This window comes from Corythoichthys intestinalis, chromosome 11, assembly GCF_030265065.1.
Source record: "Corythoichthys intestinalis isolate RoL2023-P3 chromosome 11, ASM3026506v1, whole genome shotgun sequence".
NCBI lineage: Eukaryota > Metazoa > Chordata > Actinopteri > Syngnathiformes > Syngnathidae > Corythoichthys > Corythoichthys intestinalis.
The window spans coordinates 7,029,910-7,101,998 of record NC_080405.1 but is presented as its reverse complement, the minus strand read 5'-3'; the positions used below and the strand labels follow the sequence as shown (position 1 = coordinate 7,101,998).

The 72,089-nt window shown below is 41.9% G+C and overlaps 12 non-coding genes across 12 annotated transcripts; 4 read left to right on the top strand and 8 right to left on the bottom strand.

Moving 5' to 3' along the window:
* Positions 1-27,284: 27,284 nt before the first annotated feature.
* On the top strand, positions 27,285-27,356 carry trnad-guc (transfer RNA aspartic acid (anticodon GUC)). Its single transcript has one exon. It is a non-coding gene; the product is annotated as a tRNA-Asp (tRNA).
* Positions 27,357-27,616: 260 nt separating this feature from the next.
* On the top strand, positions 27,617-27,688 carry trnad-guc (transfer RNA aspartic acid (anticodon GUC)). The gene has a single exon. It is a non-coding gene; the product is annotated as a tRNA-Asp (tRNA).
* A 2,709-nt stretch (positions 27,689-30,397) lies between these two features.
* Positions 30,398-30,469, top strand: trnad-guc (transfer RNA aspartic acid (anticodon GUC)). Its single transcript has one exon. It is a non-coding gene; the product is annotated as a tRNA-Asp (tRNA).
* Positions 30,470-32,314: 1,845 nt separating this feature from the next.
* trnad-guc (transfer RNA aspartic acid (anticodon GUC)) lies at positions 32,315-32,386 on the top strand. The gene has a single exon. It is a non-coding gene; the product is annotated as a tRNA-Asp (tRNA).
* A 22,005-nt stretch (positions 32,387-54,391) lies between these two features.
* trnat-cgu (transfer RNA threonine (anticodon CGU)) lies at positions 54,392-54,465 on the bottom strand. Its single transcript has one exon. It is a non-coding gene; the product is annotated as a tRNA-Thr (tRNA).
* Positions 54,466-54,742: 277 nt separating this feature from the next.
* trnat-ugu (transfer RNA threonine (anticodon UGU)) lies at positions 54,743-54,816 on the bottom strand. Its single transcript has one exon. It is a non-coding gene; the product is annotated as a tRNA-Thr (tRNA).
* Positions 54,817-55,087: 271 nt separating this feature from the next.
* On the bottom strand, positions 55,088-55,161 carry trnat-ugu (transfer RNA threonine (anticodon UGU)). The gene has a single exon. It is a non-coding gene; the product is annotated as a tRNA-Thr (tRNA).
* Positions 55,162-55,459: 298 nt separating this feature from the next.
* Positions 55,460-55,533, bottom strand: trnat-cgu (transfer RNA threonine (anticodon CGU)). Its single transcript has one exon. It is a non-coding gene; the product is annotated as a tRNA-Thr (tRNA).
* Positions 55,534-56,168: 635 nt separating this feature from the next.
* Positions 56,169-56,243, bottom strand: trnat-ugu (transfer RNA threonine (anticodon UGU)). Its single transcript has one exon. It is a non-coding gene; the product is annotated as a tRNA-Thr (tRNA).
* Positions 56,244-56,541: 298 nt separating this feature from the next.
* On the bottom strand, positions 56,542-56,615 carry trnat-cgu (transfer RNA threonine (anticodon CGU)). The gene has a single exon. It is a non-coding gene; the product is annotated as a tRNA-Thr (tRNA).
* Positions 56,616-56,913: 298 nt separating this feature from the next.
* Positions 56,914-56,987, bottom strand: trnat-cgu (transfer RNA threonine (anticodon CGU)). The gene has a single exon. It is a non-coding gene; the product is annotated as a tRNA-Thr (tRNA).
* Positions 56,988-57,636: 649 nt separating this feature from the next.
* Positions 57,637-57,710, bottom strand: trnat-ugu (transfer RNA threonine (anticodon UGU)). The gene has a single exon. It is a non-coding gene; the product is annotated as a tRNA-Thr (tRNA).
* Positions 57,711-72,089: the final 14,379 nt, after the last annotated feature.

Below are 72,089 nucleotides of genomic sequence, written 5' to 3'. Positions count from 1 at the left end.
CATTGTTGTCTGTCTCACAAAGATGGATTATTTTTGCATTTCTGCAGGGTCCGCTTGGCGAGCCACTCCACGGGGAGTTTCACTCGTTTTACACGGTCGTCCAGCGCCTGGCGTCCCAGGCGTCCTCTCGTTGTTTTGTCCGGTCGGAGTGCCGCCTGGCTTCATGCCGCCAGCGCTCTGACAAAGCTGCCCGGCCGTTCACTGCTGTTGAATCGGTTGGCTGGTCTTCCAAAATGCGCTAAGCCCTCCAGTGGCCAGTTTTATTGCTTTAAAAGGGGTTTGGAGCGTTGTTCTTAGTTTCTCAGATACAGCGGAAGCTATATTTGCTTCTTATAAAAAATATTTTTAAAAAACGCAAAAGATGTATAAATATGTTTGTGGGCCAGTGGAGCATTTAAAAATAGAACGTTTTTATACGTTTCTGGGAGCAAATGAGTTAACCAAGAATCGAGACTGTTTTACGTCCATATCTATGAAGAATTTGGGGATTTAAGCATTTATTCACAAGAATTTTCACCGGAAAAGCTCTGTTTACATTAGGCGGCTGCTAGCTACATTCACAAACAGACTAGCATTGTACGTCGACATATTTACATAAAATAAACGCTAACTGCACTTTTTTTTGTGTGTGTGTGTTGTTTTTTTTTTTTTTTTTGCTTTTAACCAAGAATCGAGACTGTTTTACGTCCATATCTACGAAGAATTTGGGGATCTAAGCCTTTATTCACAAGAATTTTCACCGGAAAAGCTCTGTTTACATTAGGCAGCTGCTAGCTACATTCACAAACAGACTAGCATTTTACGTCGACATATTTACGTAAAATAAACACTAACTGCACTTTTTTTTGTTTTTGTTTTTGCTTTTAACCAAGAATCGAGACTGTTTTACGTCCATATCTATGAAGAATTTGGGGATTTAAGCATTTATTCACAAGAATTTTCACCGGAAAAGCTCTGTTTACATCAGGCAGCTGCTAGCTACGTTCACTCACGGACTAGCATAGCAACATATTTACGTAAAATAAACGCTAACTGCACGTTTTCCTTTTTTTTTTTTTTTTTTTTTTTTTTTTTTTGCTTTTAACCAAGAATCGAGACTTTGCGTCCATATCTATAAAGAATTCGGGGATTTAAGCATTTACTCACAAAAATTTTCAACGAAAAAAGCTTTTTGTCCGTGATTCCACTCGGTCAGCTTTGACGGCCTCGCCAACAGTGCAGTCCCCCTATTTATTGGCCCTCGCCCAGTGTCCCGTCAATACATTATGAAGTCTATGGTTCAGCTATGTCAATTTCTTACAGCAGGCTCTTCCTTACTCTATTTGTATCTGAAGTTTTTATGCCTCACAGCACAAGGAGGTGTGAAATGCCTGTAATTTCTGATTTGTAGGCACAAAAAGTGTCAAATTCAACAAAATAATAATAAAAAAAAAATTAGATACACTGTAAAATTTATTTATTTAGGCTATTGCGTACTCTGGTGTGTTTATAATCGTTTCTTTAGTCCTCGGTGGATCTCTGTGGATCTGCTACACATGTAATTATTCATTATTGTGTTTATTTAAACAAATATAAATAACACTATAGTTTGAGAATTACATCTCCCATAGGTCGATTATTTAAGTAATCAATTAATCTACCCATGAGCATAGACTTCATTATATGTTGACATGACACTTCTGCCAGACCCTGCGCGACGCCTACGGTAGGGGGCCTGCCCACACTCAGCTTCAGTTATGGCTAAGTAATGCTTCGCAGTCGGTCGCAGTAATTCTTAAAACCAACGCAATGCCGGATTTAGGTTGAAAAAGTCCAAAAGCTGTACCACCTACAAACAGGAAGGATTAAGCCTTTATTCACAAGAGTTTTCGACGTAAAAAGCTCTTTGTGGTGATAAGGCGGTGCCACAGTGGCTTAAAGACTAGCAGCACATTCGACACATTTATGTAAAATAAATGCTAACTGCTAACTAACCTTTTTTTGCTTTTAACCAAGAATTGAGACTGTTTTATGTCCATATCTATAAATAATTCAGGGATTTAAGCTTTTATTAACAAGAATTTTCAACGTAATAAGCTCTTTGTCTGTGTTTCCAGACAGCTTTGACGGAGATAGGCCCCCTATTAATCGGCCCTGCGCCCCGTCAATATAGTATGAAGTCTATGCCATGTGTTAGTTCGAATAATCGAGTAATTGGATAAGGAACATTTAAGTTGTTACAGAATCAATTTTAGGAGCTGTAAAACAAAGGCTTGCTAAGATTGCACTTTCAAAAGAACATTAAGCGCAAATACGGCACTATTCAAACTATGCAGAATTGCACTTTCATTTCACAAGAGCAATAAATGAATTTAACGATAAATTAAAAATACTGAGCTCAAAAAAATAAATGGGAATCGAAGTACAACGAATGAACAGCTGGCTAACTTGCATTGCAAAAGTCCGCTAGGTTAAATGCTATAAAATATAAATTTGCTATAAAATACCCAAAAAATTTTTAACAATGCTTTTTTAAAATGCTCTTAAAAAAATGTCCAAACACAAATTTCCACAAAAAAACTACTAAATGAACCTCTGAACGAAATTACAAATGCATATACAGTCATATTAGCTCAAACAAAAACTTACAACTAGAGATGTCCCAATCGATCGGGATGCGATCACGTCATTTTCAAAGTATCGGAATCGGCAAAAAAAATTATCGGCCATGCCTTTTTTTAATAAATATATATTTTAATTAAATCGTTTTCTAATTGTATTTAACGTTATAAACATAATATGTTACACTCATCCAGAGTCTTTAGTTTAAGCTTAAGGAAGGGTTATGAAATTTATCCCGATAACGGTGGCAATTAATTTTTAAAAAAATGTAGCACGTTAAAATATTTAACGCAATTAATGCATGCGCTGTACGACCCACCCACGCATTGTCGCGCTCAATCTGTAATGGCGCCGTTTTACCTATATAGAGAGATAAAAGGCAGTGTAAAATGAGTAGAGTGAATTTTGGCAGCCTTTGGAACCTTTTTGTAATTGGCTAAAGCCTTACAATCCCTCTCCCTACGATTAGAAAGATCATGGGAACCAATGTGGGGAAGCAAGGTAAAATGATCTTTTTCTTAACACCTTATATTATTTCCCAACGCAGAGAAGATATATCAATTGGTAGCACTACGCACAGTCTTGGTTCCACTTCCCATCATGCATTTGGGCATGGCTACAGTATCATTTACTGAAAGCTCAACAAATACACTAGATGGCAATATTTAGTCACAATATACAAAGTCACAAGTCTTTCTATCCGTGGATCCCTCTCACAGAAAGAATGTTAATAATGTAAATGCTAGTGTTGCACCGATACCATTTCATGGCCCCGATACTGATACCTGGCTGTGCAGTATTGTCCGATACCGATACCATACCGATACCACCCCGTTTATATATCTATATAATTTATTTATTTTTTTCCCCCCCAAAGAGCTAAATAATTGGATGTGAAATCATTGCTATCAAGGCTGTGTCAGGCTGTTGCTTACCTTTGCAAAATAGGAAAAAGACTAGTAAAAAGTATAATACTAGCGCAACAGTAAGAAAGTAAAAATAAGTTCATAATAATAAACTCTGAATGAACTGAGTAAACTTTTTTAAACCTCTCAAAGGCCAAACAGTGCAACTTTCATGAAATTATTGTCACCTTCTGCTGCTGGTTAGATTGTGTTTTGTTGTGGGCTGTTAGTGGGGGCGTTCCTGACGTCGCACCTGAATCCAATGCAGTCTCAATCAATCAATCTCGCACTATAGTCTCGCTACATTTGCTTGTTACGACCCTGCATTGGGTTTTTTCTGTTAGTGTGCTGCACTCGTTTGTAACCTCTACCCTGTGCTGGTATTTGTGTGTTTTTATTTTGGCTTTTTGGCTCGCTGCCTATCGTCTTAGTTAACCTTCGAGTTTGTAGTATTGAGCTCCGTCGACCTGCTGTCACGGACTCCTTTTATTATTTCTACTATCCCGCGATCGCGTGTTATTTTTTGTTTGCAATCATTAAACCCTTGTACGTATCCCCCGCTTGTTGTCCGCGTCGAGGTCCAACCTTGTTTCCGCATTTGCGGACGCTAACAATTATTAGTAATAATAATTGACCACAGCATCCAGTCTCTCTATTAGCCTCCTTTTTTCGGGAGGGGGGGAGTCCCTTATTTCTATTTCCGAAAGGTCACGACCCTACTTTGGAAACAGTTCCCAAATTACTGCAGCATTTCTTTATGTAAAAGACAAAGTAAAGTTGACGTAGTGAACTGACCAGAGATTGTTGCACCGGTCCAGCACCCTTCCTCTGGATGGCAGTCCTGCTCTTGCAGGCGCAAACTCGTTGTGTTCGTTCATGTTTCGACTTCAAATGTTTTTTCAGGTTCGAGGTATTGAAACTGGCCGATTTAACTCCACATCTCGAAACTTTCAGGCCGCAAATCTTGCATGCAGCCATTGATTTTAATTGACGGGATTTCTATTTTGAAATATTTCCCGACCGCGCCATGTCGGCGCCACCAAGTGGCCTTGTCGTTGGTCAGGAGTGGCTATTGGCCCGTTGTCATTGGTCTGGAGCAGGCCAATAGCGATAGCTGCTTGGTGTTCACGTGTCATCACACAACACAGAGACAGAGTGTAGTGAGTGCCAGGAGAAAAAAAAAGGCTGCGGTCAAATGTTATAATAATGGACCGGTAAATGGTATCGGCGCCGTCTTTGTTGGTACTCGCCGATACCGATACCACCATTTCGGGCCGGATCGGCGTCCCCTGCCGATACTAGTATCGGTATCGGTGCATCTTAAGTAAATGCCATCTTGAGGGTTTATTGTCATAATAAACAAATACAGTACTTATGTACTGTATGTTGAATGTATATATTCATCCGAGTTTTATTCATTTTTTTCTTAATGCATGATTGGAATGATTGGAATTGAATTGGGAGCAAAAAAAGCAATCGGATCGGGAAATATAGGGATCGGCAGACACTCAAACTAAAACGATCGGGATCGGATCGGGAGCAAAAAAACATGATCGGAACAACCCTACTTACAACCTTATGTTGGTCTTAACAGGGAGCAGTTGGATCCCAACATGTTAGATGAGTTATGTCATATTCGCTGTTGCCACTCGAGGGCAGTGTATCCACCCAAATCAATAAAACTAAATGCAAACACTTTAAATATAAACCATTACAACGCCACTCTAATTAAATGAATCCTTGAAGAAGCAAAATTTGGGTCAAAGCTTTTTTTTCTAATAGAATTAGGTGAGTTCATCGATAAATTCTAGCACTAATCACCCATGATGCTCATCTGGAAAACATCTTATTTTGGCTGTAATTTGGGCTGTTTTTTATTGAAACGGGCAGATTTTACAGAATGATTGGGCTGGAGACGGTCATTCACATTTCACAACCCAGCTCACTCTCACGGTGGCGGTGGCGGCATTTCTCTCAGTGACACCATGAGGAGGAGCAGGCCCTGTGTGCTACCGATTCTCAGTCTTAATGTTCATGAGGTCACTGAGAGCATGCCTGAGATATATTAATTTCTCTCTTAAAACTCCACCTGAGTGTACCTGGATATCATAGGACCTTTTGTCAACTTGCTTCAGCACTCTGCCTATTCTCCATTCAGTTAGGGGTGTGAATGGCTGTATCCTCACACAGTCATCTGCATTCAGTGTATAAATTTTTAGCTGTTGTAGTTGGCAAGCTGACGGTTGGATCTCAGTTTTAACTTTGCCTCTCAAATTTAGGCTTAAAAAGACTTCCTCATAGACTTCATTACTATTGATGTGTCACTTCGTCATTCTTTGCGTAACGCCTTATCAGAGTGGGCCGAGCTTCATCTAGTAATAACCGAAGACAGCACGCGGTCATGTCAGATTTAAGCTCGGATTTACTTACGATTGGATTTAACTATGAAAGATGTACCGCATACAAACAGGGAGGATTGTCTCATGAGCGATTTGTTCAAGGATTCAAGGTAAATATAATATTTTTCGTACCATGCATATGTGATTAAAGCAGTAATTGGCAGGAATTTTCTTCTTGTTTACACATGGAGGCGGCTAATTTTCGTAACTGACTAGCCTCATAGTTTACTTTTAACCAAGAATCGAGACAGTTTTACGTCCATATCTATGAAGAATTTGGGGATTTAAACATTTACAAGAATTTTTGCCTGAAAAGCTGTTTATGCAAGGCGGCCGCTAGCCTCACTAACATTAGAAAGTGTACAGTCCGTGACAAAATGATGTCGCGTATTCATTTTGTAGAAACAATTGCTAATAACCTGACTTTTAATTAATCAATTGGTTTGAGAAATGGGTCATATGAAAGCTAAGACCCTCTGCAAATGATGTTGAATGTACAAAAATAATATTTGTTTCACTGAAAAAAGAAATTTTGGCAAGACAAAAGTTTTGTCCACCGGCAGGAGGCCCCGGGGACGACCCAGGACACGCTGGAGAGACTATGTCTTTCGGCTGGCCTGGGAATGCCTTGGGATCCCGCCAGAGGAGCTGGTTGAAGTGGCTGGGGAGAGGGAAGTCTGGGCTTCCCTGTTAAAGCTGCTGCCCCCGCGACCCAACCCCGGAGCAAGCGGAAGATCATGGATGGATGGAAAAGTTTTGTTGCCTCCAAAAAGTAGTGTGAAAATTGAACAAAACTTACTTACTACAGAGGGCTTCCTTCTTACATTCCTAACCATATAAAGGGACAAATTCTGCAGCAGGATGGTGCTCCATCGCATACTTCAATCTCTACCTCAAAGTTCCTCAAGGCAAAGAAGATCAAGATCCTCCAGGACTGGCCAGCCCAGTCACCAGACATGAACATCATTGAGCATGTCTGGGGTAGGATGAAAGAGGAAGCATGGAAGACGCAACCCAAGAATGTTGATGAACTCTGGGGAGCATTCAAGACTGCTTTCTTTGATGTTCCTCATGAATTAATCAATACATTTTATGAATCCCTGCCAAAGCTTATGGAAGGGACCCTGCCTTGCCTGGGGCTTGGTGGACCGCTGGGGGTCCCGTGGCGTGCCGTGCCGGTTGGGGGGCTGTGGCTCGTGGCCCGGGTGGGCGGGCGGGGGTGAGTGTAGGCGTGGGGTTGGTGATGCGTCCCCTCCTGCCATCCCTGAAGGCCGGTTGATGGGCGCGCGGGTGGCTCGGGGGACCACCCTGGGTCCCGGGGGGGGGGGGGGGTGGCTCCTTTGCTGGGCGGCGGGAGGAGGGATGGGCTACGCATGGCCCCACAACACCCCCAAACGCCCTCCCTCCCCGGGCTGGCTGGGTGGGGGGCGTGGCCCTGGGTTGGCGCCCGCGCGGTTTCTCCGCCCGTCTGCGTGGCTGTCGCGTGCCCGGTGGGGCTTGCGTGCTGCTGGATGTGGTAGGGCATGCTCGGGTTGGGGGTTCCGGTGCCGGGATTGGCGATGCGGCGGCGTAGGGTTGGTCGCCAACGGGCTTACACTCATAAGAGATTCACACGATTACTGGGTTCTAGATCACAGAACTGATTTGTGTACACTCTACCCCTTTCAATCACTTAGCTTATAGTCTTATAGACACCCCCACCCCCATTCTCCTCTTTCACTGGCCAATAGGCCCCCACATGGTGTAAACCGGAAATACATCTCGCTGACGATAGCACCAGCATATTAGTAACTAGTTTAGATGTTCAATGTATTTCTTGTTGTTGTTTGTGTATGTGTTTCTTTTCTTTCTTCTCTTGTATTTCTTTTCTTCTGTCCCCCCATAATCCCTTCCTGTCCGCTGCTTTGTCATAATAAAAAGGTATTTTGAATGATCACAATGGGAGTATGTCAGACTCTCAATGTGAAACATTAAAACTGTTCAGAATCCGGGCACTTAGACTTCCATTCTCTGTGTCAAACAGCTGAACAGGACAGGTTTAAAAAAAAAAAAAAAAAAAAAAAAAAAAAGCTTATGTAAGTCATACAAAATATTAAATTTGAATCTCCCAGCACCACTACTTAATTCACTTATGCTATGTAACATATTTTTGAATTTGAAGTACATTTTTTGTTCAATTTTCACATTACTTTCTGTAGGCGACAAAACTTTTGTTTTGCCAAAATGTGACCTACATGTCTTCATGAAATGATAACTCTTTCTTTCAGTGAAACAAATATGTTTTTGTACATTCAACATCATTTGGGAGGGTCTTAGCTTTCATATGAGCCATTTCTGAAACCAAGTGAATAATTAAAAGTCAGGTTATTAGCAATTATTTCTGCAAAATGGATAAGCGACAAGACTTTTGTCAGGGACTGTATAATGACAATAAAGGGCTATTCTATTCTATAAATTGTGATTGTATATAGAATTTATTAATAATCTACTTACATTTTATATATAATTGATTCTGCATGTTTTCCTCAAGTATTAGGTTTCTGATGTTAAATTGAGTGATTTATTAGCTGTTGAAAACTTGCAGTAAATTTAAAAAAAAAAAAAAATGAAGTTGCTATTTTGGTCAAAACCTATTATATGTTAAATATTGCTATTGATCCTGAAAATATAGGTGATTATCTCTGCATTTAGTGATTTTTGTGCATCTAGTGTAAACTTTTATAGCCATTTTAAGTTGTGTTATACTTATATAAAAAATAATTAATCGGGATTTTATAAGGGAACAACTTTGAATTTTTTGATGCCGCTGCTCATGGAGACTCATATATGGCTAAAGTAGGTGCCTGTTTCGGTTTTAGGTCGGTAGCAGCTTTGGTTTTGAAAATATTTGAATTTGAAGTTTTTGAAAATAGGCCCCCTACGAATCGGCCGCGTTTCCCGTGTCATGTCAATAAGTTATGAAGTCTATGACTTGATCTTGTTGGCAGCAGTGTTTTGGTGCAGTGGCTGACAAGTCTCTGCAACGAACTAGTGTGGAGGGCCTGAGACTGCGTGTGGCAGTGATATATCTAGAAGTGCCAAATAGAGATTCTTGACCAGCAGCTTTTGACAAAGGTGCAGTTGGCTTTATTTATTTATTTACATTATTTTTCATAACATTAGATGCCAGGTTATAAGATATGCAGAGCAGTTTGCATTAAAAGTGCCCAGAATGTCGTTTTCTTAGCAGTTTTATGTGGTCGTTTTCTGTATCTTCAGGAAAATAATCCCGTTTCTCACTACTATGCAGCTGACTGGAACTCATTTGCATACTCTTTGTTTTGATTGGCCTTCGGTGGATAAGGTGTGTTGGTCGAAAGCTCGTGGGCGTTTGCAATGCATGTAGTGGCGGACAACAATTCTCTGAAAAATGGCACCAAGCTTCGCTATTTCACAATTTTACAACAATATAATATTCATTCACTCTACACTCCTAGCTTCAACGGGGTTGTGTGAGCGGGGGTGCGCAGGGAATTGTATTTCAGTCAGGAGGCAAGCTTTCGCTATGACTTCCTGGCAGGGGTGCAACTATTCATTCTTGTTACGGTATGCAAAATGAAACATGTTATGAAAGTGGCTTTCTTTTCATTCATTTGCGCAACCTCACAGTGTTTTAAACAGTGTGGACGCCCAGCGTCTACAGAGTTGAGAGTGCATTGTTCCACTGCAGTGAAACGACATTGGATAAATGCTGAGCTTGTCCTGCTTGTCCATGGAATGCTCAGTGTCTCTGGGGGTCTAAGGGCAGGGCTCGGCTGGCCTGGACGCTCAGCTTCTCTGCATGATGATTGCATGATCTGTCTGAGGCTGAATCTCTTTATGACTGACAACAAAATGAGCGAATCAGCGAGTGTAAACATCCGCTTTAGGTATTTTTCAATTTTCATTTCATTGTTAGTGCAGCGTCTGCAGTGATGCGGACTCCGGGTGTCCAAGCTCCCCCTTCGAGATAGGCAGGGGGTTAATTTGTGCCGGATCCTGCCGGAACAAGATTCGGCACCTCTTGATTTTGGCCTACCTGTGTTCCGGGACTTGTTAGGGCAGATCCGGCACCTCTCCTTTATAGAAAATAATGATAATATAAAAATGTTTTTAAAAATGTAAAAAATAAAATAATAAATTGCATTAAATAATTTACACAACAAATCCCAAGAATTGCATTTTTCAAAAATAAAAATTTAACCTCATTTGAAAGAGTTGGAGATTTGTTGATGCACTGAAAAGCTGGACATACAAATCACACCACTGACGTTAAAAAAAAAAAAAAAAAAATCTTTGGAAATTTGTGCAGGAGCAGGCAGTTGCATTTACTGTCTTTTTTCAAAAAGAAAGAAGATGGTTCAAAACGTGTCAGAAAAGAAACAACCAGCAATGAGGGCAGCTGCAGCAATCATGCTAATAGGCCGGGTGCAGCTAGCCAGGTTCACGGACAGCAAGCCAAGCCGGGGCAGGAGGCTGCTACCGGATTGGGGGCCAGCTACAGTGCTAGCAGTCAGCCAGGTGGACCACCAACAGCAGGAGCAACAAGCTAGTACCCTTATGGGAAATTCGGGATTGGGGTGCACAATTTGTAAGGCGGTGGGAAGTTTGGGTCAGAGAATACGGGGGGATGAAACTTCAAAAAGATTGCATTTGTGTTATTTGTTGTAATCTCAGATTTTTTTAAAAATGTTTTACAAGTTAGACGTGTTGAGAAACGAATTGCTGACTGTGTAGTGGAAGTCCCACATGTGGTTATGTGGGCAATTGCCGTGCTGTGCAGAGTATAGCCTAAATAATTGTAAATTGTTGTTGTAACATTTATACCATGAATATTATCTGAAATTAAGGCTTTTAAGTCCCACAGCATGGCAAATGGGCATTTGCCTGTTGTTTTCAGCGCTATTTTCTGCGTATGTTCCGGGTCCTGTGCCCGTCTCGTCATCCCTGCGCTGTCATACTGTATGTACTTTGCGTTCCAGCACCCTATGATTTACAAATTAAGCACTGGAGATAGGGTGAGAAGCTCTGTCATCCAGGAGAGACTCAGGGTCGAGCCGCTACTCCTCTGTGTTGAGAGGAGCCAGCTGAGGTGGCTCAGGCATCTGGTTCAGATGCCTCCTGGACGCATTCCTGGAGAGGTGTTCCGGGCATGTCCCACCGGCGGGAGGCCACGGGGAGGACCCAGGACATGCTGGAGAGACTGTCTCTTGGCTGGCCTAGGAAACCCTTGGGATTGGTAGAGGTAGCTGGGGAGAGGGACGTCTGGACTTCCCGGCTTAAGCTGCTGCACCCGTGACCCGACCCCAGATTGAGCGGGAGATATTGGATGGATTTCATTGTTGTGAGTTGAACCAGAGACTTTCCTAATCATCCTAGCAACAGTCCTGTGTAGCTGCTTGTGTTTGAAGACTGACTTCTGTCACTACAGTTTCTGTCCCTACCGAGCAGCCAGTGCTGCTGAGCCCCTCCACCATCACAAAGCACTCATAGGCATATACACTTTGCGCTTTCCCTCCTCGAAAGACCAGCATCCGCCACAGCTATGTAAGTAACCGTACATGAACGTCACAAGTCTATTGCTCAGAAAATCTTGTAGTGTAAGGCCATCCTTAGTGAAGGGTCAATTCTGTCTGTTCCGATTCTAAATTGCATTAATAACAAATAGAACTATTCTTTCTGTTCTTAAAAAAGCAGGTCATTAGAATGTGAAGCATAGATTTGAATTCTATGTAGTTTCAATTTCTCTTCAAAACTTTTGTAGAGTTACTTAAAAAAAAACTTTTCCCCCTCTTTGAATAAGTACAGCTGTTTTTCCTTTGCATGATTACTGCCTGTTCACTCTGCAATGCTATTTATTTCAGAGATGAGCAATTCTGTCCCGCCTCTTCACCGTCTTGTCTTTTCATCATCAAGTCTCGTTCTATTTCCCTTCCTCCCTCGTCCTCCTCCGCCGGTGCTCAAACATACAGCCGGTATATTACTCATGCCTTGTCGGTGACTAAAGATATAGCAATCCTGACATCACACTTCCTTCCCAATGAATGGGGAAATATAGGGCAGTGGGGGAGTCGAGTGTTCACGTGTTTTCACCTCCGTCATGGCAAGCTTACTGTGAAGATAACACTTTGTCTTCTTACATCCCAACTGTGATCTGCTTTACAAAATAGAATAATCACTGGTGAATGTGTTGAAGTTCACGGCAGGGGTAGAAGCAAGGAAGAATGGCGTCAAAATCAGGTTTGGAAACATAATGTATCTTAATGAAGAAAATTAGCATTTTAAAGCTTTTAAACTGACTGACTCATTCCGTAAAATGCATCCGCCCCAGTGTCTTTTGGGAAAATAGGCCGAACTCAGTATGGATTCACTTGCCGGAGCAGCAAACAGTTTGTGCCAGAAAGTAGCAATAACAACGTTAAATGTATGGCCCGGATATGGCTCACATGTTACCCAATCTGGGCCAGATTTGTATCATCTGTATTAAATTTGTGGTTTATTTTGTTCCATGTATCATACTGCAATGTGTTTATATTGCAAATTAAATTAAACTAAACTATTAAAGCAATAATGACAACACTTGTTCATGTCATTAATCAATGCAAACATATACTGTACTAGTAAATGCACCATAACATGACAACATTGTTTTTCGCAAAATATTTTATTAAAACAAGCAACTCCACAATAAAGATGAACCATTTTTAGACTGTAAACAACATATTTTATTTGTTAAGGTTCTGGGGTAACGGGGGACCCAAGCGCAGAGACGGGAGGAAAACTGGCAGTAGTAACAAGAGTTCACTGACGATTTGAGGGAGTGGCAGATAGTGTCTGAAGAATCCGGTGGGTAGTTTGGTGATAGGACAGGTGAACGGTCAGGCGGGCGTTCTGTTAGGCAAGCAGTACAGGATCTATGGAGGAGAAAAAAAAACAAAAATGAGCTCAGTTTTAGGATTACGAAATTCTTTGTTTGCTGAATGCTAGAGTCACAATCTCGTGTAGCTCAGTTGTTGATCTGCCGATGGCGTGAGGCTAAGGACCGTTTTACAGTGGGTCAAATAAGTATTTAGTCAACCACCAATTGTGCAAGTTCTCCTACTTGAAAAGATTAGAAAGGCCTGTAATTGTTAACATGGGTAAACCTCAATCATGAGACAGAATGTGGAAAAAAAAACAGAAAATCACATTGTTTGATTTTTAAAGAATTTATTTCCAAATTACAGTGGAAAATAAGTATTTCGTCACCTACAAACAAGCAAGATTTCTGGCTGTCAAAGAGGTCTAACTTCTTCTAACGAGGCACCACTTGTTACCTGCATTAATGGCACCTGCTTTAACTCATTATCGGTATAAAAGACACCTGTCCACAATCTCAGTCAGTCACACTCCAAACTCCACTAGGGCCAAGACCAAAGAGCTGTCGAAGGACACCAGAGACAAAATTGTAGACCTGCACCAAGCTGGAAAGACTGCATCTACAATCGGTAAAACGCTTGGTGAAAAGAAATCAACTGTGGGAGCAATTATTAGAAAATGGAAGACATACAAGACTACTGATAATCTCCCTCGATCTGGGGCTCCATGCAAAATTTCACCCCGTGGCGTCAAAATGATAACAAGAACGGTGAGCAAAAATCCCAGAACCACACAGAAATACCTAGTGAATGCCCTACAAAGAGCTGGGACCACAGTGACAAAGACTACTATCAGTAACACAATTCGTCGGCAGGGACTCAAATCCTGCACTGCCAGACGTGTCCCCCGTCTGCGGTTCGTTAGAGAGCATTTGGATGATCCAGAAGAGGACTGGGAGAATGTGTTATGGTCAGATGAAACCAAAATAAAACTTTTGGTAGAAACACAAGTTCTCGTGTTTTGAGGAGAAAGAATACTGAATTGCATCCAAACAACACCATACCCACTGTGAAGCATGGGGGTGGAAACATCATGCTTTGGCGCTGTTTTTCTGCAAAGAGACCAGGACGACTGATCTGTGTAAAGGAAAGAATGAATGGGGCCATGTGGTCTAGACAGTCTCCAGATCTCAACCCCATAGAAAATATGTAGATCGAGTTGAAAGTCCGTGTTGCCCAACTACAGCCCCAAAACATCACTGCTCTAGAAGAGATCTGCATGGAGGAATAGGCCAAAATACCAGCAACAGTGTGTGAAAAGCTTGTGAAGAGTTACAGAAAACGTTTTGCCTCCATTATTGCCAACAAAGGGTACATAACAAAGTATTGAGATGAACTTTTGGTATTGACCAAATAACTTATTTTCCACCATGATTTGCAAATAAATTCTTTAAAAATCAAACAATGCGATTTTCTGTTTTTTTTTTTTTCTTTCACATTGTCTCTCATGGTTGAGGTTTACCCATGTTGACAATTACAGGCCTCTCTAATATTTTCAAGTGGGAGAATTTGCACAATTATTGGTTGACTAATACTTATTTGCCCCACTGTATGTAAGCTGCTGACAATGATCACCTGCATCGGATCCCAGCCTCACCCATCCGTCCAATCCAGCAATGAAGGCAGTGACACACATACGCAAACTCAAGGATGAGGAGCAGGGACTCTAACAATATTCTAACATTGAAAAATTTAGAGCAATACAGAGTAAATGCTTTCTCCCTCCTTAAGCTGTTCTGCAACAAATTTTGAATTACATAACTTGCAGACATTACGGATTACTTGAATACAACGTGCATTTTATTAACGCTCAATTGAGTAACTTGTTTAACAGTAAACCAGTGACTTCTATGACTTTGAATAAAGCGCTTACCATAAAAATTTGCTGTCTGCCAAGATGCTGCGTCCTGACTCCTGCGTATTCTCCTGTTTAGTATCGCAGCAAGGATGCCCGCTTTCAGAGTGCGCATTGTTGTGACGTCACACATTGACCGTTAAATTTCAGATTCTGTCTGCACGGTCCGGTGCATAAACTATCATTTGGACCTTCAGACTGATGATCGCTGCCGCATCTGGAGCATTGATGTTCAGCGGGTGTAATTGCTATATGAATCTGTCAGTCTACCATGCATGTTTTTGGAATGTAGGAGGAAACTCGAGTACCACGCAGGCACATGCAACGAAGATCTTTTACTTCATTACTGTACTGAAGTTACATTTTTGATTATCTGAACTTTACTTGAGTTCAAATATGAAGTGGTACTTTTTACTTTTACTTCACTACATTTTACACCACGTATCTTTACTTTGACTTCACTACTTTTCAAATTGTTGCCTGCGTTACACGTGACCTTTGTTTGCTTTTTTTTCTCATTGTGAATTGATAATTTCGTTTTCATGCCTCCGGCGCAAACGATAAGCTGCATGCAACTATGCCGTAATGTGCACAAGAGGCAGCAACACGAGAACAGTACAAGCAAGATTAGGCAGGTGAGCAAGATATTGACCGATAAAAAAACAACGGTGAGAGCAGCGTGCCTTCAGATGGTTCCTGCACACTCTTGTCCAGTAGTCGATAAATTTGGGAGTTTTTTTGAGCTGGTCAAGCTTCGGTTTACAGTGCTGTCGATTTTATTGCTTGTTTTTTTTCCATTCTGCAGTTTTCAATAAAATTGAGCAGTCAATGAATTTTCTGGTTCTTTTTTTTTTTTTTTTTTTTTTTAAAGGGATCCTCGATCTTAAAGACATGTAGGCTCTAATAAACCACAATTGTTCTCTTGTGCTAAAATATGTTGTTAGAAACACATGTAATGTTAAATCAATGGCAATATTTTATAATATTTAGTACACATTTTGACCAATAGTTGGCGTTATGTTTTGTGGGCTCGGAGTGATGACTTCAAGTTGTGTACAACAATTGTTTATTGCTGCCTTAACTCGCTAAGTAAAATGCCACAATGTGCTGCTTTTGGATGCAATTTTCAGTCAAATGGAAACAAGGGGAGTGATGTGAGTCTCGACAGATTTCCTTATGACAAGAAGAGGAGAAAGGTTTTGGAAAATGCCTGTAGACTGACAAAACTTCCCAAAGACCCAAGGCTTTGTTCTCGCTATTTTTCTCCTACAGCGTTCGAGGCTTTTAGTCGACGACAACTTATGAAAGAGCTCACCGGAGCGGCTGGATATAAGCGGAGACTAAAACCAAATGCTGTTCCAACTATTTTCCCTCACGGGAAGCCTCAACACACTCGGATAGCGAGTGAAATGCGTGCAATAAAGCGCCAAAGACAAGAAACAGCTGGCCGATCTCTTAAGCAGGCTAGCCGCTCCTGTCGCTACAGCGGTAGGCGAACCTTCTGGCATACCGCTGGTCACAGAGGAAGCTAATAATACACCTCTACTGTACTTTCAGTTCATCAGGCAGTAAGTGTGTCTGTTCAGTATTCACCTAATATGAGTGATGCTGCCACTCAAACTGATCCAGACACGTCCAATGCAGCGATACAGTGGCCAGCTGATGTGCACCGAGCACTTAATATGGTAACCCTTACGTAGCTAAACGTGAATTGGATGTACAAGACATGGAGGACACTCGATCCAGATGACGAATTTAATGAGGACAGTCAGCCACGACACAAATCCGATCCTGACTATCACACGTGTGCATTCATAGTTTTATTACCTTCAGTGAGAGTTTATAATGTCAGTAGTCATGAAAATAAAAATGCACGATTGACGATGTGTGTTCAAACTTTTGGCCTGTACTATATGTAAAGCACATGACAGCTCTGGATGATAACAATACACATAATTATATTGGAATAAGTTTGATCACGCAATAGCTCATCTAGAAGATCTGCTAACAAAAGCCGGAGTTCTCAAAAGCATAAGCTCTCTCTCCGTTGTCATTGAGACGCACTTGCCGCAAGTACATCACCAGTTTTGCCCAACTCTTGTCTCATCAGGTATTTCCCACTCTGCAGTTTGCCTTTGCTGCTCGTCATATGAACGACTGACAGTGCTGTCCTGATCTTCACTTTTCCTTGCTGGTTCAAATTGGAAGGGCAGAGGCGACGACATGTTGGGGTAGCTAACGAGTGACATGCTGGAAGTTCGGCAGCGGGCCTGGTGACGTCACCACAGTGCGACGTCAACAAGAATGGTGACCTATCACTTAAAATAATTTTACAAATTATATTAAAACAAGGTTTTAATATCAAATTATAACTCATAATAACATTTATCTTTTAAGAATTACTTGTCTTTAAAGCTGTAATGTGAAGTAAGGTTGGCCAACCATTTTTTTTGGAACAATATCAATGGCTAAACAGTTAAAAGCATATTTTCATTATTTTTTTTAACGCAGCCCTTCCAGATTCTTTGTTTAACCCATAGTAACACCCTTGACAACGAAAATGCTTTTCTTCGGCAATCTTCGTAAATCTTCGGAAATTACGTCACACCGGGAAGTGCGAGGGAAGTCCGCCATAGAACAGTATTGTTTGTTGCATTGCTTCTCGGTAAGATGCCACGGCGGTGTGTGGCGATGTTTTGTTCTCACTCAAACGAAAAGTTTTATGAGTGGCCAAAGGATAGCAGGGCACGTAAATGGACATCTTTCGTTCGCATGAAGCGAATGAATTTCATGCCATCATCGAGTAGTGTTCTCTGCTGCAAACACTTCGAAGATGCCTGCTTCCTTAACCTGTCTGCTTATGATCAAGGATTTGCCAAAAAGTAAGTGTGATTTTTGGATAGATGACTGATGACTTTGTCAAAGCAGAGCTGCCAACTGTTGTGGAATGAACAGTATAAGCTAGCGACGTTAGCCTACAGTTAACTCGTGGCAATCCCCGATCATAGTTGTTGTTGCGTTCGCTAGATTAAGCGTGTTTAAATTGTGCGTCATCTACGATCTTGTCCGAAAGGGTTAATCCACTGTCAATCGGGAAAGGGGTGTGGATGTGCACATAAGCGGGTCGGCGTCGCGGGAATTCGCGGTCACGTTGCAGTAAGAGACACACACCGCCGGTGAGTTTGTGCACATTTATTTGTATTTGTATTATGTATTTCCACCTTCATGCTTCAAGCATTGCATTGCATTTGTACGGTTCGCCGTTTCTTTCACGGTGATCACTTGATAGCCTTCTAGTTTGTGTTTCGCCGCTTTGCAAGCCGCTGACAAGTGACAAGTGTTGCTTTTAATGTCTGCTGGCAGCGAATCAGCGAGTGCGCAGATCACGCAGTGAATCATGGGAAATGTAGTCTCGGGACAACACTGAAATGGTGCTTTGTAATCTGTTCGCTTGTGTGAAAAAACTACATTTCCTCACGCCATTACACTTTGTTTTCTTATTGTTGCCACAATAAAGTGGAGAAAGCCATCGACTACTGTGATATAGTGGATGTTATTTAGTTGTAATACGGGAGTTCACCAGTAGAGGGTACGCATGTCATTTAGATGTGTTATTGTTTGTGCCTTACTCCTTGACTAAAAGAAAAGTTGTTGTTCAGTCACTTGGCAAGACGTTGAGTAAAGTTGTAAAAGCCAATAAAGGTGTCGTGTGGGTCACTCGGTCAAGATATAACGACTCATCTCCTTCTTTCCCCCCAACATTTTTATATTATTATTTTATATGCACGAGAGCTGCCGGATCAGCGTCTGGCTAATACATGTGAGGTCCAACATAAAATTCCAAGCGCCTCTTCTTCCTCCAACTCTTCAAAAACTTGGATATCCTCCCTTGCGCTCGATCTATCTCTTATATCGCTGTTTGAATCATTGTTTGAAGGGCTTTGTATGGCGGCCGTATGTATGGAGGTGCCATCGCGTTCCCGGTGTGACGTATCACTTCTGGGTTCGTCCCCTTTCAGGCTCGAACTTCGGAAACGCGATTATTTTGTCAAATATACAACATATAAATGATTTTTTCATGCTTGGACAATGTTTAATTACTTTACTTGTGACCCTATTTGGCATGTGAAGAAATTACTTCACATTACTGCTTTAAGATCGAGGATTTGCTTGATCTGTATGAAGAACCAAAGAACCTTATAGCAGGCATAATAGAATGAAAGATTAACTTCAGTTGAAAGAAGTACACAGTTCATGGCCATTCATGTTTTAATCTCAGTACATGGAAGACATTTACTGCATGAGGTAGGATTCTGTACTTTTGCCACCACCTATTTGCAGTTGTAACACCAGGCAGGCTCACAGGAAGCACCTTTGATTTTTCCTCATCTCAGAGCAGGGGTCTGGAAGTCAGGTCCTCGAGAACCACTATCCAGCTTGTTGTCCATGTTTCCCTCCTTTTACACACCTGAATCAAATAATCAGGATCTTTATCAGGCTCCTGCAGAGCTTGCTGATGAGGTGATCATTTTATTCCGGTGTGTTAAACAAGGGAAACATGGAAAACGAGCTAGATAGCGACTCTCGAGGACCGGACTTGCAGACCCCTGTCTAAGAAAATCTCAGTTCCTTCCACTTGACAAAACACAATCATGATGTACTAAAGTTAGGGATACATAGGGATGGGAATCGAGAACCGTTTCTTAAAGAGAACCGGTTACGAGTGGTCCAATTACATGGAATCGTTTGCCAATTTATCTAACGATTCTCTTATCGGTTCCAACCAGCACGATTTACGTTTTAAAATTTACACGTTACATACTTTCAAATCGGCAAGCTCAGCAACATAATTATTGGCGAGACTTCTCATCAAGTGTAACCTGGAGTGAGTTGTTGCCGAGTGAATTTGCAACGACTTTTACGGACTATGTCATTATTCATGAGACTACTTAACTCATTTGCTCTCAAAAACGTATAAATACCATTTATTTTTAATTGTTTCAGTGTCCCAAAGACGTATTTATACAGCCGGGAAGACGACCGAATGGATGCCAGGCGGCGGACGACCAAGCAGAACAACGTTAGGACGCCCGGGATGCCAGCCGCTGGACGATCGGGAACACTAAATGCAGTTAAGCCTGTTCTGCTCACGAGCAGAGCCCGCAGAGACTAAAAAAAACCAATCATCTTTTTGAGACAGTCAACGATGAGGGAAAAGTTTAACCGGCGGTCGCGGCCAAAATACCGTCATCTTTCAGTTAGTGACGTGTAAATAAATTGTTACTTTGCTATCAAAAGCTCTATTTGTCGTGTTGTTTGTGATATTTTGTAAAAGGAAAACATTATTCAGATGTTTGGGATGTAACTAAAGCAAAAAATTGCTGTGTTAAAATCAAAGTTATGTTTGAAATGTATGCGTTTACAAAAAGCTCATTTTCTCCGTTTTTTCATCAGAAATTGGAAAATTGCTCAAACTAAGCTATTTCCTAATGCTGATTTCTAAAGAATGGAAAAAGTGACCAAAAAGTGGAACATTCCGTCCAAGTGTGACAATTACGAGTCCTGTATGTGTGCTATTGACTGCTTTACAGTCAATTTGCATTTTTTATTGCATCAGCACTAATATGCTATTTTCTTTCCTTTCAGAACCACACATATACCCACACATTCCAGTCTTCTTCCACACTCATACAAATACAGCAACATCTTTCCACGCATGCTCTCATCTGCTCATTGAGTAATTGTCATATCAAGTGCCATTGCCTGTATATAGTTGTGCCTGTTGCCAAGTTGGATTAAAAGTGCCAAAGACCAACTCCACTCTCCGCTCCTTGTGTTCTAACCGACACTCCGAGGCAAATGAACCATAAACATATTGAACCCAGAATCTCATACAGTCCATTAGTCCAAATAACAATCGATAAGGAAATCGATAAAGAATCGAATCGTTAAGCAATATCGATAATGGAATCGGAATCGTAAAAATCTTATCAATTCCCATCCCTAGGGATACATCTTGCCAATGTGTAATTAAGTCATATATACACTGCTGGCCAAAAGTATTGGCACCCCTTCAATTCTGTCAGATAATGCTCAATTTCTTCTTTCTTGAGCAGAGGTATTTGTACCCCTTGTGATTTTGCAAGTTCACCCACTTAGAAAATAGGTTGAGATCTGAAATTTCAATCATAGATCCATTTCCACTTATAGAAACATTAATCTAAAACAAAAATCCGGAAGTCACATTGTATGATTTTTAAAGATAATTTATTTGTAATTTACTGGGGTTCATACAGTAAGTATCTGTACCCCTGAGAATCAGCAGTAATTGTGACACTCAAAGAGTTGTCAGTCTACCTTTAAAAAAAGCCCACCTTTACCCAATGAGTGTCCACTCACCCACCACTTGCTTAAACTCATAACTGTTACCTGTGCACCCCATTCAGTCATAATTCAATTGCTACCATGGGCAAGACCAGACAGCTTTCGAAAGACACCAGAAAAAAAATTGTTGAGCTCCACGAAGCTGGAAAAGGCTACAGGACATATGGAAAGCAGCTTGGTGAGAATAAATCAACAGCTGCAGCAATTGTTAGAAAATGGAAAAGGCTAAACATGACTGATAATCTACCTCAGACTGGGGCACCATGTAAAATCTCTCCTCGTGTGGCATCACTCATGATGAGAAAAGTGAGGGCTCAGCCTAGAACTACACGGAAGGTGCTGGTCAACGACCTGAACAGAGCTGGATGCACAGTTTCAAAGGCTACTGTCAGTAGAACACAACGGTGCAATGGTTTGAAATAATGCATTGCTCAGAAGGTTCCACTGTTGAAGCCAGTACATGTGAACGCCCGTCTGAAGTTTGCCAGGGACCATCTGAATGATGCAGAGTGCTCATGAGAGAAAGTCATGTGGTCGGATGAGACCAAAGTAGAACTCTTTGGTGCAAACTTTACTCGTGAAGGAAAAAGAAGGATGAGTACAATCCCAAGAACACCATCAACACTGTGAAGGATGGGGGTTTAAAACCTCAGGCTTTGGAGCTGCTTTTCGGCAAAGGGGACAGGACGACTGTACTGTATAAAGCAGAGGATGAATGGTGAAATGTATCTTCAGATTTGGAGCCACAACCACCTTCCGTCAGTCAGAGACTGGCTGCGTTAAAAGCATATCAAGGTTCTGGGGTGGCCTAGCCAGTCTCCAGACCTCAATCCAATAGAAAATCTTTGGATGGAGCTGAAACTTGACAGATTTAGAGAAGATTTGTGTGGAGGAATGGGCCAAAATCCCTGTTACCATATGTGAGAACCTGGTGAAGAACTCTAGAAAGCATCTGACCTCTGTAATTGCAAACAAAGGCTTCTGCAGTAAATATTAGCAAGGATTTTCTCATAAATACAACAAATACTTACAGTATGAACAACAGTAAATGACAAATAAATTATTGAAAAATCATACAATGTGAGTTCTGGATTTTTTTTTTAGATCATGTCTGCATCCTTACTGTATACTATCATATACAGTGGGGCAAATAAGTATTTAGTCAACCACTAATTGTGCAAGTTCTCCCACTTGAAAATATTTGAGAGGCCTTTAATTGTCAACATGGGTAAACCTCAACCAAGAGAGACAGAATGTGGAACCCCCCCCAGAAAATCACATTGTTTGATTTTTAAAGAATTTATTTGCAAATCATGGTGGAAAATAAGTATTTGTTCAATACCAGAAGTTCATCTCAATACTTTGTTATGTACTCTTTGTTGGCAATAACGGAGGCTAAACGTTTTCTGTAACTCTTAACAAGCTTTTCACACACTGTTGCTAGTATTTTGGCCCATTACGCCATGCAGATCTCCTCCAGAGCAGTGATGTTTTGGGGCTGTCATTGGGCAACACGGACTTTCAACTCCCTCCACAGATTTTCTATGGGGTTGAGATCTGGAGACTGGCTAGACCACATGGCCCGATTCATTCTTTCCTTTACACAGATCAGTCGTCCTGATCCATTTGCAGAAAAATAGCCCCAAAGCATGATGTTTCCACCCCCATGGTTCACAATGGATTGGCGTTCTTTGGATGCAATTCATTATTCTTTCTCCTCCAAACACGAGAACCTGTGTTTCTACCAAAAAGTTCTATTTTGGTTTCATCTGACCATAACACATTCTCCCAGTCCTCTTCTGGATCATCCAAATGCACTCTAGCGAACCGCAGACGGGCCTGGACGCGTATTGGCTGCAGCAGGGGGACATGTCTGGCAGTGGAGGATTTGAGTCCCATGCGGCACATTGTGTTACTGATAGTAGCCTTTGTTACTGTGGTCCCAGCTCTCTGTAGGTCATTCACAAGGTCGCCCCTTGTGGTTCTGGGATTTTTGCTCACCATTCTTGTTATCATTTTGACGCCACGGGGTGAGATCTTGGAGCCCCAGATCGAGGGAGATTATCAGTGCTCTTGTATGTCTGCCATTTTCTAATAATTGCTCCCACAGTTGATTTATTTACACCAAGCGTTTTACCTATTGCAGATTCAGTCTTCCTAGCCTGGTGTAGGTCTACAATTTTTTTCTCTGGTGTCCTTCGACAGCTGTTTGGTCTTGGCCATAGTGGAGTTTGGAGTGTGACTGACTGAGCTTGTGGACAGGTGTCTTTTTTACCGATAATGAGTTAAAACAGGTGCCATTAATACAGGTAACGAGTGGAGCTTATTTAGACCTTGTTAGACCTCGTTAGAAGAAGTTAGACCTCTTTGACAGCCAGAAATCTTGCTTGTTTGTAGGTGACCAAATACTTATTTTCCACTCTAATTTGGAAATAAATTCTTTAAAAATCAAACAATGTCATTTTCTGTTTTTTTTTTTTCTCTCATGGTTGAGGTTTACCCATGTTGACAATTACAGGCCTCTCTAATCTTTTCAAGTAGGAGAACTAAATACTTATTTGCCCCACTGTATACCGTATTATCTGCACTTCTGCGCATCTTCAATGAATGGCCTATTTTAAAACAGTTTTCTTATATAGGGTGGACCGCATTATAAGGCGCAGTAGTAGTCGTAGTGGTTGGGGTTGCGTTATACATCCACTAAATAGTGCTGCGCTAAAGAAAATGCTTAATGATTAACCAACATTGATGCATATATAGGCGCATCGCATTATAAGGCACACTGTCTGCCTTTGAAAACAATTGAAGGCTTATAGTGCGGAAATACAGTTGGCCGGAAATTTGTGTCACTAGAAACCAAATCTAAATAGCTAAATATAGTATAGTTTGGTACTATAAAATAGTTGGGTTTTAGAAACGGAATTTGAATATAAAATTCGAAGTTATATTTTGCAAGACCAGATTTTTGGCTAATTTGCTGAAAACTGCTGACAAAAAAAGGTAAAGTTTGCAATTTATCAGCGACCCCTCCAGCAAACTCAACTTTTATACTGATACTACACTTATGTGCTATTACCACTGCTCTTGCTATTACCATCTAATGACCTTGTTGCCTTTCTTTTTCTTAACAGCTCAGCACAAGATGAGAATGAGGGATGAAGAAGATAAAGGAGGAAGATGAGAAGGAAGAAGAGAGAGAGGGGGAGGTGCAAGAAGAAGGAGCAGGAGGTGAACGTCCTTTCCGCAAAACGCATGGTCAGTCAAAGGGTGTGACAATTGTAACCCACTGCCGCTGGCCATTAGAGAAAGCTCCTCATTTGTTATGTTCAAAGGCCAACTCAAAATTTGGCTTAAAAGTGTTCAGAAGTGTATAGGTTAGCGTATTTTTTCTGTTGTTGGTAACCATGATTTTAATTTTGTTGTGCTTGGCTGTTTCCATTGTTTTTGAATATGCTTCGAGTCTGTTTGTTATTCTCAGTATGTTAGGGCCTCTGCTCCTCCCTCCTGATACCTGGCCCACCTTGGGCAGGTGTCAATCAGCCATCTTTAAAAACCAGTGGACGCGGCCCCCTTGTCGCCCGATCAACTTGTCTGGTTCTTCGGTCAGTTGCATCTCGCATTATTTCATGATTCGATCCGATTAGCGGTTAACAACTTGTTTTTGCACTCGCCCCAGGACCTGTTTATGCGCGTCGCTTCTATGCCTGCCTCCTTCCGAGCCTCGTCGTCTCACACTGGCACAACTACCCAAAGCCAAACGGTTCACACACGCCCTCTGCTATGGCTCGTGCACCAGTCACATTCTCGTTCTTCTGGTCACCAATATATTATTATAACTCATCACAATCTTTCTTGTCTGCTCTGAGACTGGCTTTAATGCCAAAAAGGGTGTTACATAGGTTTTCTGGAGCTATTTCCAAAAACCAGCAACTTCCTTCTTATTCTAGTGGACGGTAACTCTGCCTGTCACGTGGAAGACCGGGGTTCGATTCCCTGACGGTAAGTCTATCTTTGATAACTTCTCCAGTGTTCATATGGGCTTTAATGCCATAAAGGACATTACATAGGTTCTCTGGAGCTATTTCAAAAAACCAGCAACTTCCTTGACAGGATCTCCGCCTGTCACGTGGAAGACTGGGTTCGATTCCCTGACGGGGAGTCTACAGTATGTTTGATAACTTATCCAGTGTTCATAAAGGCTGGAATGCCAAAAGGGCATTACATAGGTTTTCTGAAGCTATCTCAAAGGACCAGCAACTTCCTTGTTATTCTAGTGGTCAGTTTCTCTGCCTGTCACGTGGAAGACGGGTTCGATTCCGTGACAGGAAGTCTACCTTTGATAACTTTTCCAGAATTCAAATGTAATGCCAAAAAGGCCATTACATAGGTTTTCTGGAGCTATTTCCAAAAACCAGCAACTTCCTTGACAGTATCTCTGCCTGTCACGTGGAAGACCGGGGTTCAATTCCCTGATAGGTAGTCTATCTTTGATAACTCTTCCAGTGTTCATATGGGCTTTAATTCCAAAATGGGCATTACATAGGTTTTCTGGAGCTATCTCCAAGAAAATCATTGATTTCCTCGTTAGTATAGTAGACAGTATCTCTGCCTGTCACGCGGAAAACCAGGGTTCAATTCCCTGACTTGGAGTCTATCTTTGATAACTGCTCCAGTGTTCATATAGGCCACAGGTGTCAAACCGGTCCTCAAAGGGCCACAGTGGGTACTGGATTTCATTCCAACCAAACGAGATGAATACCTTTTCACCAATCTGGTGTCTTCCAAGTGTAATCAGTTGATTCCCGTCAGGTGCTGCTTATTTAAGTAGAAACCTCATTGGTTGAACAGTCTATGCTGGATCTGTTGGAACAAAGATCAGGACCAACTGCGGCCCTTTGTGGAATCGGTTTGACACCACTGATATAGGCTGTAATGCCAAAAAGTGCATTGCATAGGAATTCTCGAGCTATTTCCAAAAACCAGCAACTTCCTTGACAGGATCTCCGCCTGTCATGTGGAAGACCGGTGTTTGATTCCCTGACGGTAAGTCTATGTTTGGTAACTTCTCCAGTGTTCATATAGGCTGTAATGCCAAAAAGGGCATTACATAGGTTTTCTGGAACTATTAAAAAAAACATTGAGTTCCTCGTTAGTATAGTGGACAGTATCTCCGCCTGTCACGCAGAAGACCAGGGTTCGATTCCCTGACTGGGAGTCTATCTTTGATAACTTCTAGAGCAGTGGTCTCAAACCGGTCCTCAAAGGGCCGCAGGGGGTACTGGATTTCATTCCAACCAAACGAGACAAATACCTTTTCACCAATCTGGTTTCTTACAAGTGTAATCAGTTGATTGCAATCAGGTGCTGCTTATGTTAGTAGAAACCTCATTGGTTGAACTGTTTGTGCTGGATCTGTTGGGACAAAAACCAGGACCCACTGCGGCCCTTTGTGGAGTCGGTTTGAGACCGCTGTTCTAGAATGTTCATATAGGCTGTAATGCCACAAAGGGCATTACTTAGGTTTTCTGGAGCTATTTCTAAAAACCAGCAACTTCCTTGACAGTATCTCCGCCTGTCACGTGGAAGACCGGCGTTTGATTCCCTGACGGGAGTCTATGTTTGATAACTTCTCCAGTGTTCATATGGGCTGTTATGCCAAAAAGGGCATTACATAGGTTTTCTGGAGCTATCTAAAAAAAAAAAAAACACGTCTCCAGTGTTCATATGCCGCAAGCGATGGAGCTGTCTCCAGAAAGCCATTGACTTCCGCGTTAGTATAGTGGACAGTATCTCCGCCTGTCCGCCTAGGCTGTAATCCCACAAAGGGCATTACTTAGGTTTTCTGGAGCTATTTCCAAAAACCAGCAACTTCCTTGACAGTATCTCCGCCTGTCACGTGGAAAAGCGGGGTTTAATTGCCTGGCGGGGAGTCAATGTTTGATAACTTCTCCAGTGTTCATATAGGCTGTAATGCCAAAAACTGTTTTACATAGGTTTTCTGGAGCTATCTCAGAAAAAAAATCATTGAGTTCCTCGTTAGTATAGTGGACAGTATCTCCGCCTGTCACGCGGAAGACCAGGGATTCAATTCCCTGACGGGCAGTCTGTCTTTGATAACTTCTCCAGTGTTCGTATTGGCTATAATGCCAAAAAATGCATTACATAGGTTTTGTGGAGCCATCTCCAGAAAACAAACCCGTTGAGTTCCTCGTTAGTATAGTGGACAGTATCTCCGCCTGTCACGCGGAAGACCGGGGTTCGATTCCCTGACGGGGAGTCTATCTTTGATAACTTCTAGAGTTTTCATATAGGCTGTAATGCCACAAAGGGAATTACATTGGTTTTCTGGAGCTATTTCGAAAAACCAGCAACTTCCTTGACAGTATCTCTCCACCTGTCACATGGAAGACCGGGGTTCGATTCCCTGACGAGGACTCTGTGTTTGGTAACTTCTCCAGTGTTCGTGTCGGCTGTAATGCCAAAAAGTGCATTACATAAGTTTTCCGGAGCTATCTCCAAAAAAAAAAACTTTTGAGTTCCTCGTTAGTATAGTGGACAGTATCTCCGCCTGTCACGCGGAAGACCGGGGTTCGATTCCCTGACGAGGAGTCTATATTTGATAACTTCTCCAGTGTTCATACACTGTAAATTCTAACAAGTTAAGTTTACTTAAATAAATTGAGGAAACCGATTACCTTGGGAAAAGTAAGTAAACAAACTTATTGTGTTAAGTAGTGTGGAATTATCAAATTTAAGTGAGTGGTACTTTTTTTTTTAAGTTGTGAGAACTTAATGTATCTTAGTAAAGTTAAATTCATATCAAGTTGTTACAACTCAATTACTTTGAGTCGAATGAACTTTAATATATTGTGCCAAAACAAGTGGGCTTTACTTGAAATTTTTATTACTTTACTTGAGGTATCTTAGTGTAATCCACTTCAATACAGTTGACAGGAACTCAATAAAGATAAGTAACAATAACTTAATATACTATGCCGAAGTAAGTGGGCAGTACTTAAATAGTCTGCCCATTCATTTTCAATGGCAAAAAAACAAATGTACCCAAATCAACAGGAAATTACCAAATATCAATAGGACACGCCCCTTAAATGTCCCAAAATGACCAGGTCACACCCCCCAAATGACCTGATATGACCAGTACACGCCACCCAAATGTCCCCACATGACCTGATATTACCGGGACATGTCCCCCCAATCAACAGGAAGTGACCTGATAGGACCAGGACATGTCCCCCAAATCAACAGGAAGTGACCGAATATGACCATGACATGTCCCAGAAATGACCCCAAATCAGCAGGAACTGGCCAGATATGGTCTCTGAAATGTCCATACACGAATGTGGGCGGGGTTAAGATCTTCATCTTGACACAGCAGAGTCCAGAAAAATTTCTACCGAAATTTCTGTATCTATAACATACCTAGTTTCGCCAACTTTAAAATACGAATTCACAAAATGGCATTATGAACATGTTTTATTTATTTATTTTACTTCAGTATTTCCAAACAATATGACAACACAGCAACAAACAGACTTCGCAACAAAAAGGCTTGGCAACATTTAGTCTGTAAAAATAAAAATACAAACTGATAAATAAAAACTAACATTCAGAACACATCGTTTCCCATTACACATATTCCTTGCCACAACATCTACGGCCTAGAGCTGCAAGCTGCAAACACTAGGCCTAGGCCAAAAGTGCATTCTTTAACGTTTGCAGTTTTGGGCTTAGCTTTTGGTGTCCCATGTTCAACAAAACCTTCTGAAAGAACTCAAAAATGTTTTTCATAGTTTTGGGGTATTCAAGATGCAGTGCAATAATTAAAGCAAAAACAAGACAAATTGCTTTCGACATTGTTGGGACCCTCATTCATAACAAGGTTCCCTTCAAGGATGATCACATTGCTGCATGGTGTTAGTAGCATGTCCTCCGGTATGACTTGCAGAACCCCAACAGGAACTTGGACAAAGTCATCGGAAGAGTCTGAATCCTGCATCTAAAATAAAAACACAAATAAATTCAATTAAGATGGTAAGACATCACACACACATTATAGTGTGTTCACTTTGCTTATTGAAGTGCCTGCACAAAATAGCAAACAAACCAAAACTCTGTAATACAGTCTTAGAGACCTCTTTAGATTACGAGCAGGTGGAAATGGCTGCATTTCATCACTAAATATGCAACAAAAGATTTTAAAAAATCACATGTGGGACATCAAATTTGTAACTCCCAAATGATTCAGAATACGTCACTTTTTGTGACATCCCCACTTAAATTGGAAAAAGTATTTTTTTTCCTTTGCATTTGGCACCTTATTTTTGAAGTAAAACAACATTTAACTCACTCATATCACTTTTTTATCATTTGACACCTTATTTTTTAAGTAAAACACATCATTTTACTCACCCATTTAACTTTTATCGCATTTGGTGCACTTCAAAAGATATCGTGTCAGACGATATCCCAATTTTAACTTTAACAACTTTTTGGACGTGTACTGATTCAGAGAAAAGGCGCTTGTAAATTTAACATAACTGACATTACACACGTTTACATCCCAGCACTAGCATGACTTCACGGAGCCACCCCTGCCCTCCAAAAACGCACGCGCACACACACACACACACCCGCACCCCCCGCGTCCACACACACTTCTCACCCGACATTACAGCTTGTTACACTGAGCTAACCAGTTAACTCAGAAGTATCACGCAAACAGCTAACAGACAGGACCGGCCGACGGAGACATGTTAGCACAACACGTAGCTCATGGCTACACCGACTGGTCTATGAACCCACAGGCAGACACACACAGCCGAACATGCCAACACGAAGTTTAAGAGTGGACTTCCTTCCAACAATTCTCATTTTAAACATTAAATGATATTGAAAAGGTTAGAAACAAAAGCTTTACTTACCCAAACCAAGTCAGGGCAACATTCAGTTGGCGTAATGGTTCTGTTCTGACCGCTTTTTCGAATTTTCCTCCAGAGGTAAATTCGCGCCACCCGGAAATGGACATGCGCACCACAGGTTCGCAGCTCTCATACCACAAACCATGCTACTCACTTAGTAGATTCAAGTTCATACAACTTAATAAAACAAGTAAGCAGGTAAAAAGTGCAGACAACTCAATATGAGACAGTAAACTTTAAAAACTAGTATGAATTAAGTGATATGAACTATTTAATCTTGAGTCAGGACAATTTTTGCATTCACAGTGTATAGGCTGTAATGCCAAAAACTGTATTACATAGGGTTTCTGGAGTTATCTCAGAAAAAAAATCATTGAGTTCCTCGTTAGTATAGTGGACAGTATCTCCGCCTGTCACGCGGAAGACCAGGGTTCGATTCCCTGACGGGGAGTCTGTCTTTGATAACTTCTCCAGTGTTTGTATTGTCTCTAATGCCAAAAAATGCATTACATAGGTTTTGTGAAGCCATCTCCAAAAAAAACCCCATTGAGTTCCTTGTTAGTATAGTGGACAGTAGCTCCGCCTGTCACACGGAAGACCAGGGTTCGATTCCCTGACGGGGAGTCTGTCTTTGATAACTTCTCCAGTGTTCATCTAGGCCGTAATGCCACAAACGGCATTACTTAGGTTTTCTGAAGCTATTTCCAAAAACCAGCAACTTACTTGACAGTATCTCCGCCTGTCCCGTGGAAGACCGGGGTTCGATTCCCTGACGGGGGAGTCCGTCTTTGATAACTTTTCCAGTGTTCATGTCTAATGCCAAAAACTGTATTACATAGGTTTTCTGGAGCTATCTCCGAAAAAATCATTGAGTTCCTTGTTAGTATAGTGGACAGTATCTCTCCGCCTGTCACATGGAAGACTGGGGTTCGATTCCCTGACGGGGGAGTCTATCTTTGATAACTGCTCCAGTGTTCATATAGCCCACAGGTGGCAAACCGGTCCTCAAAGGGCTGCAATGGGTACTGGATTTCATTCCAACCAAACGAGATGAATACCTTTTCACAATCTGGTGTCTTCCAAGTGTAATCAGTTGATTCCCGCCAGGTGCTGCTTATTTTAGCAGAAACGTCATTGGTTGAACAGTCTATGCTGGATCTGTTGGGACAAAGATCAGGACCCACTGCGGCCCTTTGTGGATTCGGTTTGACACCACTGCCATAGGCTGTAATGCCAAAAAGTGCCTTACGTAGGATCTAAAAAAAAAAAAAAACACGTCTCCAGTGTTCATATGCCGCAAGCCATGGAGCTGTCTCCAGAGAGGCATCGACTTCCGCGTTAGTACAGTAGACAGTATCTTTGCCTGTCACGTGGATGACTGGGGTTCGATTCCCTGACAAGGAGTCTGTTTTTGATAACTAGTCCAGTGTTCATATGGGCTTTAATGCCAAAAAGGGCATTACATAGGTTTTCTGGAGCTATTTCCAGTAACCAGCAACTTTCTTGTTATTCTAGTGGACAGTATCTCCGCCTGTCACACGGAATTCCCAGACCGGGAGTCTATCTTTGATAACTTCTCCAGTGTTCATATAGGTTGAAATGCCAAAAAGGGCATTACATAGGTTTTCTGGAGCTATTTCCATTAACCAGCAACTTTCTTGTTATTCTAGTGGACAGTATCTCCGCCTGTCACGCGGAATTCCCAGACCGGGAGTCTATCTTTGATAACTTCTCCAGTGTTCATATAGGCTGAAATGCCAAAAAGGGCATTACATAGGTTTTCTGGAGATATTTCCAAAAACCAGCAACTTCCTTGACAGTATCTCCGCCTGTCACGTGGAAGACAGGGATTCGATTCCCTGACGGGGAGTCCGTCTTTGATAACTTCTCCAGTGTTCATATAGGCTGTAATGCCAAAAACTGCATTACATAGGTTTTCTGGAGCTATCTCCAAGCAAAACATTGATTTCCTCGTTAGTATAGTGGACAGTATCTCCGCCTGTCACGCGGAAGACCGGGGTTCGATTCCCTGACGGGAGTCTATCTTTGATAACTTCTCCAGTGTTCATATAGGCTGGAATGCCATAATGGGCATTACATAGGATTTCTTGCGCTATTTCCAAAAACCAGCAACTTCCTTGACAGTATCTCCGCCTGTCATGTGGAAGACCGGGGTTTGATTCCCTGACGGGGAGTCTATGTTTCATAACTTCTCCAGTGTTAATGTAGGCTGTAAGTCCAAAAAGGGCATTCCATTGGTTTTTGGGAACTATTTAAAAAAAAAAAGCCATTGGGTTCCTTGTTAGTATAGTGGACAGTATCTCCGCCTGTCACGCGGAAGACCGGGGTTCGATTCCCTGACAAGGAGTCTTTCTTTAATAACTTCTCCAGTGTTCATATAGGCTCTAATGCCAAACAGTGCTTTACATAGGTTTTCTGGAGCTATCTCCAAAAAAAAACATTGATTTCCTCGTTAGTATAGTGGACAGTATCCCGCCTGTCACGCGGAAGACCGGGGTTTGATTCCCTGACAGGGAGTCTATGTTTGATAACTTCTCCAGTGTTCGTATAAACTGTAATGCCAAAAAATGCATTACATAGGTTTTGTGGAGCCATCTCCGAAAAAAACCATTGGGTTCCTTGTTAGTATAGTGGACAGTATCTCTGCCTGTCACGCGGATGACCGGGGTTCGATTCCCTGATGGGGGAGTCTGTCTTTGATAACTTCTCCAGTCTTCATATAGGCTCTAATCCCACAAAGGGCATTACTTAGGTTTTCTGAAGCTATTTTCAAAAGCCAGCAACTTCCTTGACAGTATCTCCGCCTGTCACGTTGAAGACCGGGGTTTGATTCCCTGACGGGGAGTCTGTCTTTGACAACTTCTCCAGTGTTCATATGGGCTGTAATGCCAAAAACGGCATTGCATAGGTTTTCTGGAGCTATCTAAAAAAAAAAAAAACACGTCTCCAGTGTTCATATGCCGCAAGCCATGGAGCTGTCTCCAGAGAGCCATTGACTTCCGCGTTAGTATAGTGGACAGTATCTTTGCCTGTCATGCGGATGACTGGGGTTTGATTCCCTGACAAGGAGTCTGTTTTTGATAACTAGTCCAGTGTTCATACGGGCTTTAATGCCAAAAAGGGCATTACATAGGTTTTCTGGAGCTATTTCCAGTAACCAGCAACTTTCTTGTTATTCTAGTGGACAGTATGTCCGCCTGTCACGCGGAATTCCCAGACCGGGAGTCTATCTTTGATAACTTCTCCAGTGTTCATATAGGCTGAAATGCTAAAAAGGGCATTACATAGGTTTTCTGGAGTTATTTAAAAAAACCAGCAACTTCCTTGACAGTATCTCCGCCTGTCACGCGGAAGACCGGGGTTCGATTCCCTGCCATGGAGTCTATCTTTGGTAACTTCTCCAGTGTTCATATGGGCTGTAAAGCCACAAAGGGCATTACATTTGTTTTCTGGAGCTATTCCCAAAAACCAGCAACTTCCGTGACAGTATCTCCGCCTGTCACGTGGAAGACCGGGGTTCGATTCCCTGACGGTGACTCTGTGTTTGATAACTTCTCCAGTGTTCGTATTGGCTGTAATGCCAAAAAGGGCATTACATAGGATTTCTCGAAGTATTTCCAAAAACCAGCAACTTCCTTGACAGTATCTCCGCCTGTCATGTGGAAGACCGTGGTTCGATTCCCTGACGGGGGAGTCTATCTTTGATAACTTCTCCAGTGTTCATCTCGGCCGTAATGCCACAAAGGGCATTACTTAGGTTTTCTGAAGCTATTTCCAAAAACCAGCAACTTCCTTGACAGTATCTCCGCCTGTCATGTGGAAGACCGGGGTTCGATTCCCTGACGGGGAGTCCGTCTTTGATAACTTCTCCAGTGTTCATGTCGGCTCTAATGCCAAAAACTGTATTACATAGGTTTTCTGGAGCTATCTCCGAAAAAATCATTGAGTTCCTTGTTAGTATAGTGGACAGTATCTCTCCGCCTGTCACATGGAGGACTGGGGTTCGATTCACTGACGGGGGAGTCTATCTTTGATAACTGCTCCAGTGTTCATATAGCCCACAGGTGTCAAACCGGTCCTCAAAGGGCTGCAATGGGTACTGGATTTCATTCCCACCAAACGAGATGAATACCTTTTCACAATCTGGTGTCTTCCAAGTGTAATCAGTTGATTCCCGCCAGGTGCTGCTTATTTTAGCAGAAACGTCATTGGGTGAACAGTCTATGCTGGATCTGTTGGGACAAAGATCAGGACCCACTGCGGCCATTTGTGGATTCGGTTTGACACCACTGCTATAGGCTGTAATGCCAAAAAGTGCCTTACATAGGATCTAAAAAAAAAAAAACACGTCTCCAGTGTTCATATGCCGCAAGCCATGGAGCTGTCTCCAGAGAGGCATCGACTTCCGCGTTTGTATAGTAGACAGTGTCTTTGCCTGTCACGTGGATGACCGGGGTTTGATTCCCTGACAAGGAGTCTGTTTTTGATAACTAGTCCAGTGTTCATATGGGCTTTAATGCCAAAAAGGGCATTACATAGGTTTTCTGGAGCTATTTCCAGTAACCAGCAACTTTCTTGTTATTCTAGTGGACAGTATCTCCGCCTGTCACGCGGAATTCCCAGACCGGGAGTCTATCTTTGTTAACTTTTCCAGTGTTCATATAGGCTGAAATGCCAAAAAGGGCATTACATAGGTTTTCTGGAGATATTTCCAAAAACCAGCAACTTCCTTGACAGTATCTCCGCCTGTCACGCGGAAAACCGGGGTTCGATTCCCTGCCATGGAGTCTATCTTTGATAACTTCTCCAGTGCTCATATAGGCTGTAATGCCACAAAGGGCATTACATTGGTTTTCTGGAGCTATTTCCAAAAACCAGCAACTTCCTTGACAGTATCTCCGCCTGTCACGTGGAAGACTGGGGTGCGATTCCCTGATGGGGGGGGGGGGTGTCAAAGTGTGATAACTTCTCCAGTGTTCATATAGGATGCAATGCCAAAAAGGGAATTGCATAGGTTTTCTGGAGCTATCTCATAAAAAAATATATATATATATTGAGTTCTTCGTTAGTATAGTGGACAGTATCTCCGCCTGTCATGCGGAAGACCGGGGTTCGATTCCCTGATGGGGAGTCTATCTTTGATAACTTCTCCAGTGTTCATATAGGCTGTAATGCCAAAAAGGGCATTACATAGGTTTTCTGGAGCTATTTCCGAAAGCCAGCAACTTCCTCGTTTGTATAGTGGACAGTATATTCTGTCAACTGAGAAGAAGAACACAATCCACTCATTGTGCAGCTCTTTCAAACTCCCCTTGAAGGCACACAAGCACCAAAAGATTATATTTCTTTGTTACGATAGTGGTCCCCTTATTGCAACTGCCTTTTCTCCTGGAACTCGATGAAAGATCACCTTCTGTCGTGGTGACCATAATAACTAAAGCATCATTTCTACCACTGCATACCGCAAGCCATGGAGCTGTCTCCAGGAAGCAATTGACATCCTCGTTTTATAGTGGACAGTATCTCCGCCTGTCACGCGGAAGACCGGGGTTAGATTCCCTGACGGGGAGTCCATTTTTGATAACTTCTCCAGTGTTTATATAGGCTTTAATGCCAAAAAGGGCATTACATAGGTTTTCTGGAGCTCTTTCCAGTAACCAGCAACTTTCTTGTTATTCTAGTGGACAGTATCTCCGCCTGTCACGCGGAATTCCCTGACGGGGAGTCTAACTTTGATAACTTCTCCAGTGTTCATATAGGCTGTGATGCCAAAAAGGGCAGTAAATAGGTTTTCTGGAGCTATCTCCAAAAAAAATCATAGGTTTTCTGGAGCTATTTCCAAAAACCAGCAACTTCCTCGTTCGTATATTGGACAGTATCTATTGTCAACTGAGAAGAAGAACACAATCCACTCATTGTGCAGCTCTGTCAAACTCCCCTTGAAGGCACACAAGCGCCAAAAGATATATTTATTTGCTATGATAGTGGTCCCCTTATTGCAACTTCCTCTGTGTGGAAAAACTTTTGTTTTCGAATCAAAATGAATGAACCCCTAAACCCCCCATCCTGTACAACAATGTTCAAGGTACGCTTTTACTGTCCTCTGCTTGATTACGTGCATGCCAATTTCAAAACATTTTTTTTCACAACCTGTCAAATTATGATAATACTAATATTTGGGGAATCACTTTGACACCCACACACTACATACTAATTCTTACAGTAATCACTTGTTACTTTGCAGCTCAGCTTTCGCACAGTCACTGCATTACATATTTTTAAAATCTTGTGATAAGTATCTTGTTATGGGCATAAAAGTTCTAAAAAGATATTTATGTACACTTGATTTTCCTTTCCATATTAGTGTACACTTAAACACACACACCCACAAGGGTATCATATGAGAGAATGAATATCCAGTATGTCTTATTTATATTTACACATTATTTTATGGATGTTATTTATATTAATATTTTATTTGTTTCAAACTATTCTTTAATGTTCTGATGATAACATACAGTGCTGGCCAAAAGTATCGGCACCCCTGCAATTCTGTCAGATAATGCTCAATTTCTCCCAGAAAATGATTGCAATTACAAATGCTTTGGTAGTAATATATTCATTTATTTTGTTTGCAATGAAAAAACACAAAACAGAATGAAAAAAAAAAAATCATTATCATTTTACACAAAACTCCCAAAATGTGCTAAACAAAAGTATTGGCACCCACAGCCTAATACTTGGTAGCACAACCATTAGACAAAAAAACGGCGAACAAGCTTCCGGTATCCATCATTGAGTTTCTTCCAATGCTCAGCTGGAATTTTAGACCATTCTTCTTTGGCCAACTGCTCCTGGTCTCTGAGATTTGCCTTCTCCGAACTGCCATTTTCAGATCCCTCCACAGGTGTTATATGGGATTCAGGTTTGGACTCATTGCTGGCCACTTTAGAAGTCTCCAGTGCTTTCGCTCAAACCAATTTCTAGTGCTTTTTGAAGTGTGTTTTGGGTCATTGTCCTGCTGGAAGACCCATGACCTTTGAAGGAGACCCAGCATTCTCACACTGTGCTCTACATTATGCTCCAAAATTTGTTGGTAGTCTTCAGACTTCATATTCCCATGCACACGGTCAAGCATTCCAGTGCCAGAGGCAGCAAAGCAACCCAAAAACATCAGGGAACCTCCGCCATGTTTGACTGTGGGGACCGTGTTTTCTTTGAAGGCATTGTTTTTAAACTCTATGTTGATGCCTTTTCCCCAAAAGCTCTACTTTTGTCCCATCTGCCCAGAGAACATTCTTCCAAAACGTTTATGGCTTTCTCAGGTAGGTTTTGGCAAACTCCAGCCTGGCTTTTTTTATGTCTCTGGGTCAGAAATGGGTCTTCCTGTGTATCCTACCATAGAGTCCCTTTCATTCAGACGCCAAAGGATAGTACGGGTTGACACTGTTGTACCCTCAGACTGGAGGACAGCTTGAACTTGTTTGGATGTTAGTCCAGGTTCCTTATCCATCATCTGCAAAATTGTCAACTTTTATTTTCCGTCCACATCCAGGGAGGTTGGCCACAGTGCCATGGGCTTTATACTTATTGATGACACTGAGCACGGTAGACACCGGAACATTCAGGTTTTTGGAGATGGAATTGTAACCTTGAGATTGCCCATGCTTCCTCACAATTTTGCTTCTCAAGTCGTCAGACATTTCTTTGGTCTTCTTTCTTTTCTCCATGCTCAATGTGATACACGCAAGGACACAGGACAGAGGTTGAGTCAACTTTAATCCATTTTAACTAGCTGCATGTGTTATTTAGTTATTGCCATCACCTGTTATGTGTCATAGTTAAGTAACAGGAGGTGTTAATTACACAAATTAGAGAAGCGTCACATGATGTTTCAAAGGGCGCCAATACTTTTGTCTGGAGTGAAGTTTTGTATAAAATGTTAATGATTTATTTATTTTTCCATTCTCCTTTGTGTTTTTTCATTGCAAGCGAAATAAATGAAGATATTACTACCAAAGCATTTGTAATTGCAATCATTTTCTGGGTAAAATTGAGCATTATCTGACAGAATTCCAGGGGTGCTAATGCTTTTGGCCAGCACTGTATGCATTTATAGGATTTCATTTCCACTTATTGATATTACAAATACAAAAAAAAGTCTTAAAAATGGGGTGGGTGACCCTATTTCGCCCTTTTTGACTTTCCGCGTTCGGTTCTGGTCCCTATTAACAGCGATAAGTGAGGGTTCAGTGTACATACATATGTGATAATCTGTTTACAAAGAGGTCAAACAATATTTTGTAAATTAAATCCTTCCTAAAAAAAACAACAACAACAAAAACACACAATAATGAATTACTCATGTGGTTGAACAACAACTAACTGTGATCATCCCTTAACCAGTAGGGGGTGGCATTCTCACATGAAGCTTCGAGAAATGAACCCTTTCTCGAAACAATTGGCTCAAGTGGTTCAATGCCTCACGAGGCTTCATCTTACCATCACTAGTTGAATGTATTTCTTGTTGTTTATTCTTCTCTTCTGTCCCTCACCTTTTCTAATTCCCTTTCTGTACCCCCGTATCCTGTTCCTGTTTGCTGCTTCCTCCTAATAAACTAAACACAATGAATAATTATCACAATGGGACGACTATAGCATCTTCCCTTGTGTTACATTACACAGTTCAGACCAATAGGACACTCAGATTCCCATTCTCCATGTCAAGCAGCTGAACAGGACAGGCTAAAAAAAAAAGATTAAATTTAATGATTTTTTTCCCCCTATTTGTAATTTGTATTTCTGTGACGACTGCATTTTCCCCATTAACAGATAGATAGCAACACTTTTAGGCACGTGCGTTTCTTCAAACAGATAGCAGGTTTATTTATTTTTTCCTTTAGTTCCAGTATAGCGGAAGGAAACAAAGGCACATTGACTTGACAGCGGTGTGAACGCACTGGAGGGTGAAGCTTAATTGAAGCGCCAGAACAAAGGCAAGAACCAAAGGCAGATAGGAGGATATGAGTAGAATTATGAAGAACCACAGAGTGCACAACAGATGAGGGAACCCAAGCCATGAAAAAGTGCCTATCTGTTTGATTTCTGTCCTCTTTTTCTCTTACGATAATGAGCACTTTTAATGGTTCCTTGGAATGTCAACTCCAAGCCTGCAAGCATCCGTGCTGTGCGTGGGTGGCAAACTCTGAAGGAATATGAAGGAGAGGATCACAGGCAGAGAGAAAAAGCGGAGTAGAAGAGTCAATGCACTGTGCCACAATTCTTTAATGGAAATAATTTCAATTAAAACAGCTTTTTAGTAACTTATCTTTCTTTGCAAGATTGGTAACCGTACCCATTTGGAGTGTGCTTTTATGTGTACATGTTCTATTTATTTATTTATTCATTTTTAACCTGTCCTGTTCAGCTGGTTAGACACGCGGAATGGTAAATCTCAAACAGCTTTATAGGGAAAGGACCAATACCTTTATCATGCCTACCTGAGTGTAAAGATTTGTTGTAAATATTTTGTAACAGGGCCGTCACTAGCCCTAATACAAGATCGGGACACAGCGGGGCACTGGCGAGCAAGCCCTTTATTTATTTATTTATTTATTTATTTATTTATTTTTAAAGCACTTCCACTGCTGGCCAAAAGTATTGGCACCCCTGCAATGCTCAATTTCTCCCAGAAAATGATTACAATTACAAATGCTTTGGTAGCAATACCTTCATTTATTTTGCTTGCAATGAAAAAACATAAAAGAGAATAGAAAAAATATAACTCATTATCATTTTACACAAAACTCTAAAAATGAGCCGGAAAAAGGTATTTGCACCTGAAATCATGTGATGTTTCTCTAATTTGTGTAATTAACAGCACCTGTTACTTACTTGTGGAACATAACAGGTGGTGACATTAAAGCAGTAATGTGAAGTAAGGTTGGCCAACCATGTTTTTGAACAATATCAATGGCTAAACAGTTATAAGCATATTTTTGTTTTTTTTGTTAACGGAACCCTTCCAGATTCTTTGTTTAACCCATAGCAACGCCCTTGACAATGAAAATGCTTTTCTTCGGCAATCTTCGGATATTACGTCACACCTAGAAGTGCTAGGGAAGTCCGCCATAGAACAGTATTGCTCGTTGCATTGCTTCTCGGTAAGATGCCATGGCGTTGTGTGGCGATGTTTTGTTCTCACTCAAACGAAAAGTTGTATGAGTGGCCAAAGGATAGCAGGGCACGTAAATGGACATCTTTCGTTCGCACGAAGTGAATGAATTTAACGCCATCATCGAGTAGTGTTTTCAGCTGCAAACACTTCGAAGATGCCTGCTTCCTTAACCGGTCTGCTTATGATCAAGGATTTGCCAAAAAGTAAGTGTGATTTTTGGATAGATGACTGATGACTTTGTCAAAGCAGAGCTGCCAACTGTTGTGGAATGAACAGTATAAGCTAGCGATGTTAGCCGAAAGTTAACTCGTGGCAATCCCCGATCATAGTTGTTGTTGCGTTCGCTAGGTTAAGCGTGTTTAAATTGTGCGTCATCTACGATCTTGTCCGAAAGGGTTAATCCACTGTCAATCGAGAAAGGGGTGTGGATGTGCACATAAGCGGGTCGGCGTCGCGGTAATTCACGGTCACGTTGCAGTAAGAGACACACACCGCCGGTGAGTTTGTGCACATTTATTTGTATTTGTATTATGTATTTCCACCTTCATGCTTCAAGCATTGCATTGCATTTGTACGGTTCGCCGTTTCTTTCACGGTGATCGCTTGATAGCCTTGTAGTTTGTGTTTTCCGAGAGCCATTAACAGGTGACAACAACATGTGTGATGCTTTTAATGTCTGGCAGCGAATCAGCGAGCGTGCAGGTCACGCAGTGAATCATGGGAAATGTAGTCTCGGGACAACACTGAAGTGGTGCTTTGTAATCTGTTCGCTTGTGTGAAAAAACTAAATTTCCTCACGCCATTAGACGCCACTTCCTCCCGAGAGCCCCGAGCCGTGTTGTACTGTTAGCTCCATGTGTTAATAAAGAAACAAATTTGTCAGCACGTCGTGTGTTTGATACATTTGTAAACAAAAAGCTCATAACAAGACACTATGCACGATCCGTTTAAGAGACACTGGAGTAGTAGGAGGCGAGGAGGAGATCAGCGAGAAGCAAAACTTCGCGGTCGAATGTGGCGGCAGTCCGCTGTTATTTTGTTTTCTTATTGTTGCCACAATAAAGTGGAGAAAGCCATCAACGAATCATCTCCTTCCTTCTTTCCCCCAACGTTTTTATATTATTATTTTATATGCTCGAGAGCTGCCGGATCTGCCAAAATGAACATGAAGTCTGATTTTTATTTTTTTTAACAATGTCATCAGGTAGACAAAAACATAAAATTATGTGCAAATGCCTGCATCTTCAAATCATGAAAATAATAACAGCCTATATCTTACCAATCTTGTAATCTCGATGGGTCTTGTATCCATTCCATGTCAGGTAGTCTAGGCACATTGTTTGCTTCCTGATTAGCATCTGGCTAATACATGTTAGGTCCAACATAAAATTCCAACCTCCTGTTTTTCCTCCAACTCTTCAAAAACTTGGATCTCCTCCCTTGCGGTCGATCTATCGCTTATATCGCTGTTTGAAGCATTGTTTGAAGGGCTTTGTATGGCGGCCGTTTGTATGGAGCTGCCATCCCTGTTCCCGGTGTGACATATCACTTCCGGGTTCAGGCTCGAACTTCGGAAACGCGATTATTTTGTCAAATATACAACATATACATTATTTTTTCATGCTTTATTTGTTGGACAATGTTTAATTACTTTAATAGTGACCCTATTTGGCATGTTATGAAATTACTTCACATTACTGCTTTAACTCAATCACACTTGCAGCCAGTTAAAATTGATTCAAGTTGACTCAAACTCTGCCCTTGTGTGTACCACATTGAGCATGGAGAAAAGAAAGAAGAAATGTCTGACAACTTGAGAAGCAAATTTGTGAGGAAGCATGGGCAATCTCAAGTCCATCTCCAAAGACCTGAATGTTCCTGTGTCTACCGTATGCTCCCTAGATGTGAACGGAAAGGAAAAATTGACGAAATTTTAAAGAAAGATTACAGATGGTGGATAAAGAACCTCGACTCACATCCAAACAAGTTCAAGCTGTCCTGCAGTCCGAGGATACAGCAGTGTCAACCCGTACCATCCGTCAGCGTCTGAATGAAAAGGGACTCAACTCATAGAATCCTGCAGATCAAAATCTAAATTGCAATATTCCAATAGGGAATATAAAGTATCTTGGAATCAACATTTCACCAAAACTTACAGAATTAACTAAGTTAAATCATACTCCTCTCTTAGCAAAAATATGTGAAGATTTGACACACTGGAATAATTTACCCATCTCACTTTTGGGCCGGATAGCGACAGTCAAAATGAAAATATTACCACAAATAAATTATTTGTTCTCAATGATCCCCTTTAAACCCACTGAAAAATGGTTTCAAAACCTAGACTCAGCTGTCGCAAAATTCTACTTTAAGAACAAGAAAAACAGAATTAGTCTTGCCAAATTGCAAAGAAATAAACCAGAGGGGGGTTTAGAGGCTCCCAATTTCCAACACTATTATATAGCAAATCAAATACAATATCTTATTAGGTGGTTACATCTTAACACTGAACAACAGTCATGGCTAGAATTAGAGCAAACAGACTGCAACCGAATACAATTGGCAAACCTCCCCTTTATTAGTTTTAGTATCAAGCACCATAGCTGCTTCAAAAACCCAATGATAGCATGTACCTTGAAAGCCTGGTGGAGAGGTATGGAAATTACGCAATACCAATTAGCACCGTGTAAATTTTCACCAATCTGGCACAACCCAGACTTTGGAGTTTATAAAATTCTTATTTATTTCAGCACATGGGATGATACGGGAATAAACCAGTTACAGCATTTGTTTAAAGATGATAAATTCATGTCATATGAAAAAATACTACAAGATTTCCAGATCAAAGGGGTCAATTTCCTTCAATACAATAAAATCAGGGCAGCCATCAGAAGCCAATTCCCATCACTAACGGGTACGTTAGACCCACCACCTTTCGTAAATGAAATAACAAACATCCATCCTCAACAACAACAAAAATACTTTCAAAAGTATATAAAGCCTTCTCATGTAGCAACTTTACTTGTCTACCTATCGAAAAATGGAACGACGAACTCTCGGTAACATTAGATAATAACTATTGGTCCAACATCTGTAAAAATACATTTACAATGACAAAGAATAAGAACCTTCAACTTATACAGTTCAAAATACTGCACAGATGGCATTTTACTCAATCTAAAATGTACAAAATGAGGTGCTCCCAATCAGATAAATGTACAAGCTGCAACGAAGATACTCTAGACACATACCTTCATGCTCTTTGGCAACGTAAACCAGTGCAAGAATTTTGGTCACAGGTAACGAAGAAACTCTCCTTCCTATTGAACTGCAGGATTCCATTGTCTCCAACTCTTTTGTCTACTTAGCGATCTGAATACAGTGAATATCTCTAACCATCAAGCCCGTCCACTTATAGCAAGTTTAATGATAGCTAAAAAAAACAATATTGTTGAATATGAAAAACAAACAAAACATTAGCATGAACCAATGGCTAAATCTAATCATTGAATATATAACATTCGAGAAAATATCTGCCAACACAAATAAAATGGACAAATACGAACAACATTGGGAAACAGTTGCAAGAATGATGAACATAGAATAAGGATTCTCTTTCGCTTGCGAAGGAATGCCACAAAAATAATAAAAATGTATGGAGTTGGTGGGGCGTCCCTTCTTGCCATCTCTGAAGGCCGGTTGATGGGTGCGCGGGTGGCCTGGAGGACCACCCTGGATCCCGGAGGGGGGGGGGGTGTGTGACCCTGGGTTGGCGCCCGCGTGGCGTCTCCGCTCGTATGTGCGGCTGTTGCACGCCTGGTGGGGCTTGCGGGCGGCTGGATGTGATGGGGCGGGTGGGGGGTCCCGGTGTCAGGATTGGCGATTGGGCGGCGAAGGGTCGGTCGCCAACGGGCTTACACTCTCAAGTGATTCACACGATTACTGGGTTCGAGATCACAGAGCTGATTTGTGTACACTCTACCCCTTTCAGTCACTTAGCTTATAGACTCCCCCATCCCCCTCTTTCCCTGGTCAACAGGCCCCCCACATGGTGTCAACCGGAAATACATCTATCTGACGATAGCATCAACATATTAGAAGCGTTGACGTTCAATGTATTTCTTGTTGTAGTTTGTGTTTGTTTTCCTTCTTCTCTTGTGTTTCTTTTCTTCTGTTCCCCCATTACCCCTTCCTGTTCGCTGCTTTGTCATAATAAACGAGATATGTTGAATGATCACAATAGGAGTATGTCAGACTCTCAATGTGAAACATTAAAACTGTTCAGACCATCCGGGCACTTAGACTTCCATTCTCCGTGTCAAACAGCTGAACAGGACAGGTTTAATAATAAAGGGAAAAAAAAGAAAAAAAGAAAAAGAAAAGGGACTCTATGGTAGGATACACAGGAAGACTTCCACTTCTGACCCAGAGACATAAGAAAGCCAAGCTGGAGTTTGCCAAAACTTAGCTGAGAAAGCTAAAAACATTTTGGAAGAATGTGCCCAGGTCAGAAGTGACAAAAGTAGAGCTTTTGGGTAAAAGGCATCAACATAGAGTTAACAGAAAAAAAAAAAACCGAGGCTTTCAAAGAAAAGAACACGGCCCACACAGTTAAACATGGCGGATGTTCCCTGCTGTTTTGGGGTTGCTTTGCTACCTCTGGCGCTGGACTGCTTGATCGTGTGCATGGCATTATGAAGTCTGAAGACTACCAACAAATTTTGCAGCATAATGTAGGGCCCAGTATGAGAAAGCTGGGTCCCCCTCAGAGGTCATGGGTCTTCCAGCAGTACAATGACCCAAAACACACTTCATAAAGCACTAGAAAATGCTTTCAGTCCAGACCTGAATCCCATAAAACACCTGGGGAGAGATCTGAAAGTACCAGTTTGGAGAAGGCACCATTCAAATCTCAGAGACTTTGAGCAGTTGGACAAAGAATGGTCTAAAATTCCAGCAGAGCATTGTAAGAGGATCATTGATGGATACCAGAAGCGGTTGTTCGAAGTTATTTTGTCTAAAGATTGTGCTACCAAGTATTAGGATGAGGGTGTCAATACTTTTGTATGGCCCATTTTTGGAGTTTTGTGTAACTTGATAATGATTTTTTCCCCCCATTCTCTTTTGTGTTTTTCATTGCAAGCAAAATACATTAAGAAATTACTACCAAATCATTTGTAATTTCAATCAATTTCTTGGGGAAATCTGACAGAATTGCCGGGGTGCCAATACTTCTGGCCAGAGCTGTATCTTCTGCCAGGGCTGCACTCTATCTCCACTGTGTACTGGCTGGACAATCACGATGAAATACACCATCACCTCAGCAGTGCCAGTAGAGCTTTCTCAAGGCTAAGGAGGAGAGTCTTTGAGAATCACGATATCCAGGCAACAATAAAAATCTTGGTAGCAGTGGTGCTCCCCACTCTCTTATATGGATCAGAGACCTGGACCACGTACAGCAGGCACTTGAGGTACACCATCAAAGAGGCCTTCGGAAAATCCTTCAGAGCAGACAGACAGACGCACCAACATTAGTGTCTGGGAGCAAGCAAATAGTTCCACCATCACTGCCACAATTAACCAAAACTAGCTGAGATGGACTGGCCATGTTGTCTGAATGCCTGACTCTCACCTCCCAAAACAAGTCATCTTCTCACAGCTTGCTGAAGGGAAGCGGGCTCCTGGAGGCCATAAGAATAGGCTTAATTAAGGACAACATAAAAACAAACCTAAAGAAGTGCCACATTGACATAAAAGCCTGGGAAGACATGGCAGCCGACAGGTTGTCCTGGAGAAACGTCGTCCGAGAGGGTGCTGCACAGTACAACACTGACCTTCACCGTGCTGAACTAGACAAACACAGACTCAGGAAGGAGAGAGTGCCCTCCAAACAGGACCAACCCAAACCCACCACAACTACTTTCCCCTGCCCACACTGCAGCAGAATAATTGGGTCCACAATTGGCCTCTATGCCCACCTGAAGACCCAAGAGGAAAGTCATACTCGACCACGAGTGACTGCCGATGATACTGGTTGGAAGGTGGAACACAGAGAGACCTCTTTGATGTCCATCCACTTTATGAATTGAAGATCCCCGTCCCTGATCCACCGGATACTGCCTCGTGGGGATTTTTGGTGAGGGCATTTTCCTGGGTGGTGGGGACACCAACTCTTCCCTGTCTATATGAAAAAATAAATGTTATTTCATAGTATTTGGATGAACAAAATGTGAATATGAGGAGCCATATGTAGTCATTTCACATTCCCTGTATGTTCCACAAGCTCCAAATCCCTGCAGGCTCAAGTGTTGGAACAGTGGAAGACTTGTGTAAAAGTTGTCTGTGTAGATAATATAGCCAGACCCCAAGTAGTCTTTGTTGACAAGGTGTGTGACAACATCGAATGACAGTCCCTTCCCTGAAGCCTTCTTGGACTTTCCCACGAAGAGCATGAAATAAATATTTTAGCCACTTATGTCAGCCAGCACAAAAAACCTCAGCCCCCACTTAGTTGGGTTTGGCCTTCGTATACTGCTTGATGCGGATCCTGGCCTTGGTCCCAACCATCCTCTCATCAACTGCAAGGTGCTGTCTTGGATGGTAGATGACCTTGCAGTATGTGCATATCATCCCCATTAGATGTCTGACACGATGGAGGGCGTCATAATCCACTTTGCCCTCTTTCCTTTCTTTTTCTTCATTTTCCGTTGGGTCAGAGAAATGAATGTTGACAATATTGGCAAGAACAAGTCTCGGGGCATGACGGTGGCAGGGAATGGCACATGGAAGGTCTGATGCCAAAAGTCACTTATCTTCGGTAGATCCAAAACCGACATGTACAACACCATGCCGATAGATTTCTGCAGTTCACCCGGAGTCATTTCAGTTCAGGTGAACTTTCTTCCCCTCTTCAGATTTTTTTGCTGCATTGATTTTGTGTTTTCACAAATAACTTTGAAAACTGCAGCATGAAAAAAATGGGAAAATATTTCACCTAGTTGTGGGTTTCCCGTGGTGCGAGGAGGTTGGACACCTGGGGTACGCCTTGGGATGAACTTGAGCTTGTTTGGGACCCCATCATCACACTCTGCCTCTGTCTTCCATCTTTGCCTATGTGGTGAGCGGCTTCGGTCTACGATCACACAGGAATCCCCAGCTCCAGCATCTACACAGCCCTCTCCAGGGAATAAGTCACTTGAGGAAGAAAACTACTTATTTTATCGTCATTTCATGTCATATACACAGTATAGCTCTTCTTTATCACATCACAAACTGTAGAGGAGTAGTTGTCACTAATGCTGTATAGTACCAACAATGTATGGATTCCTGCACATACATGAACATAATAATTTTAATAAATATTTTGAAACAAGACTTTGACCATGTTACACAGTTCAAATATAGTTGCTAAGCTAACGAGACACACATCATACATAGAAGATTGCCATTCACACATTCATGCGCACATTTGCGCATTTACACTTTTTTTACTGTATATTGTACTGTGAGTCAAAACACAATACAAACATGTTTTATACATAAGTACCGTGAACAAAGTAGAAATTAGTTTGAGAAATGTACGGAGGGAGGTTCAACGACAGAGAAACAATCGATATGTGTCTTCATCAAAAGTTGCTCCTCCAGCTGCGCCACCGTGCCCAAACTTCGCTGAATCTCTGTGGAGGTTTAATTGTTCTCGATGACCATCTTGCTGGCATTTCTTCGCAAAAAAAAAACAAAAAAAAAACGTGTCATTCTTTGCCGTTTAATGTTGCCGCTCTCCTGACTTCTCCTTCTGTGTGTATTGGGGTAGTTCAAAGGGTCGTATGCATAAATGTGCCACTGCCAGCACGTCAGAGAATAAAGGAGCTGATTCGCTGGTTTTCTGGCGGTAGGAGAGTGCGATCAGCGCAATGACACCCGTTTGGCTGTGAAGCGCAACCTTTGAGCTATCAGGATCAGTTGAATTTTTTTCGATAGCACAAACCGTTTAGGAGATACAGTAGTTCAAAGTAGGCATGCGGAAATATGTAGCCAGCTACACATCAGTCGCTAAAGGATTAATGATGATTAACACATTTGTGCCTTTGATCGTAGAGCTACTGAGGCTTCTCTGGCCAGATCAAAGCTACAAACCTGTCAATCACCGTTAACGTTAAGTACCAAACACCAGCTTCAGTAGTGGAAAGTGGAAAAACAGTTGGGTCACATGAGGGAGGGTGAGAGACTGTGGCGCTGTACGTGCATGAAGCAGAAAAACATGAATGTATTTTTCAATTAAAAACCTGATTCTTTTCACCCGATTTTGATCCTCTGAAAAATAGTGCGATCGGCCCGATTTCCGATCACGTGATTGGTGACTACTGCGCATGCGCAAATTGCGAAGGCGATGTTCAAACGATATATTGTAGAGGCCTACTTTCGGGTATAAAGGTAAACTGTACTAAAGCCTAATGATTGGCAGGGTTCCCGCGGGGTCTTAAAAACATTGAATTTATCAATTTGGAAATAATACGTTAAGAAGTCTTGAAAAAGTATTGAATTTTCATCTGTGTCTTAAAATTTATGTTGTATGTAACTTCTCCGTGTCTCAATTCTCCTTGTGCTATCTTCGCCAAGACGTTATTGCTCAGTTCTCGGTATACAGCGAGCTAAACTCCCAAATGACGATGCAAGACGTTGGTATGATTTGCTGACTTTATTCCACCGTTGAGCATAACATCATCACTTGAAGAGTGAAACTAAAAATAGAAATGAAATAATTTAATTTTGTCCTCGGTAACTTACATGTTCGCAACAACGTAAATCCACAATGAAAATTAGCTGCTGTTACTGTAATGACACTTGCAAACGGTTAGCATGTGTTCGCTAGCATCCGTACATCATCCAAACAACAACATAGTATCCTATCGCGAGTAAAAACACAACAAGAATACAACGGTAGATATGTACTGTACATACATGCTCCTGCAAGCTCCCTTTGACTTGTTCCATTCTGATCACGGGATTAATAAAACTATTAATCCTGTCCCGCATGATTCCCGCGTGAGTCCCGTGTCACGACGGGAGTTCCGACAAAATGTCATGCTCTACACTGACGCAGATTTTTTTTTTACACGTAGCCCTACATTTCATATTAGAGAGATGGAGAAATGTAAATTCAACGAAGCATGGTTGAGTAAACAATCCTTTCGCCTTTGGCTCAAGCCAGTAGATAGCAGTGTGTTCGAGGCTATTTGAACCATATGCAAAAAAAAAAAAATTCAGCTGGGTATAATGGGCATGAAGGTGCAATAGTCTCATGCTGCTCATGAGCCTGAAGAGACAGACCCTAAAGCCAGCCAGCAAGCTGCTAATGCAAGCGAAGCGACATCAACTAACACTAGCCAGCTAGGTGCTGTGAAGGAATATTTTATTCATGCTTATAAAACACATAACTGCTGTGAAACTATATTCATTTGTGCTATGACTGTATCTATTCATGTTTGTGTGCTCTACCTCCAAAGTTGGGCAGTAACAAGGTTCACTGTTGTTCCATAGTAGGTATCGTTTCACAGTAAGCAACGCCTTTTCAACAAGCATATAGACCCTTGACTTGTGTATTCTCGTTGTTTTCCTGCGTGGTCATTGCTCCTGGCTGGATCACATTGCTTGTACACTTGATATATATCTTGTTTTCTATAAAGTCTTCGAAGCAGGCAATCCTTGGCTGTGTTTGATTCATTTCTCATTTGAGCTATTGAGTTGCTACTTGTCTTGGAGTTTAAACTTGAACTTCCCTGACAGGTGCTAGTGCTGCATCCCAGCCCAGCTATGATTGCTAGTGGATTTGCGAGAGTGAATCTACACACATCATTAGGTCCACAGCACCCATGAAAGCAGAGGTTTTGTGGACTCTGCACACAATTGCTAGACACAATTCCTACAATGGCAATGAAGGTATTTCAGAACTTTTCAGGTACAAGTTCCCAGACTCAGACATTGCCAACACTTTTACTTGTGGTGCCGAAAAAATGGCTTACGTAGCCAAATTGGTGGTGTCGCTTGAGTAGCCTTTTCAATATGCTGCATTCTAAAATCCTGCACACATTCCATATTTCCACTTTGAAGAAATAAATCAAATTGACAGATTTTGTTTTTCTTTGTCGATCCGGCTGTGAAAAGGTCTTAAGTTTCCCCAAAATTGCCTTAATTTGGTCTTTAAAAGTCTTAAATTTAACTTGAGGAAACGTGTAGAAACCCTGGATTGGTCAACGAGGTGGAACAGCATTGTATATATGCGTGACCATTGCCTTAAAATAAAAAAAAAAATTAAAAAAAGATGTTGCTCTGTTGGCACAATTTCCATGTATCAGCGTGCGTGAGTCCTCCTGTCTTTGTCGCCCTTATTGTCTAAACCCTAACTCCACGCAGAACCGCCCATCGTCAAGATCCACCAACTTTGAAATTAATTGGTATCTGCAATCCCTAGCAAAAAGTATGGAATCAACAGTCTCGGACGAGCACTCACTCAGACATTTAATTATGTAGAACAAACTCAGATAAAAAGCTTAAAAGAATAATAAATTAGTTCAAAAGTGCATTGGCATTCAGAAACACCAAAAGAAATGAATAAAAAACATTCTGGTGGTCAGGAAATGTTACTTTTATAGAGCAAGTGCAGGGAAATATATATAGAATCACTCCTAGGAAAAAAAATATGGAATCATGAGAAACAAACAAAGAAATGACAATCAAAACACAGCTCTAGTATTTAGTTGCACCACCTCCCGCTTTTATGACAGCTTGCAGTCTCTGAGGCATGGACTTGATGAGTGACAAACAGTATTCTTCATCGATTTGGTGCCAACTCTCTTTGATTGCAGTTGCCAGATCATACTTGCAGGTCGGAGCCCTGCTGTGGACCATTTTTTTCAATTTCCACCACAGGTTTTCAATAGAGTTGAGATCTGGGCTATTTGCAGGACATGAAATTGCCTGGATGAGTCTTTCTCCAAGGAATGCTTTAACAGTTTTAGCTCTGTGGCATGATGCATTGTCATCTTGGAAAATGACAAACATATTTTCAATTGAAGGGATAAGAAAGCAGTCTAAAATTTCAATGTAAACTTGTGCATTTATTGAAGATTTATCCATAGCCATCTCCCCAGTGCCTTTGCCTGACATGCCCCATATAGGACTGAGGGAATTTTTATGTCATCTTCAGGCAGTCATCTTTATAAATCTCACTGGAACAGCACCAAACAAAAGTTCCAGCATCATCACCTTGTCAAGAACCTGCATTGGACAATGTGTGAAGTGTCAAGAATCTGCATAGTAACCGTGTATCGGTCGCCAATCAATGGCAAATTGTTGGCTCAAGTCTCAGATCAAGTGCCTTGGCACAAAGAGGTTTTCAGAACACTTCTATAAAAAGTTGCCTCAAACAACCAAGCCTGTCCTCTCAAATTTGGTACAATGGTACTGCTGGGAGTTGAAACCAGGATCTCCTGTTTACAAGACATGCACTTTGAACAGCTAAGTCACAGCGCCCTTTGCTTCTTAGTCCTTTACCGATCATGGGACATGTGTCTTTCAGAACTGCATTCGGACCTTGATGTTGGTTTCAAGTTCTTGCGCTTTGCAGTTACATTCAGCATTTGAACTGTATAAATAGCAATTAATTTCAAAGTTGGTGGATCTTGATGATGGGCAACTCTGCATGGGCTGAAAGACCATAAGGGCAACAATGACAGGAGGAAACACACATGCTCATATGTGGGACTTGTGCCAATTTGGTGCAATGTTCTGAAAGACCTTACAAAACACTTGCAGGCACTGCTGGGAGTTGAACCCAGGATCTCCGGCTTACTCGACAGGAACTTTGACCAGCTAAGCCACAGGGCCCTTTCCTTACTAGTCCTTTATCGATCAGCCTTTGACCGGGCTAAAACTGATTCTGGGCAACAAGAATTCCCTCACTTTATTCCACAGTTCAAATCTCGATTTGAGCAAACCCGCTGTTGGCCTATGGGTACTCTCCAGCTCGGTGTGTGTGACTGCGTGTCACATCCAATCCCAGCGATAGGTCAACTTGGTGGAACAGCATTGTATAGCTATAGGCCTATGTGTGACCATTTCCTTAACACCCCCCCCCCCCCCCCCCCCAGCCACCCCCAAAAAATGATGTTGCTTTGCTGGCACAAGTCCCACGTAGGAGTATGTGTTATTCCTCCGGTCATTGTCGCCCTTATGGTCTTTCAGCCCATGCAGAGAAGCCCATCATCAAGATCCACCAACTTTGAAAATGATTGCTATATGTACAGTTCAAATGCTGAATGGGATTGCAAAGCACATGAACTTGAAACCAACATCAAACTCCAAACACAGTTCCTCAAGAAACACAGTTTGAACCACCAGCCTCTCAGTTAACAGCCGAGCACGCTGACTGATTGTGCCAAAGAATCACTGTGCTTTGAAAAATGCAATCATTAAAAGAAATCATAACAATTCGCCAAGAACATAAACATATAGTCAGGTTTAAATTTCTCGAATTTACAAAATTTGAGTTGAGACTCAGATCTTGTAAAATGTTGGATACTGAAAAAAAAACTAGAGAAATACTTTCCAGCTGTTGGGGGTCAGGGCTAGAGAACTGGATAGTAATTTTAGAGGGAAGTTGAGTGTAACCATGCATCGGTCGCCAGTCAACAGCAAATTGTTGGCTCAAGTCTAAGAGCAAGTGCCTTGACACAAAGAGGTTTTCTTTACAATGGCATTCACCAAAGAACCAAGCCTTTCCTCTGAAATTTGGTGCAATGTCCTGAAAGAGCCCATAGAATAATTTCAGGGAGTGCTGGGAGTCAAACCCAGGATCTCCTGTTTACGAGACAGGCACTTTGACCAGCTAAGCCACAGTGCCTTTTGCATCTGAATCTTTTACCGATCATCCTTTGACCATGCTAACACTGATGCTGGATAACAAGAATTTCTTCACTTTTGTTGATTTGAGCAAACCCGCTGTTGGCCGATGGGTGCTCTCCAGCCATGACCCCATCCCAGTGATTGATCAATTCGGTGGAGCAGCATTGTTTTCTTAATAACGCTAAACACAGATGCCTCAAAGAACCAAGCCTTTCCTCTCAAATTTTGTGCAATGCTCTGAAAGACCACACATAACAACAGCAGGCACTGCTTCGAGTCGAACCCATGATCTTCTGTTTACAAGAGAGGCACTTTGACCAGCTAAGCCACAGCACCCTTTGCTTCATAGGTCTTTACCGATCATCCTTTCACCTGGCTAAAGATGATGCTGGGTAGCAAGAACTTCCACAATTTATTCCACAGTTTTAATCTTGATTTAAGCAAACCAGCTGCTGGCCAATGGGTGCTCTCCAGCTGAGTGTAAGTGACTGAGTGACACACCGCATCCCAGCGATTGATGAACTAGGTGAAAAAGCATAGTTTTTTAACAATGCTAAACACGGTTGCTTCAAAGAACCAAGCCTTTCCTGTCAAATTTGTGCAACAGGAGGCATTGCTGGGAGTGGAACCCAGGATCTCCTGTTTAAGAGACATGCACTTTGACCATCTAAGCCACAGCACCCTTCGCTTGCTGGTCCTTTGTCGATCATCCTTTGACCTGGCTAAAGCTGATGCTAGGTATTAAGAATATCCTCAATTTGTTCCAGTTATAATCCTGATTTGAGCAAACTGCTGTTGGCCGATGGGTGCTCTCCATCTCAGTGTAAGTGACTGAGTGACACACCGCATCCCAGCGATTGATAAACTAGGTGGAACAGCATTGTTTTCTTAACAATGCTAAACACAGTTGCTTCCAAGAACCAAGCCTTTCCTCTCAAATTTGTGCAATGTTCTGAAAGACCCCACAAAAGATCTCCTGTTTACAAGAGAGGCACTTTGACCACCTAAGCCACAGCAACCTTCGCTCCAGGGTTGTTTGTCGATCATCCTTTGATCTGGCTAAAGCTGATGCTGGGTAATAAGAATATTCTCACTTTGTTCCACAGTTATAATCCTTATTTGAGCAAACCCGCTGTTGGCCGATGGGTGCTCTCCAGCTCAGTGTATGTGATTGAGTGACACACCGCATCCCAGTGATTGATCAACTCGGTGGAACAGCATTGATTTCTTAATCACGCTAAACACAGATGCTTCACAAAACAAAACAACAGAAGGCACTGCTGGGAGTTGAACCCAGGATCTCCTGTTTACGCGACAGGCACTTTGACCAGCTAAGCCACAGCGCCCTTCGCCTGTTGGTCCTTTGTTGATCATCCTTTGACCTGGCTAAAGCTGATGCTGGGTAATAAGAATTATAATCCTGATTTGAGCAAACCAGTGTTGGCCGATAGGTGATCTCCAGCTCAGTGGATACGACTGAAAGACACAACCCATCCTAGCGATTGAGCAACTATGTGGAACAGCATTGTTTTCTTAACAATGCTAAACACAGTTGCTTCAAAGAACCAAGCCTTTCCTCTCAAATTTTATGCAATTTTCTGAAAGACCCCACAAAACAATGGCAGGCACTGCTGGGAGTTGAACCCACGGTTTCCTGTTTACAAGACAGGCACTTTGACCAGCTAAGCCACAGTGCCCTTTCCTTCATAGGTCTTTACCGATCATCCTTTCACCTGTCTAGAGATGATGCTGGGTCACAAGAAGCTCCTCAATTTATTCCAGTTTTAATACTGATTTGGGCAAACCAGCTGCTGGCCAATGGATGCTCTCCAGCTGAGTGTAAGTGACTGAGTGACACACCGCATCCCAGCGATTGATGAACTAGGTGAAAAAGCATTGCTTTCTTAACAATGCTAAACACGGTTGCTTCAAAGAACCAAGCCTTTCCTGTCAAATTTGTGCAACAGGAGGCACTGCTGGGAGTTGAACCCAGGATCTCCTGTTTACAAGACAGGAACTTTGACCAGCTAAGCCACAGCGCCCTTTGCTTCATAGGTCTTTACCGATCATCCTTTCACCTGTCTAGAGATGATGCTGGGTAACAAGAACTTCCTCAATTTATTCCACAGTTTTAATCTTGATTTGGGCAAACCAGCTGTTGGCCAATGGGTGCTCTCCAGCTTAGTGTAAGTGACTGAGTGACACACCGCATCCCAGCAATTGATCAACTAGGTGAAAAAGCATTGTTTTCTTAACAATGCTAAACACAGTTGCTTCAAAGAACCAAGCCTTTCCTGTCAAATCTGTGCAATGTTCTGAAAGACCCCACAAAAGAACAGCAGGCACTGCTGGGAGTTGAACCCAGGATCTCCTGTTTACGAGACAGGCACTTTGACCAGCTAAGCTACAGTGCCCTTCGCCTGTTGGTCCTTTGTCGATCATCCTTTGACCTGGCTAAAGCTGATGCTGGGTAATAAGAATTATAATCCTGATTTGAGCAAACCGCTGTTGGCCGATGGGTGATCTCCAGCTCAGTGGATACAACTGAAAGACACAACCCATCCCAGCGATTGATCAACTATGTGGAACAGCATTGTTTTCTTAATAACGCTAAACACAGATGCTTCAAAGAACCAAGCCTTTCCTCTCAAATTTTGTGCAATGCTCTGAAAGACCAAACATAACAACAGCAGGCACTGCTGGGAGGTGAACCCAGGATCCCCTGTTTACAAGGCAGGAACTTCGACCAGCTAAGCCACAGCAAACTTCGCTCCTGGCTTGTTTGTCAATCATCTTTTGACCTGGCTAAAAAGAATATCCTCACTTTGTTCCACAGTTATAATCCTTATTTTGAGCAAACCCACTGTTGGCCGATGGGTGCTCTCCAGCTCACTGTATGTGATTGAGTGACACACCCCATCCCAGCGATTGATCAACTCGGTGGAACAGCATTGTTTTCTTAATAACGCTAAACACAGATGCTTCGAAGAACCAAGCCTTTCCTCTGAAATTTTGGGCAATGCTCTGAAAGACCACACATAACAACAGCAGGCACTGCTGGGAGTTGAACCCAGGATCTCCTGTTTACAAGACAGGAACTTTGACCAGCTAAGCCACAGCGGCCTTTGCTTCATAGGTCTTTACCGATCATCCTTTCACCTGTCTAGAGATGACGCTGGGTCCCAAGAAGTTCCTCAATTTATTCCACAGTTTTAATCTTGATTTGGGCAAACCAGCTGTTGGCCAGTGGGTGCTCTCCAGCTTAGTGTAAGTGACTGAGTGACAGACCCCAACCCAGCGATTGATCAACTCGGTGGAACAGCATTGATTTCTTAATAACGCTAAACACAGATGCTTCAAAGAACCAAGCCTTTCCTCTCGAAATGTGTGCAATGCTCTGAAAGCCCACACATAACAACAGCAGGCACTGCTGGGAGTGGAACCCAGGATCTCCTGTTTACGAGACAGGAACTTTGACCAGCTAAGCCACAGTGCCTTTTGCTTCATAGGTCTTTACCGATCATCCTTTCACCTGTCTCGAGATGATGCTGGGTAACAAGAACTTCCTCAATTTATTCCACAGTTTTAATCTTGATTTGGGCAAACCAGCTGTTGGCCAATGGGTGCTCTCCAGCTTAGTGTAAGTGACTGAGTGACACACCGCATCCCAGCAATTGATCAACTAGGTGAAAAAGCATTGTTTTCTTAACAATGCTAAACACAGTTGCTTCAAAGAACCAAGCCTTTCCTGTCAAATTTTTGCAATGTTCTGAAAGACCCCACAAAACGACAGCAGGCACTGCTGGGAGTTGAACCCAGGATCTCCTGTTTACGAGACAGGCACTTTGACCAGCTAAGCCACAGCGCCCTTCGCCTGTTGGTCCTTTGTCGATCATCCTCTGACCTGGCTAAAGCTGATGCTGGGTAATAAGAATTATAATCCTGATTTGAGCAAACCGCTGTTGGCCGATGGGTGATTTCCAGCTCAGTGGATACAACTGAAAGACACAACCCATCCCAGCGATTGATCAACTATGTGGAACAGCATTGTTTTCTTAATAACGCTAAACACAGATGCTTCAAAGAACCAAGCCTTTCCTCTCAAATTTTGTGCAATGCTCTGAAAGACCAAACATAACAACAGCAGGGACTGCTGGGAGTTGAACCCAGGATCCCCTGTTTACAAGGCAGGAACTTCGACCAGCTAAGCCACAGCACCCTTTGCTTCATAGGTCTTTACCGATCATCCTTTCACCTGTCTAGAGATGATGCTGGGTAACAAAAACTTCCACTCTTTATTCCACAGTTTTAATCTTGATTTGGGCAAACCAGCTGTTGGCCAAAGGGTGCTCTCCAGCTTAGTGTAAGTGACTGAGTGACACACCGCATCCCAGCGATTGATCAACTAGGTGAAAAAGCATTGTTTTCTTAAAAATGCTAAACACAGTTGCTTCAAAGAACCAAGCCTTTCCTGTCAAATTTGCGCAATGTTCTGAAAGACCCCACAAAAGAACAGCAGGCACTGCTGGGACTTGAACCCAGGATCTCCTGTTTACAAGACAGGCACTTCGACCAGCTAAGCCACAGCACCCTTTGCTTCCTAATCCTTTACCAAACACTTTTTGACCTGTCTAAAGCTGATGCTGAGAAACAAAAATTTCCTGACTTTATTCCAAAGTTGTAATCTTGATTTAAACAAACCCGCTGTTGGCTTTGGGTGCTCTCCAGCTCAGTGTGTATGGCTAAGTGATACACCCTATCCCAGCGATTGGTCAACTAGGTGGAACAGCATTATATATTTGTGTGACCATTTCCTTAAAACAAGGGTCTCCAAACCGGTCCTCGAGAACCGCTGTGGGTCCTGGTTTTTGTTTATACCGGTCAAGCACAGACCTTTTAACCAATGTAGTTTGTACTAAAACAAGCAGCACCTGACTGCAATCAACTGATTACACTTATAAAACACCAGATTGGTGAAAAGGTGTGGTCTTGTTTTGTTGGAGTCAAATCCTGCACCCACTGCAGCCCTATGTGGAATAGTTTGGAGACCACTGCCTTAAAATAACAAAATTACTTTGCTCTGTTGGCATAGTGAATGTGAAGGGGTGTCCCAATTCGTAGGGGTGACGTTTCAAGCCTTACCCCTTATTGCTCCATTTGAAGGGCCAAGGGGTAGGAGGTAGAAAAATAGAAATGGGATTGGTCCTTCCTCAGTGCATCAGTAATGGCCCCATTTACAAAACAAAGGCTACACTCTGTCCCAAAGTGGCAGAGTCTTGGGGAAGATCCCAGGATGCCCCAAAATGGGACACCCATGGGACTATAAGTGGCAGTGGAGGGAAACAATTTTCAATTATAATGGATGGCACACAAGATGTTCATGGAAAGGAGCAAATTTCCATCTGTTTCACGTAAGTGGACCATGACCCAGTGCCACACGAACTTTGTGTAATTGTATGAGATGCCAGGCTCCAGTGGTGAGGATATAGCCCAAGTAGCTTTTGATGTACTCTTGAGATGGAAAATTCAAATATCAGGTTAACGTGGTCAGACATACAATGGCGCTGCAAATATGTCTGGGAAGTGGTCTGGGGCGTAGGGAGTGTTGAAGAGGCAACAGCCGTTGGCTCACTATGTGCACTGTGCTGCACATTGTGTAAATCTCGTACACAGTCATCTTGCAATGCCTCTCCCCTAGTGCTTACTCGTTGCAGTGGGTCCATGAACTAGGAACTCTAAGCAACCAATCAGGGAAGTTCAAGGGGATGTTGGCAGGACAGAAAATAGCAGAAGGGAATACTAAAACAGTGACACCCCTGTGTCCAACTAGATGGGCAGTGCATGGAAAAGCTGTCGATACACTTCTTAGTCAGTGGGAGGCTGTGCTGACAAGCTTGGAGGAAATGGCCACAGTTGGGTCTGAATCTAGCACAAGGGCCAACAGTCTTCTAGATCGCTCTCAGAAGGGCAAAACTGTTCTTGGACTACTGACGGCATCATAGGTGTTGGGAGAGCTCAAGTGCTTAAAACAGTCATTACAAAAGCAAATGCAGACAATCGGAGGCATGCAGGCTGTTGTTGAGCATTTTAGCTCAGCACTTAGACGAAAACAAAAAGAGGGATGAGGAAAAGTTTAAAGACATCTTTGAAAAGGCAGAATCAAAGACCGAGTCCCTTGGTAGTGAGCAGATTTTTGTTCCTCACCAAAGAACAACCTCCTCAAAAAAGATTCACTTGTGGGGCTAGTCAGCATAAACCAAAGACAGCAGAAGAACACAAGAGGGCAGATTTTTTCAAGGTAGTGGACAACATAGATGTTCAGCTCAAGGAACGGTTCAGCCAACCAGATTTGCAGACCTTGAAAAATTGATGTTTTCCTTACTGGGGGAAATGGATAATATCATTGGACAGTATCCATAGATACATCAACATAGACTGAAGATTCAGCTGCCAATGTTTCTCTTAAAGTATAGCAAAGTTTTAGCTAGTGAAGCAGCAGAGATTCTCAGGGGAATGCCCAGTGACGTAAGAAGTTTATTCAATGAGGTTGAGACACTGGTTAGATTGTTCATGGTCGTCCCTGTAGCTTCAGCTGCAGCTGAATGAAGTTTTAGCACACTCAAAAGATGAAAATTTGGTTAAGATCTACCATGTCACAGCAGCACCTCAATAACGTAGCTATATGCCATGTGCACCAAAAGGCCCTTGACCAAGTCGATACGTGATGTCTGCCAACAGTTAGTTAGGGTCAATAACCAATTTGAAGGAGAGAAAAATAGATAGGAAGTCAAACTGACAGTGAAGTTGAAGAAATTGACGTCAACATTCTGGAAAATGTGTTCTCATCTCCCAAACACTTCTAACTTCCTCCGGACACCCTGATTATTTGATTCATGCATGTTGGAGGAGGACCAGACTTTGCCAGCTCTGGAAAAATGCATTGCAAAAAATAATTACAAAAATAAAAGAAGCTTGGATTTCAGGAGCTAAAAAATTCAAGATATGTAGCGTTTGATAGTAATTATAGTATATGATTAGATATAGTATAGTGTATAATATGTGTACCTCTTGGCAATGACAAATAAAGACTATTTTATTCTATTATCGGAGTTTCTTGTGAGAGAATACCATGAATGCAAACCATGACTCCAATGTGCTTCAGGGCCTCCAGAGTCGAATGGAAGGGGAGATCTTGCATAAAACCAAAAGGCCAAGCATTTTCTGCGTTAATATAGAACAGGGAACCTTTTTGGCTGAGAAAGCCATGAACACCACATATTCTTAAATGTAATTCCATGAGAGCCATACAATATATTTAAAGGGCAACTGAAGAGCTTTTCGGATTTCGCTCTTGAGTGTTTTACTCAGTTGAATTGTATTAAATGCATCATTCGCTGTCTCAAAAAGTAACATTAAAAAAAAAAAAAAAAATTGACCGCGTAGTTTTTGAGTTATAGCCATAGCAACACCATAGCAACGAGGGACGCGCCGCCCTGCCGACCGCTACCTGATGACGTAACTTCCAGGAAGCCTCGCCACCACTCTGAACACGGAAATATAGCACCACGCTATCTTCGCCATATATTGCAAACATTTTCTGGGTTTTACTCGCGAGATTCGTCATGCCATCTTGATGTGTAGTGGTGAATTGCTCACAGGAAGACTCGAGACTCTATGAGTGGTCCAAAAAAACTTCTCCTGCAATGGTTTGGACCGTTTTTGTGAGCATGCATACAGGTCCCCAATCGGCTCATTGTTTTAATCATTTCAGCGACGACAGCTTTGAAAACCTACAACAATGCAACCCTGGTTTTACAAAGACATAAGTAGAGACCCTTAATGGCTTTAATGATTCTAAAATTTGATGCACTTCTATTTATAAACGAGGGGGACTCCTACTGCCTGTTTGTTGAAGCGCAACATTTTTTTGTTTTTGCTGTTGCCCTGTCATAAGTAGATAGGTTTGCTGACAGGTCTACTCATGTGATTTTATTACTATATCAATAGGTATTATGTAAATTCAAATGTCCCCAGCACCAAATAGGTCCTTGGGTCGTTGTTTTTTGGCCTGTCACAGGGTAAATATAAAGCCTATATATTATCCCAGACTTCTGCCCAGGGCCGGCCCAGCCTATACGCAGACTATGCAGCTACTTAGGGCCCCTGACCATTAGGGGGCCCAGATAGGGGGCAATCTGGCAATTGCTTAGTTTATATTCTATTTTGTTTACTACAGTTTGCTTTATTTGACTTTTATGAGTTTTGATACTTGATTACAAGCTTTAAAAAATAAAGGCTCTTCCTTAACCTCTTTCTTTCCTCTTTTAGAAAAAGATTAAGCGTTATCTACTGTAAGTACTGACCATCATTTGGGGTGAGAAGTTTGAAGAATGCAGTGCAACAAAATCTGATTAATATACAAAATATGGACATATAGGTTGGATTGCATGTATGGGTTTCACAGTACACTGTGACGAAATGGTGGGCCAAAAATATGGGCCCCTTGGCATTATTTTGCTTAGGGGCCCCCAAATGGCCTGGGCCGGCCCTGCTTCTGCCATATTTACACTACTGTGCAGAAGTCTGGGGTAATACTTATAAATGTACAATAAATTCACTATCCATTTTACAAAAATATCTGTTATTGGCTAAGTCCTGTTTATTTTTGTTTATCTTGCATCTTATGTATATGGTTATTTAGTTTATTTCATTGTTAATGTGAGGACTAGTTACATAGGGCGGAAAGATATAATTAAGGAATAGAAATGGGCGGTAGGTTTTAATAAGCAAAAGCTTCATTTTACTCCTTTTTGGACACAATGAATAAATTCTGATCTTGTTTATTATTGTCATTATTATTATTGTCTTAACTATTGTTTCTGTTATCTCGAGAATATCATAGGTTCTGTCTAATTAAAAAAAAAAAAAAAAAATCATTTTGTTTTTCGTTTGTTTTGTTTGTCTATTATTTTTATTTTTTTTCTCATGTCCAAATAAAACATTCATTCATTCAAAACAATCCGCCAGGTCCTAATGTATCAAATACATCTCAATAAACCAATAACTATTGTACTACAACATCAACATCAAGGTCTGCCTATTTGAAGAGGGAACAATAGCATCAAATAGATGCTGCTTTGACTGGGGCATTATTATTTGATCACCAAGAAATTATTATTAAATTCAAATTAGGATTCATCAAATATTTTCATGCTGCTGTGATTTTTTTTTTTTCTCCACCAGGAAGCCAAACATAAAAAATTAAGCGGCGGAAACCCTCAACACGATGAAAAAAGCGTTGCAAGTCAGTCGCCACCCAGTTTCCCAAACTCATGAGAGAGTGGGTCGAGTCATATGATGACCCAAGTGATGCAGTGTCCAGCGATGACGACTGAACAGATCCCATGAGGCCTGCCAGATGCTGAATTTCTTCCGTCTGCGACATCAGATGACGATGACTTAGGACAAATAAATGGAGCAAATTTTGATGACATGAAATAATAAACTAGTCATATATACAGTACACATTTTTAAAACGAAAAATCTAGTTACCTTCATATTTTAATAATGATTTATCTTTGTATAGAGAACACTTAATGCTACAGAAAAGAGTAAATACATATTTCCCACTGCCATGATCATTTTTCAATGTTGCGCTAGTCCGTTGCTATCTTATGTTCTTTGATGTGTGCTATTGTGTTCTTGGTATTACTTAGCTTTCTATGTTGCGTCACAATCTGACAGCGAAAGCTGATGCTGATTCAACATAAATCTGGTATCATTCATATTTGTGGCCTATTGAATATTTTTTGTGTGTGTATGACATTATTGTTGCTGCTATGCTAGCTGTGGGTAGTCTTCTGTTGCCTACGTCACACTTCCGGGTTTGTGAAGGGACCATCAACGGAGTGCAAAAAAACAACAACAAAAAAACGCAAATTATCCTTGCAATTACGTGTTGATAATGTCATGGTTGTTTTGACGAACTCGTCCAAAGTTTATATTCGTAAAATTACACCAAATCCGGAAAGGTCTTCAGTTGCCCTTTAAAACTAAAAATACAAATAATGTGTGCATTTTATGTAATTTCAACACTTTTAAAGTATAATAAGTCATGGTTGTTTTGACGAACTCGTCCAAAGTTTATACAGTATTTGTAAAATTACACCAAAATCCGGAAAGGTCTTCAGTTGCCCTTTAAAACTAAATACAAATAATGTGTGCATTTTATGTAATTTCAACACTTTTAAAGTATAATAAGTCTCAGAAATCTATTTAATAACATTTTTATGCTGTTGCTAATCAACGATGAGTATTTCTTACCATTAATGCGGCTTCTGGTGCTTCATGGTTTTGCTGATGGCTTTGTAGTCTGGTTGATACTTGGTGGGGTTAAGCTTCATGCAGGCGTTGAGAAACTTAGAATGCTTCTCTTTTCATGTTTACAAAGCACCGCGAATCTTGTTTTTCCCCACCACGCATGGAGCACCATCAGTGAACACCGAAACAAGTCTATTCATCGATAGATTTTTTTTCTTTAACGGACTCAGTGAAGGACTTGAACAAATCCTCCCCCGCTTATTGTCCCTTCCATATTCAAAACCTTGCAATCACACTGAACTGGGATAAATTGCTTACGTCTGTTGACTCATCTAAAGCGAGAGAAAAAAATGGAGCCGCAATCAGTGTTGTTAATAACGGCGTTAGAAGATAACGGCGTTACTAATGCCGTTATTTTCTTCAGTAGTGAGTAATCCAATTAATTAATTTTCTCATCTTGGCAACGCCGTTACCGTTACTGAAGCGGGAATGGCGTGCGTTACTATGCGTTACGATGTTGGTTGACTGACACGAGAAAAGTCTGTAAAAGACGGACTCACGGGGCGAGAGAGCAGAGCAGGAGTGGGGAGGAGGCAAGGGAGTGGGACGCCGTTGCAAACGCGATGCTACTATGCTAGGTGGCTCCAATGATACCTGACTGTAGCCGATAGCCTACAAACTACGCCCACATGATGCTTTGGTAGATATCACATATATACAGAACTAGATGCAAATGACAGACACAGTGGCATTAGTAACATGTATAATCAGGGGTGCACATAATTTTTTTGCCCAGGTTCTCAGAGGAGGACCTGGAGATGTGACTTGGTCCTCATTGAACTTGAGAGCCGACCCGCCTGATGCGATAAATTTATGACAAGCTTTACTTAGAGCCAATTAACTTTAATTAATAATTAATGCTTGATTAACATCAACTGGCACAACAAAATTGCCATTACTTTGAAGTGAAATGTAAAGAAATAAAAAGCACCAATTCAAAATAAAGGGCATTATGCGGCTCCCACATTAACTCCAACCCTTTTTAAAAGTGGGATGTCCTCCTCATAAGACCTTATTGAACGTGCATGTTTAGCTTTGTAAAATGCGAGCAAAAACACGTTTGTCAGTGCATGTCGCTGTTCATTACCTTTATTCCGCCACTTGTCCATAGGGCGAGCGGGGTCCTGTTTGACATCGATAGTTTGCTTAATTGCCACATGCTCTCTGTTTTTTTCGTGCTTTTCAAAGTTTGGATGGCTGAAATTCTTTGACCCTACATAAAATGCGCTGCTCTTATTGGCGACATTGGGATTCTCATGGCACATTTTGTACCGCATTTCCGTGCGAGCATCATTTGCTTCTAGCCATGGTACCTCCTACTTTTCAGCAAAAGTCCTTTTTTTTCGGTAGCTCCGGTGACGTCTCTGTCATCTGTCTGTCTTTTGACGGGGGTGGGGGAACACGGAAGTAATTACTCAGTGTGGCCTGCCTCTTTGACATTTTGAGAAGTTATTTTCTCGTGTCCGCCGCAAATACGGTGGTCAGCCATCGGTACGCCAAAGCGTATGGAAGTCGTTGAGGGCCAGCGCGTTTGTCTACGTCCGGTACGCATGCGCGCATGCGGACCACTTATGTGCACCCCTGTGTATAATATAGAACTAGATGCGTGAGGAAACAGCCGCCATCTTAAAGCAGTGGACTTCTATGGAAGGCTCTGTTATAGAGAACCTTTCTAGCGAACCTAAGTAACTTTTTATCTAAAATGCTCCTAAATCGGCAAAACTTAACTTAAATCTATCTTTAAATGATGAAAAAGTTTTAATACTTACACATGTCAAAAATAGGCAGAAGACAACTAATGCAATAACGGGAGCAATTTTAACAACTTTAACGGTTGATTCACAACATTAAATGACTACCAACACATAGCAAAGGTTACTATCTAGTTATCGCAATAGCCGCAATACCCCTGTGTCTAGTTTAGGTTTAAGAATTGGGCTAGGGCCCATTGTCCCAAAAACCCTTTAAACTTCACATTGTGTGACCTGTTTTTTGTTTGTTTGTTTGTTGTTGTTGTTTTTTTTGGGAGAAAAAAAAAAACATGAAAACTATCACCAGTTACTTTGCCGAGTAACTAATTACTCTTACATTCAGGCAACTGAGTTACTAACGCAATTACTTTTTGGGAGAAGTAATTTGTAACTGTAATTAATTACTTTTTTAAAGTAAGATTAACAACACAGGCCGAAATTATGTCCATCACTTGCGTTGCCTCAATTTGATTTGACATCATGATTGTTCAATCGTGAACAGTTCTTGCCTACAGAGGCGTGTCTTTTATCTGTTTAATTATCTTGTCTTTGTCCGAAAAGTCGTCAAAAAGTTCATTGGCAACATCAAGCATGAATGCTTTGGCCTGCTCACCCTCTGTGAATGGCTTTCCGTTTCTCACAATTGCTAAAGCGCCAGCAAAGCTAGCCGAATTCCAGTCATCTTGTTGGGTCCAAACACGGAGTTGCTGCTGACTAGCTTGCACTCTCGATAGTAGCTCTTGACATGCTTTGTTGTCCCACGCAGGATATTTTGATGCAAATGTAGTATGGCGAGTGTCGAAGTGCCAATTTATATTTGACCTTTTCATAAAGATTCAATTTTATCATTGCGTATTAGACACACCGTAGAACAGTGGTGTCAAACCGATTCCACAAAGGGCCGCTTTGGGTCCTGGTCTTTGTTCCAACAGATCCAGCATAGACAGTTCAACCAATGAGGTTTCTGCTAAAATAAGCTGCACCTGATGGGAATCAACTGAATACACTTGTAAGACACCAGATTGGTGAAAAGGTATTCATCTCGTTTGGTTGGAATGAAATCCAGTACCCACTGCGGCCCTTTGAGGACCGGTTTGACACCTGTGCCGTAGAACCTGCTCTTTCCACAAAGGCAAATTCCTCTGTCCATGCCTGCTGAAAAGTACGATACTCCTCGTCTTTTTTTGCTTTTTCCATCTTCTCAAAGGGGTTTCTAAAATTACCTGAAAAACGCGAAAAACGAAACTAAAAACGAGGGACGTTTACTTCACCCACAAGCGCATATCGGCTGCTATTTTCGACAGCAAAGTACAGCAACCGCACTTGAACAGTTTCTCTGCCTCATCTGCATTGCCAATACAGATAGATAGATAGATAGATAGATAGATAGATAGATAGATAGATAGATAGATAGATAGATAGATAGATAGATAGATAGATAGATAGATAGATAGATAGATAGATAGATAGATAGATAGATAGATAGATAGATAGATAGATAGATAGATAGATAGATAGATAGAACGACATGTATGTTTGCCACTTTCCCACTAAAATTACTGCGAACCGGCTTTCTAGTTGCCGGTGACCGCCGCCGTTTCGCGCAAAGGAGTATAGCAAAACTTTTAAAAAAAAAAAAGTTAAAGATTTGTCTGCGAGCCAGATGCAGCCGTCAAAAGAGCCAGATCTGGCTTGTGAGCCATAGGTTCCCGACCCATGATATAGACTATATTTCATTTGGCATTCAAAGATTTAAAATGTAGATATTTACTAAATAAACAGAAACAAAAAATCCACAATATACAGTACATGTATATATATATATATATATTTTAAACAAAGCATACATTCATATTTGCAAAACATACAGAAACATACATTGTATTTACAAAACAGAAACATTGATCATAGACATTATCACTATTGACGTGTCACTTTGTCATTCTTTGAGCGACGCCTTATCAGAGGGGGCCGAGCTTCATTTAGTAATAGAGGACAACACAAGCTCATGTCAGATTTAAGCTTGAATTTACTTACGATTGGATTTAACTAAGAAAATTGTACCGCATACAAACAAGAAGGATTGTCTCAGGATTGATTTGTTCGAGGATTCAAGGTAAATATTATTATTTTTCGTACCATGCATGCGTGATTGAAGCATTTATTCGCTGGAATTTTCTTATTTTTTTACACATGGAGGCGGCTAATTTTCGTAACTGACTAGCCTCATAGTTTACTTTTAACCGAGAATCGAGACTGTTTTATATAAATATCCATTCAGGGATTTAAGCATTTATTCACAAGAATCTTCGCCACAATAGCTGTTTATGCCAGGCGGCCGCGAGCCTCATTCGCTAGCATAGTAGCATTGTACTTCGTCACGGTTTCTTTGCTTTTAACCAAGAATCGAGAGTGTTTTACGTCCATACCTATGAAGAATTTGGGGATTTAAAGGGTATTACAACACCTGGGGAAATGCTAATATTCCATCATTTATCCATAAACGCTTGCCTTTTGGATTCATACCATGCCACTTCGTTTAATTACACACATCGCAACACCAAGAAAATGATAGAAATTTGGAACGATTGTCAAGCTAAAACGACTGGCGCCCGAGATCCCAGAAAGCATATTGTGCGCGTGACGTCAGGAAACAATCGGCCAAGCTCTCCTATTTTAATGCATACATTGCACTACCCTCCCCTCACACCCCCATCACGGTGCTGGGTGATGGCTGCCAGTCGGGAACCTGGCAGCCACAGTAATAGGGTGGTAGGTGGGTCCCACACTTTTTTATATGGCGTGGCTCCTGGGGTGTGGCCTCCCCTCTGCCTCGGCTGCCGGCCGCGGGAGTAGGTTGGGGGGTCGGGTCTCCGATCTTGCATCGCCCCGTGGCAGTTCCTGGGCGTTCTCCTGCCTCCGCCTTCCCCTCTCTTCTCTGGCTGGGCATCCGCCCTGCGCTCCGTCACGGGTCGCTGGCTGGGCGCCGGTGTATCAGCGGGGTGTCGCCTGCACCGGCGGGGGACCCTGCCTTGCCTGGGGCTTGGTGGGCCGCTGGGGGTCCCGTGGCGTGCCGTGCCGGTTGGGGGGCTGCGGCTGTGGCTCGTGGCCCGGGTGGGCGGGCGAGGGTGGGTGTAGGCGTGGGGTTGGTGATGCGTCCCCTCCTGCCATCCCTGAGGGCCGGTTGATGGGTGCGCGGGTGGCCCGGGGGACCACCCTGGGTCCCGGGGGGGGGACGATGGCTCCTTTGCTGGGCTGCGGGAGGAGGGATGGGCTGCGCATGGCCCCCCGCCCCCACGCCCGCCCTCCCTCCCCGGGCTGGCTGGGTGGGGGCCGTGGCCCTGGGTTGGCGCCCGCGCGGCTTCTCCGCCCGTCTGCGTGGCTGTCGCGCGCCCGGTGGGGCCTGCGTGCTGCTGGATGTGGTAGGGCATTCTCGGGTCGGGGGTCCCGGTGCCGGGATTGGCGATGCGGCGGCGTAGGGTTGGTCGCCAACGGGCTTACTCATAAGAGATTCACACGATTACTGGGTTCTAGATCACAGAACTGATTTGTGTACACTCTACCCCTTTCAATCACTTAGCTTATAGGCTTATAGACACCCCCACCCCCATTCTCCTCTTTCACTGGCCAATAGGCCCCCACATGGTGTAAACCGGAAATACATCTCGCTGACGATAGCACCAGCATATTAGTAACTGGTTTAGATGTTCAATGTATTTCTAGTTGTTGTTTGTGTATGTGTTTCTTTTCCTTCTTCTCTTGTATTTCTTTTCTTCTGTCCCCCCATAATCCCTTCCTGTTCGCTGCTTTGTCATAATAAAAAGGTATTTTGAATGATCACAATGGGAGTATGTCAGACTCTCAATGTGAAACATTAAAACTGTTCAGAATCTGGGCACTTAGACTTCCATTCTCTGTGTCAAACAGCTGAACAGGACAGGTTTTAAAAAAAAAAAAAAAAAATGGTGATGAGGGGAGTTGTGAACCTTTCTTTGGTGTTTTGGGTTATCAACTTGAGCCCAAACGAAAGCCAGTGCAGCCTAATGAAAGGATCATTGAGGGGAGCAATCACACTGATGAAACACCGGCAATAGATCGTGTGGGAAACACCAAATGGTTTGTTTGCATTTCTTTTTGTGAAGCTGATACACCGTGACCGCAAAATAAAGTAATGAAGAGAATAATTATCATTTATTGTGCTATCATAGGTTTTCGCTCTGCCAACAGACACAAATATGAATGGGATTAGAGGATTTGTTTTATATATTTTACGAGCGATAATTTATACATGTGTCCAGTCCAATATGCAATGCGTGGTATGTTTTTTATTATAAAAGAGTACTCACTCTGGCCATTTCGAGCTTGGCTGCTCCGCTCCTTTGGTTAGCATGAGGTGGTGGGGTGGTCTCATCAGAGCCAGTCATCGTCCTCTTTCTTGATATCACGGGACATTTAGGTGGCTGCGCGTGTATGGTGGGCACCGCAACTGCTTTCAGCAACAATTTCTTAGCAAAACCTGATTTCATTTGTCCATAGTTCGAATAGCTTTCAGGTGTAAAATGTGCACCACACAAAACCATGCCGGAGGCTGGGTCTGTAAATTAGCCCTCTTAGCACGGACGAACTTTTCATTATCTGCGTAGTCCAGCTCTTTTTCTCGCGTTCGGGAACTCATGGGTACTACATTGCAACAAATGGCTATTTGTACACCACATAGCATGACAGGTTTTAACCATTTTAGTGATTTTTTGATAAAACACGAACGCAACTCTCTTGTCGATAAACAACGATGGCACCTGCCTCGACCTTTTGTTTCCTTGTTGTGACGTCTCCGCCCCATTCGGCTGTTTCCGGAATACTTTCAGAAATGTTCTGTATTTTCGATTTATTTTCGGTAATTGCTCATGAATGTGATTTATTTTTTTGTTAACTTTATTAATATTTGTTATCTTGCCACATAACGGTTCTATTGATATCTCACAGCCCCTTAGTATTATAATACCTTTTAAGCATTTATTCACAAGAATTTTCGCTAGAAAAGCTGTTTCCGCCAGGCGGCCGCTAGCCTCATTCGCTGACATAGTAGCATTGTACTTCGTCAATATACGTAAAATAAATGCTAACTGCACGGTTTCTTTGCTTTTAACCAAGAATCGAGACTGTTTTATGTCCATATCTATGAAGAATTTGGGGATTTAAGCATTTAGTCACAAGACACTCCTGTTCCGCCAGGCGGCCGCTAGCCTCATTCACTAACAGTATATAGTGTATAATGATAGTAAAGGGTTATTCTATTCTATAATAACTTGTGATTGTTTATAGAATTTATTAATAATCTATTTACATATTATTTATAATTGATTCTGCATGTTTTCCTCAAGTATTGTTTCTGATGGTAAATTGAGTTATTAGCTGTTGAAAACGTGCAGTGAATTAAAAAAAAAAAAAAAAAAAAAGTTGTTATTTTGGTCAAAAATTTATTAATATAAAATATTGCTATTGATCCTGAAAATATAGGTGATTGTCTCTGCATTTGGTGATTTTTGTGAATCTAGTGTAAAATCTGAGATTTTTATAGCCATTTTAAATTGTGTTATACTTTAATTAAAAAATAATTAATCGGGATTTTATAAGAGAACAACTTTAAATTTTTGATGCCGCTGCTCATGGAGACTCATATATGGCTAAGGTAGGTGCCTGTTTTGGTTTTAGGTCAGTAGCAGCTTTGGTTTTGTAAATATTTGAATTTCAAGTTTTTGAAAATAGGCCCCCTACGAATCGGCCCCTTTTCCCGTGTCATGTCAATAGGTTATGAAGTCTATGCATTGATACTGACAGATATTCACCAACATTTACAATGGTTCATGGGAACAAACTTTCATGAGTGTTGCAAGTTTTCAAAAGAATCTTCAAACATGGAAGTGTCTCAAATGTGGCACATTTGACATGGATTTCTAATAGAAAAATCTTGCTTTATCTGGAACACTGATTTGAATGGGGATAATGTCCCTGCCACCTAGCCAAGCGGCAACGAAGGTCCTCTGGGGCCAGACAAGGCCTGGTATTGAACAATGGAAGTCGAGAAACCAATGTACCCATTACGGAGTCCTGATTCCTGTCTATTTTTTAAGATTTCGCCACAAGGGATTTTAAAGCATCCCTGGTCCAGGTTCTGGAAAATCGCTCCGGGTTTCCTGTACAAATCTCACCCATACATACGTGGAGATCGCAAAATCTTAATTTGCAACACTCTTGCATCCACTGACAACGCAATAGTTTGCCATTTTGTGGCGGAAAGCTCAACCAGTGACGCGTACACAAGTCGACAGACTTTATACATCCGGCTCCCGCTCGTGACGTAATCTCCCGAAAATTGGTGCGGATACCAGATCGCGACATGAGAATTTGCATTTGTAACTGATGATGCGAGAGACTGATAAATAAATGCCGATAAAAACACTATGCCACTGCACTATTTTAAAACAGGTTAGGCATATGGAAAATTTGATTCTATATTTTAAATATGTGGGTTGTGAAATTTCCCCTTTAACTAGAACTCCCAAGGGTGGATCAGTTGATACAAATAACTTTTGTATCCAGACAAGGGTCATCTGACTCTAATCAGCATATCTTTGTGAGCATTGAGGTCCTTATTAGTCATTCACACTCGCAAAAACACAGGGTTGGATTGCTCCAATTAGCATCTTGAGTGTTTGCAGGGCAGGGCTGTCTGTTCGCGGAGGACTGTCTGACATTATAGCATTGAAAAAGAACAGCTATCTCAATCTCTCTGAATATTTAGTTGCACTGTTTCCTGTATGTATGGAGCAGGGGTCGCG